We start from the raw sequence: 70,484 nt of genomic DNA, 5'->3' as shown, positions 1-70,484 counted from the left end.
ATAATTTTCTACGTATAAGGATTCCCTGAATCCTCAGACCTCCCTCCGCCCCTGCCCCCCGGTTTCCATTATAAATCTTTTTTATACTGCATCTTATAACATTTATCTATGTTTTGTATGTGTCGAAATTTTAACCTTCAAATTCTTCCATTACTAGTGTTAGGTCAATCCTGCTAACGAGTTTAAATGTTTACAGTGTTCTTCAAGATAGTCTATGTATTTTTTCCATTCCTTATTAAATGTCATCCTCTTAATTTCTGATTCCCCCAGTCATTTGTGCCATTTCAGCATATTCCATCATTTTAATTGTCCATTCCTCCCTGGTTGGAACAATGTCTTCCTTCCGTCTCTGGGCATAGAGAAGCATTCCATCTCTGGGAGTAGAGAAGCATTCTCGCAGCTGCCGTTGCATACATAAAAAGTCTTTTCTGCTCCTTTGGTATTTCTTCACCTATAATTCCTAGTAAGAAAGCTTCTGGTTAAAACAAAAATGTTTTTAACAGGCACCGAAAAGAGTACAGTGAAGGTGCCTCATGCCAATAAGACAGGAAGTTTCAGAGTGTAGATGCTGCCACACTAAAAGATTGATTTCTTACAAATGCAGAAGGGGTATTCTGCAGGGCCAGTTGCACAGATCAAAGGGGTCTAGTGGGCATATATGGAATAAGGCAACCTTGCAGGTAATCTGGTCCCAAGTTGCTAAGGTCTTGACATATGAATAGTAACACTTTTAATTTGCCTCCCTAGCAAATTGGCAACTAGTGCAGATATCTGAGCACTGGTAATTCTATTCCATTTGAATTACCTGTCTAGTATCTCCCCGTCTGACAGCCAAAAATTGTGCCCATATGAAAGTGGCAGATAAGATGGTGGAAGGACCAGGAGTGAGACTTGGCTCAAGTTGAAAGGGAGAAGAGACAGAAGAGTCACACACACAAGGACAGCAAAACATTCCATGCTATCATTACAAACATTCCATCTTTTGATCAAGGCGAGGCCAGTCTTGGCCACCTTCATAGTACCAGAGCACTGTTCCTTTGACTTCCTGCACAAACAGGAAGTTCAATAATATACGCTGACACATTGAGGAAGTTTTCCAACTCCCACAGCTCCAAAGAAATAGAACAAGTATGAAAGGAATTTAATGAATGAGATGAAAGCCAAACCCTCCTCCTTCCCAAGAAACTACACATAATTTGATATTTCGACTACAACTTCCTGAATCTTTTTATGCGATTCAGCATTCTTTTATGAAATATACAGTGGAACCATCATTTTCAAGATAACCCTCATCGCTAGCCTGGCAAATCTGGAATTAGATCTGATAACATTAATAGTCTTTACTTGGATTTTGTTATTTTAACCCATGCACAACCGCACTCATTCCGCATGCCTGTTTTATCGTTTTGTTTTTCATCTGTTGTTATAGTTGTTCTTGTTGATTAGCAGTATCCAGTGCACAGCGGAATGATGAGGAATACGTGCACATACTCTAAATTGCTTTATTTACATTTCAAAGCTGGTAGATTACAGAAAAACATTTTGCCTCTGCCGGAGCAGAAAATGCATCCTCTCTCCTCTGAAGCACGGAGAGAATCACACTGTGTGAACAGTGAAAAACAGGAAACCAGTGTACGTCACATCCAGTCTCCCTTTCCCGTGGGAAAACACAACAGCAATGCTGTCTGTGGAATGTAAACATTGTCTTGTGACAAGCCTTTCGCTGCACAGTGAAGAGAGCAGAAACCAACAGTTCTCCATTTTACATATATTATAAAGTGAAATAGAAAATCTTTACAAGCAAGAAAAGAAAAATCAGTTAACTAGTCGACACTACAGTTCTGGAAGGCACCATATACCAGAAGAGATTATGAGTAGCAACACTCTTTGGTTTTGCTTCAGAGATTTCAGAATGTTTGCAAAAGAATGGGACTTTGTTTATGCTGCGTCAGATCTATGGTTTTCTCAATCCAATGCATGGCAGAGGAGGAAATACAGACCGTAAACAGGCTTCTGAAGAAATCTGATTGTACCTGCCCAGCCATAAAGTAAACACATAGCATCAGCTACCCAACCAACCTTGCCATTCCTCCAGAGCCATTCCCACTCCCCTAGGGAGGCAACAGCAAACCTTAACAACTTATGGGTTGCCTTGTACATTTCACCTCTCTTTCTCCCAATGCATCACAGACAGCGCCATTGGGAAAGGTTCCAGAATGAGCAAAGTGTCAAAGAAGCAGCCAGCTCAAGCGATGGGACTCCAGGGTGCATCATGCATGCCCATGCCCATGCTGGCGCTGATGCAGCATTGCAGCATTTGTCTCAGTGGGTGGTGAGCAGCAGGCAAGAAAACCCATGAGCAAGTGGTAGAAAGGTATTGGAGGAGAGAGCTGCGTCTGCTCCATGGGCTACTGCTGTGTCACCCCCCAAGCTAGCCTGCTTGCCCCAGTTGAGTGAAGCATCCTGTCCTATTGCAGGGTTGAAGGAAGATCCAGCGACTAGCTGTACGTGGAATTAGAAAACAAAATAGAAAGGGAAGGGAAAGAGTATCAACCTACTCACATCCCTAGCAGGTCACAGAAGGCATCCTCAGTGGCGTAGCGTGGGGGGTGCAGGGGGAGCCGGCCGCACCGGGCGCAACATCTGGGGGTTAGGGTTAGGGTGCGCAAATCCACGGGTTAGGGGCGCAAATCCACGGGTTAGGGGGCGCAAATTACTTGCCTTGCCCCGGGTGCTGACAACCCACGCTACGCCACTGGGCATCCTGGAGGGAGATTATAGTCATGTGTGCATATGTGGAAGTTACAAAGTAAAAAAATGTCCCCAACCACACTATAAAATTAGCTTTCCAAAAGAGGATTTTAACAAGCCTTTTAGGCAGACATCTTGCCCAGTCTGTCTCTGTATCGGAATTGTTTTATCGCTTCTGTTTGCTGCCCTGGGCTCCTTTGGGAGGAAGAGCATGATATCAAGTTAATTAATAATAATAATAATAATAATAATAATAATAATAATGGTGATGATACAGTACAGTGGTACCTTCCGGAAGTCCGTTCTTAACCTGAAACTGTTCTTAACCTGAAGCACCACTTTAGCTAATGGGGCTTGCCGCCGCACTGCCAGAGCACGACTTCTGTTCTCATCCTGAAGCAAAGTTCTTAAGCCAAGGTAATATTTCTGGGTTAGCGGAGTCTGCAACCTGAAGCGTATGTAACCTGAAGTGTCTGTAACCCGAAGTACCACTGTATAGGGATGCTTCAAGAGAAAAGAAACTGAAATGGGCTTTCCCCCCTTCACACTCTCCAACACACACACACCTATCAATACCTAAATATTATAAATACATATATTTGTTTTATTTAATTATTGCATTTATAACCAACCTGTTTTCCCAAGGAGCTCAAGGTGGCTTAACATGGTACTCCCTCTCCTCAGTCAACCGCTCCCACCAAAAAAACACAACCCTGTGAGGTAGGTTAGGCTGAGCAGCCCAAGGTCTCCCAAAGAACTTCATGGCCAAGTGGGGATTTTGAACCCTGGTCTCCCAGGCACTCTGACCACTATAGCACACTGTCTTTCACTCTGTCTATGTCAATTTGGGGCTGACTGAGCCACTAGGTCTATATAGAACAGCAGGGGAGGTGCGGGAAGTGTCCTCTTTCGTAACTGGCTGGGGTATAAATAATAAATTATTATTATTATCTTTACACTTGTTACAGCTCCTCCTCTCCAGAGTCCTGAACATGAACATTGTATTCCCAGCTGTCTGGGGCCTTGGCCAAGAGGACTTAGTGTACTGGATGGTGGTATATACTGTAACATTTTGTTCCAGATCCACTTATTTATGTATCTTTTGCAGTAACTTCCCCATGTGAACTTGCTCTGTGTTGATCTTCCAAGCAAAGACTTTTGGGGCTGCCTCCATCTTCAGAAGTAAGGCCACCCATGGTAGCGTCTTTTCAGTCATGTTTTTATTCCATTACCCCTTCAATTAGGGAAGGAGATGCAAAAAATAATACAACAGCTGTGGCTTTTTTTGGTTAACTTATGTGAGCAACACTTGAACAAATACATCGGTGTGTTACTTAATTTTCCACCTTTCTTTCCATGAGAACTGCTCCAGTTTATGATTCAAGCTCAATACACACTTTATTCCTAAGGATTATGACTGTGATTATATATATACACACTTAAATGCTATGTGCCAAGCCGTGACATTTGCAAACTTTTGAAAAAATTGAGGCCATTGTATTTATGGACTATTAACGTAAGACTATGTGAAAAGCTTTTCCCTATGGTGGATTTCAGGGCAAAAGATTAGAAAAGGCTGTGTTGCCTTCTGAAAGTTTAATTGAAAAATATATCTTGAATGCCTAAATGTAGCTGAGAGAACAAAAAGGAAGCATAGGCCCTGAAGCTTATCATGATTTTCATGAAGGTCATAAATTGCAACATCTAGACACAACTGCAATGTGCTAACAACAAACCGTACTCATGGAAAACCCTATCTCCTTTAGGCAGCTGTTCAAACAACCCCATCTGTCTTGGAGTGACATTGTACTATTTGTGACAGCATTTTTTCTAAATCTACATAATACCATCACTTTCTATTTAAAAGCCACATTCTGTGGTGTCAAACATATTGTTATTAAAACTGAAGAGAGTGTAGATATCATGCCTAACCCCCTTTGCCCACTGGAAAATTCCTTCTCCAGAAACTAGTGACTTCCAGAAGCAGCCCATACCAATGATCTACCTTGGGCTTGAGGGAGAGACTACCAGAATTGCCACCTGATAACTCCATCTTAGAGTAAGAGGTGCCCAGAAATAGTTCTCTGCCTCAAGAGGCAACCCAGGCCCCTCATACTCAGGTGGAGCGCCTATTTACTAATTTTCATTAGTAAAGGGCTGTATCTGAGTATGGCCTTTCTCCTGAGGAGGACTTCTTCTGGGAGCCTCTGAGGAACTACAGCCAAGCCCTGAGTGGGGTTCTGGCAGTTCCTGCTTAAAAGCCCCACGCTGAGAGACCTGCAGGAATGATTTAACAGCATTATTGTTGCTTTTATTTGCAGACTTCATCCTGCACTTTCTCTTGTAGTATCTCCAATACCTTTCCACAGGGAAAAAAGTCACAATCTGCTTACATTCCATAATATATTGATGAAAGTTCCTTTTTCTTTCTGGCATTTCCAGAAAAGTCTTACCTGGATTGAGCTTCAGTTTGTTGGCTCTCATTACTGAGGTGAGACATCGGTCCAGTACATCCATTTTTCTAAATTCTTCAGAGCCAGATCCCTCATCTCATATCTTCTTGCATATAGCATTGCATTATATAGCCATGCATGCCAAATATATAATTTAGCTAAATGATGATATCTGGCCTAGTCTGCATTGGACTAAAATCCTTAGCAGCAAATTTAAGCCATGGGTGGAAAGGTTTGCTATGCAAAAGAATGAGCAGAGATTCTATCCAAAGCAATTTACATAAAGTGACGTTGCCCATTATAACGTGACAGAAGCTTCCAGAAATTTGGTTCATTTAATATTTGTATAAGAGAGTTGATGGATGGCTACAAAAACATAGCAACTGAATGAATGACAGTCTTCCAAAGCAATATAGGGACTCCAAACTCTTGTGTTTGGAGCCGGGCTCTTTGCCAACTGCCCTCCATAACAGCCTGTTTCAGCCTGAGCACAAGTGTCACTGGGAGCACAGGGGGAAAGGAGAAGACAGCAATCCAAAACTCTGCGGGGGAGCATTGGGACTTAATGGAGGGACAGGGTTGCAGATGCAACAATGGCCCTGCCACTCACACCAGCCAGGATGTGCTGTGCCAGCCTGGAGGTGGTGCAGCGATCAGGCCCAATGCCATCATGTCACAGTGATGAGACTAGCTTGGGATCCACTGGATCCTTGGCTGGCTCAGCTGCTCCCTGCACCTGGAACACCCTGCATGTTCTGTAAGCTACTCCCAAGAGGGATCCTGCTAGTGGCACCTCAGCCTGCCTGCACATTTGGTGGGCATAGAAGGAGACCAACAAAGGTTTATATAGTAAAAGCCATGGTTTTCCCAGTAGTGATGTATGGAAGTGAGAGCTGGACCAGAAAGAAGGCTGATCGCCGAAGAATTGATGCTTTTGAATTATGGTGCTGGAGGAGACTCTTGAGAGTCCCATGGACTGCAAGAAGATCCAACCTATCCATTCTTAAGGAAATCAACCCAGAGTGCTCACTGAAAGGACAGATCGTGAAGTTGAGGCTCCAATACTTTGGCCACCTCATGAGAAGAGAAGACTCCCTGGAAAAGACCCTGATGCTGGGAAAGATGGAGGGCACAAGGAGAAGGGGACGACAGAGGATGAGATGGTTGGACAGTGTTGTCGAGGCTACGAACATGAGTTTGACCAAACTGCAGGAGGCAGTGGAAGACAGGAGTGCCTGGCGTGCTCTGGCCCATGGGGTCATGAAGAGTCGGACACGACTAAACAACAACAACAGAAGGGAGACCTGGTGGTCTTGCTGCCACTAGATCTAACTAAGTTGTGCTTAATCCTGAAGGAGAGATTTGCTAACCTTATAGGGAAAATCCTAGGCTGCAATTCCTGTTGGTTGAAACCGCTAATAAGTGGGTCATCCTTCTGTAATCCCTACTAGGGCTATAAGTGTGTGAGCCATTCTAGGAGCTGGGATTCTGCTTCCCTCGGGATTGGCTGATGCTTCAGAAATAGTCTAGACATAGACATGCAGACACTCCTGAAACTGGTTTCAAGGGAAGAGCAGATTATGTCTATGTCTTCCTTTGCAATATAATGGAATTTGACCTTTTCAATTTTTTTGTCACACAAATAAAAAATGTTTTTGGAGAAGAAAGAAAGCAAGAAAGCAAGCAAGAAAGAAATAGTCTAGACATTGAAAGCAGCTACAGAACCTTCTCTGCTGATACCTGCTGGTTGGAATACTGTACAAATTTCCTCCTGCCATCCAGATGGCAGTAGCATTTGCAGCGTTTTGTTGTTGTTGTTTAGTCTTTTAGTCATGTCCGACTCTTCGTGACCCCATGGACCAGAGCACACCAGGTACTCCTGTCTTCCACTGCCTCCCGCAGTTTGGTCAGACTCCTGTTTGTAGCTTCGAGAACAATGTCCAACCATCTCGCCCTCTGTCGTCCCCTTCTCCTTGTGCCCTTAATCTTTCCCAACATCAGGGTCTTTTCCAGGGAGTCTTGTCTTCTCATGAGGTGGCCAAAGTATTGGAGCCTCAGGTTCACGATCTGTCCTTCCAGTGAGCACTCAGGGCTGATTTCCTTAAGAATGGATACGTTTGATCTGTGGGAAAATGGTTGCTTGTACATAAGAGCATGGGCGAAAGTTTATTATTGCAAGGTGATTTCATAGCAGAAGGCATCGCTTGGAGCATGAACAACGCGTGGACAGCTCATGCTGTCCCGATGATTGGTCCACGTAGCATAGCCTGATCGACTACGTGGCCTGGTGTGATGGCATGGCATTGTCCTTATCTGCCGGCTGAGGAAAAAGTTGCTTTCTTGGTATTTGTATCTTTTTGGCTTCACACAATAAATGTTTGGCTGCAGCAGCTCCTGAGGCAGTCATATTTCTTCAACCCATCCTTGCGTGAGACTGATTATTACTGATGACGAGCAGGTTCTCGTCATTGATCTTCTTGCAGTCCACGGGACTCTCAAGAGTCTCCTCCAGCACCATAATTCAAAAGCATCAATTCTTCGGCGATCAGCCTTCTTGATGGTCCAGCTCTCACATCCAGCTTTCACTACTGGGAAAACCATGGCTTTAACTATACGGACCTTTGTTGGCAAGGTGATGTCTCTGCTTTTTAAGACGCTATCTAGGTTTGCCATCGCCTTTCTCCCAAGGAGCAGGCGTCTTTTAATTTCGTGACTGCTGTCACCATCTGCAGTGATCATGGAGCCCAAGAAAGTAAAATCTCTCACTGCCTCCATTTCTTCCCCCTTCTATTTGCCAGGAGGTGATGGGCCCAGTGGCCATGATCTTCGTTTTTTGATGTTGAGCTTCAGACCATATTTTGCGCTCTCCTCTTTCACCCTCATTAAAAGGTTATTTAATTCCTCCTCACTTTCTGCCATCAAGGTTGTGTCATCTGCATATCTGAGGTTGTTGATATTTCTTCCGGCAATCTTAATTCCGGCTTGGGATTCATCCAGCCCAGCCTTTCGCATGATGAATTCTGCATATAAGTTAAATAAGCAGGGAGACAATATGCAGCCTTGCCATACTCCTTTCCCAATTTTGAACCAATCAGTTGTTCCATATCCAGTTCTAACTGTAGCTTCTTGTCCCACATAGAGATTTCTCAGGAGACAGATGAGGTGATCAGGCACTCCCATTTCTTTAAGAACTTGCCATAGTTTGCTGTGGTCGACACAGTCAAAGGCTTTTGCATAGTCAATGAAGCAGAAGTAGATGTCTTTCTGGAACTCTCTAGCTTTCTCCATAATCCAGCGCATGTTTGCAATTTGGTCTCTGGTTCCTCTGCCCCTTCGAAATCCAGCTTGCACTTCTGGGAGTTCTCGGTCCACATACTGCTTAAGCCTGCCTTGTAGAATTTTAAGCATAACCTTGCTAGCGTGTGAAATGAGTACACCCAAGTTAATTGCTGCCACCTACTGGAGAATTTATGTTGCAGCACTCTCAAGATTTTGCATTTTTGTAGAGTGCACAAGGCACCCCACCTCACTGACTGCATCCTTGAATTAGCTATGAGTTGCTTCAAAGGACATAGACTTACTCCAGCAAAGCTAGACAATGGGAGGAGAAGGGCAGCTGTGGATTTACAGAAATTTATGGTTTTCCAGTCTCTTGTTTGTTTATAAAATGTATATTTTAGCCTTTGTCAAGCTTGTGGGTACCCCTGGATATGTCACTGGAGGCCTAAGCTTTCTGTGACTAGGAAAGCTTATAACCACTCTGTGTGGGGTTGCCTTTGGGGCTGGTTCAGAAGCTCCAGCTGGTGTGGAACACAGAGGCCAGCCTGCTGTCAGAGTACATGTGACAGCATTGTTTAAACATCTGCACTGGCTGCCCATCTACTACTGGGCCAGGTGCAAGGTCCTTGCATTAGTTTACAAAGCCCTAAACAACTTCAGTCCAGCATACCTCAGGGACCACTTGAACCCTTATATGCCACCTCAGCCACTAAGATTAACTGCAGGAGTTTCACTGGTTGTTCCCCGAGTTAGAGCTCATCCACACTTAGTTTTTGCACCATCCTTTCTAGGCACAGGTCTGCACTTTCCCGATCTGTGTCTTACCCCAGGAAAACCCACTCTTTAACACTGAATCAGAACAAATGGAAATTCAGGTTTCCCACAGAATTGTTTTCAAAATTATTTTTTCAGAACTGTCTTTGCTGGGGCAAAAAAATAAAATTTAAAAATACTTGGACATGGAGCTTTAAACTGTGGACCTATGCCTAGAAACAAGAAACAAAGAGAAGTCTGGATGAGCTTTTAGTGCAGCTCAGCAACAGCAACAAGCAACCAAGTCTTTAGTGTTGTTGGCCTAGTTCAGGGGTCTGCAACCTTTAAGACAAAAAGAGCCACTTGGACCCGTTTCCGAAGAAAAAAAATCTGGGAGCCGCAAAACCATTGCGACATTTAAAACAAATATATCTCCGGAGCCGCAATCTGACAGCAGGCGGGAAGGTGACGTCAGGACGGTGTGTAACTAACGCACGTACCGCCCCCATGCGACGTCACAGCCAGTACAGCGCCCGCCACAGTGGGGAGTGTCGGGGCGCACAATGCGCCTCCTCCCCTCGCTAGTATCCACCCCGGAGCCGCGGCAAAGGTGTAAAAGAGCCACATGCGGCTCCGGAGCCACGGGTTGCTGACCCCTGGCCTAGTTCAATGAAATCCACTGCCAACAGAGATTCATCAGGCGCCTTTTGTTTCAGTCTTTAAATGGACACACACCCCTCACAAAAGGACAGATTGCTAATGCTGCTATTGTCTGTTAACTTGAATAAATACTGTGCTTAGGCATATTTCATGAGCATGGGAATTGTTACCCAGACATCCAAACTAGGGTCCTAGGTTTTCCTGGGCAGGGGCTTGAGCACCAATTGAATACAAAAGGTCCCTAGATCAGGGTGGATAAACTTTTTGTCCTGGTGGGCCTACCCTGCAAACCAACTTTGAAGTTGCCCACCTGTCAATCATCTGATGTCATAATGACATTAAGTATCTCTCTCTTTTGAGACCTTGACAAACTTCTTCTTCATGTGGACAGCAGCAGCAGAAGGTGGAAATCAGCATCTGTGTGATCACAAAAAACTGTATTTCAGAAATGCAACATCTGCACGGGAGCAAATGCCTTTCTTCTGTACCATTTTTTAGTGCAGGATGTTGTAAACAAAAATCTGCCCTTTTTCCCTTATGGGGTATCCAAGAGCCCATATAGAGTCCTTACATAGGTTCCCTATTGGTAAAAGAAAATAACAGATGCCAACCAGAGAATATTGAGAAGCAAAGCAGCTAGTAAGCCTGATCTTTATTGAACTGTTGCAACAGGGTCCTCACTCACTACACACAAGAGGGAGGAGGAACCCAGAACAATGGCCCGCAAGCCTTATATAGACTTTTGAAATTGCCACCCTGTAGATCAAGACCACCCCCAGGTACATCATACCTACATCACAGAAAAGGCGGTCTAAAACAGAAATTTGAATGTTGTTTTTCTCCTGTCGTTGTTTATCTCCTGTCTGGCAGGTTACTTGATTGGATACCCTGCTTACTAGATTGGATTGCCTGAGGAGCCTGGCCAGTCTTTTGTAATGATAAATACTTAGTTCCTTGGCCATGGCACAGGCTCACACCCTATTCAAACACAGACATACCCTTAAGACAGGATTTGTGAAGGAAAAGACAACGGGGAGGCTTTTCCATTTTCCTTTGACCTTGCAGAGAAAACATTTAGTCAGCTTGGGAATCAAAAATGGTTGCAGGTCGGTCTTCCTGTGCTGATCTATGTACGTGCTTGGTTGGTACACTTATGAACATTTAACATATATCTAAGACCTCAAAATTCCTATCACAAGGAAAGTGAAGGCAACACCACAAAGCACCACCTCTTCTCCAAGACTGAGTTGGCCATTTATAATCAGTTCTGCCACCTACTGCAGTCAGTCCACCCACCAGGTGGGGCGATGAAGCACCTGCTTCAGGCAGCTAGTGCAAGACGCCCCACTTGCCGAGGTGGCGCCAAGCTGATAAACACATATACCAGGACGAAGAGTTCCTTCGTCTGGGTTTACTCCACGAGTGCTTAGGACTGAACCTCTTGATGCATCGTGATCCAACGCTCTCACGTTAAGAGAAACAGGACCCAGGGCTGCGGGCGCGTTTTACTATGGTGATTTATTGAACTTCTATGCCGCGCTTCCTCCGACGATCACAGGGCGGCTTAGTTCAGTTTGCTCAGCGCCCGCGCGACCAACAACGCGCCCTACGTGCTGCCCTGCCTGCCGCGTTGCGCAAAGCAGGCGCTTCTCCGCTGGGACGCCCATTCCGGAGCTTGCTTGGGAGTTGTAGTCTGGCTGTCTCCCGGCGGCGACGCACACGACGGAGCGCCGAACTACGTTCCCCAGGAGCCTTTGCTCGGGATTGTTTGCTTGCTTCCCCCGCCCCTTTCCCGAGGCGAGGAGGCGTGTGTGCCTCTTCCTTGCAGTCTGGGCCGTGAGAAGCAGTCGGTGGCCGAGGTCCGCGCTTGCTCGCCATGTCGCTGCTGGTGCGCGGGGTTTGCGCCGCGGGCGCCCGGGGCATGTCGCTGCGCGCCGGGCCGCGCCGCTGCTGCAGGAGGAGCTTCTGGGCAGGCGGCTGCGGGGCGCCGCCGGGAGCTTCCCGCTGGGCTGAGAGGCTGGGCTGGGGCGCGGCGGCGGCGGCGGCGGCGGCGGCGGCGCTGGCCGGGCTGGGGCTGGCCCGGCGGGCCGAGATGGAGCGGCGGCGGGGGCAGCTGGCTGGTGGCGGCGGCAGCCGGGAGGCGGAGGGCGACGACGAGCTGGCGCTGCGCTGCGAGCGCTTCATGGCGCCGCCGGTGAGCGGGCTGGGCGAGCTGCGCGAGCGCCGCGGGGCCATGCGGAGCCGCATGGAGCTGCTCATCATGGAGACGCAGAGCCAGGTGTGCAGCGCCCTGGCCCAGGTCGACCGCGGCGCCCAGTTCACCGTGGACCGCTGGGAGAGGAAGGAAGGTGACCCAAGTTCCGGAGGGGGGTGCCGAGCACACGCACGGAAGTGCACGTCCTACACGTGCACTTCGGGCTCCCGGAGTTATTGTTGTCATTGGCTTTTTTTTCCCCCTCCTGGCAAGGGCTCTCAAGGTGGCTTGAACCAAAAAAGCCTAGGACGTAATAACAATGATAAAAAATCGATAGAATTTCTAGGATCTGTTAAAGCAAACGGATCGCTGAAATCGCAGAGTTGGAAGCATAGCTGTCAACTTTAAGATTTGAAAATAAGGGATCAGCAGCCTCACCTGTCCCGGGGACAGCCTACGGGATATCTAACAATGCGGGAAACAGCGGGAATTTCGTGCAAAAAAAGGGAAGGTTGACAGCTATGGTTGGAAGGGATCCCGAGGGTCACCCAGTTCAACCCCCTGCCATGCAGGGATCTCAGTGAGATCATCTAGGATAAAAGCATCACATCAAAACACCCTCTCCTTAAAGGCAGTCTGTTCTGACCACCTCTACACATAAAATAAGCCCTGCTGAATTCAGCGAGGGTTTCTTCCTTAAGTAAGTAGGGTTAGGTTTGCAGTCTCATTGATGCAGAATAGCCACCACTGTACTCAAGGGACTTGGTTCTGTTGTAAGTAAGGTCAACCCAGTGGCGTAGCGTGGGGGGTGCAGGGGGGCCGGCCACACCGGGCGCAACATCTGGGGGTTAGGGGGCGCAAATCCATGGGTTAGGGGGCGCAAATTACTTGCCTTGCCCTGGGTGCTGACAACCCATGCTATGCCACTGGGTCAACCACAAGGTTACTTCCCCATAAGCATGTACAGGATTGCAAGCACTGCTTGAGCAACACCTTTCAAAACAAAGGCAGTATAGCTAGTTTGGATTTGACTCCCTTCATCACCCAAAGAGCTGGTGACTAGGAATGTGATTGCAATAAACTTGTGCAAGGGTAAAGGATATTTAACCTGTGTTACCTGCACCTGAGTATAGTAAGTGAGCTGTAGCGGGAAGTTTGCAGAGTGAGGATTAATTGCTTTTTAACACCTTTCAGTGGATCTGTCGTAATTTTGGTGATTGAAGACAAACATACTCCTATCACTGTGTTTAATGGTGAATTTGAATCCATTTGTGTTTATAGCTATCAAACTAGGACGTAGTAGCTTATTTTGGAGCATAAGAGAGTATGGTCTTTCTGTATATACAGTGAAAATGCCTAACATAAGGAAGTTGCAGATTGGAAGGGGTGGGAAGCTTAGAATATCTTATATTTGGCACTTTTTTAGTCCATCTTTTGTGTATGGGATCTGGACAGTATGTTCATACAATTCTCTTTATGAGAGGGATGTCCTTTAGGGAAGACAGGTAGACATCTGGGAAGTGTGTGCCTTAGATTGATAACTGGAGTTTTAAAAAACGTAATCTTAGAATTTTTAATATGAGAGTACCTAACCTTTGAATAGTTTCTGTTTGTGCTCAGGACTTCAGGGGCTGTTAATAAATGCCTCTCAGTTTTCTCCTGTTAATCATATTTGCTTCTGGAGTGAATTGCCAGATCAGGAACAAAAGGTTATCTAACAGACGCAGAAGAGTTGTAAAAGTCAAAGTTGCACAGTTAATTGAACTAGACCATTTTTAGAGGCAAAATTCCCTTAAATGATTTGTGTTTAATAGGCAGTTGACTTTTGAAGATGAGCGTGACTGATTGCAAGGGAGGGTTTTGTACGACTGAGGCCAGTGTGGCATGCAGGGTGCGTGGAGTGAAGCAGATAAGAAAGGAGGGTCCCACTGAGGTCCTATCTGTTCTTTACAAATATCAGAGAACACTGCATCTTTAAAACCAGAAAAAAAAAACTATCACGTCTCCTTTTTGTCCTAATGCACATCGTTTTTGAGAGGAAGCTTTATAAAAATATCACTTAATTTTTTAATAAAAAAATAATTAATTAATAAAATTAATTAATAAAAAAAATTAAGAAAAACTTAATTGGTTGATTTTCTTTCTGCTTAATAAGATGGAAGGTAGTTCTGACTATAGTTCTGCTTGGTAACAGATTGTAGTTTTGTTCACACATCGCAATAAGCCAAGGTTGCTGGCTTACATTGGGAACCAGCAGCATACTGGAAGCCACTGCCCAATTACTCCTGTTTCACTCTTCCTTCGTGCAAGCCAGGAAGCTGCAGTTAAGCTTGATTTCCTGTGATGCCCAAATCCAGGTTTGTTACTCTTTAGCAAACCAGACTTAACCCATAGTTTGTTGTTGACTTTTAAATGCTGGTTTGTTAGGAGGCAGCAGACCAGGATTCTCCTTGTTTTGGGCAGTATAGAAAGCCACCCTTAATGATGACTTCCTGGGTTGTTTCTCCTTCTTGTGCATGGGGCAGGGTGAAAAAGGAATAATCTGACTGGGCACAAGCATGCTGCTTATTTCTGAAACCATAGTATGCTGGCCATCTTGCGTATTGTGACCTGCAAACATGGTCGGTGACTGTTCCTTACAAGCTTCAGGTCATTAATAGCCGTCTCTCCATGAAGTGGTAATTCATCCCAACTTGATTGAAGTTTAATTGAAATAATACTTCTGTGAATTTTTCATGCCTCAAGATAATTATTGAAAGTTTTATCATTGCACAGTTTATCCCACTGCTCCCATGATTGAGGGGCTTGGATGAAAGGAAGACTTTAACATCAATTTAACTCAACATTCTGACTGCCACCAGTTTTAGCAAAATCATCAACAAAGTGTAAAAGTGTCAAGTCCCACCAGGCCTCTCCTCTGTAGTTTGAGTGCTGCCTTTTCCTGCTCTGAAGAGCCAAGCTACCAAATTGCCTAGATTTGGATAACTATATGAACAGGTGTCTTTACAAATGGTGTACACTAATTTTGAACTGATTGGTAGTGAAATGAAATCCTGCTTCTTGTTTTAACAGGTGGGGGAGGCATCAGTTGCGTACTACAGAATGGAGAAGTCTTTGAGAAGGCCGGAGTTAATGTATCTGTTGTTTTTGGACACCTTTCTGAAGAAGCAGCTCAACAGATGAGAAGCAGAGGGAAAACCCTGAAGGGCAAAAGTGGTAAGGCATGTTGCTCTGGAAATCTGGATCTGCCCAAGGCCAGGCTCTGAATGGAAGCAAAGCAAGGCAGGCTTCAGGCTGCATACAGGGCAAGCTGAGGCAGGGCTCAGGCACGATGCAAGGCTCGGGCTCTGCTATAGGTGCATAAGAGCTCCAGTGTCACCTCAGCAAAAAACAAACTGAAACTAAAAAGTTGTGGGTCCGTGCACATTGCTTCTGGGATGCGCAATGCAGAATTGGAAGCACGGTTAGAAGAAATTGTTTTGTTTTCAGAGCTGGATAATGTTTTCATTGTTGGCACAGACTTCCTTTATTTTGCCTTACAGGAAAACTGCCTTTTTGTGCTATGGGAGTCAGCTCCGTTATTCACCCAAAGAACCCTCACGTCCCCACCATACACTTCAACTACAGATACTTTGAAATTGAGGAGGCCGATGGTAAGAACAGTAATGAACCAGGAGTGTCTGAATTATATGTGAGTGAAAAAATAATGGAGCCCACCTTTAGGAGGGAGAATTCTTATGCTGCAGTAAGAGATTGAGAATTGCCCTCCTTAACCTCTGCTTGCCTAAACAAGATGATCTGTGGCATGTATAACAGATCTCTACAGCCATGACCTATTAGAGAAGTCAGCAGGAGGGAGAAAAGAAGATTGAGAAGATGTAGGTAGCAAATTTATCTCCTTTATTCCCAGTGGGATGACTATCTCAAAGAACATGAATTTTACCAATTAACCTAGGCGGTGTGGAATCTTAACATCCTAAAAATATCTGAGTATTTTTCTTTACAATGGTCTCTTCAGCTTTCCACAACTATTTTATGAAACATTTCAGATGCTTTAATCCTTTTTTTGCAGGATGTTCTGATATGTATTCTGTGACCAAGGGACAGTAGTGTCAACCTGCCTTTTATATATGAACTTGGTTTTTATTACTTTTAAAAAGAATTTCTCTCATCCATAAGCCTGGGAGAGTGCAGAAGTTAAAATAAGTGCCTTGTATGTAATCAATTTTCTCAACTACCCTTCAAAATTTTCCTCAGATGTATTGACAAGTATAATGCAGGCAGTTGCCTTAAGATCATATATATATGAGTCAGTAAGTAAATGCATGTGATTATTCATATATTACAAGAGTAAATGTAAAAAAGTGATGAGTTAGAGACTTCCGCTTGCAGAACATTCCTGTCTGCTGCAGCCTCCTGTATACCCTCAAAATTAGCTCTAAGGGGTTGCAGGGCCCTCCAGAGCAGATTTTGTGGGCATGGCGGTGAGGGGAGGAAGGGGAACTCCCATTGCATAAGTAGAGTTCAGGTCGTGGAGCGTTGGAAACAGCTCAAATATATCTAATAACTTTCTTATGGGTAAAATAATTAGGTAGTTGTTGGGGGGTTTTTTTGCCCTTAGGTACAACACAGTGGTGGTTTGGTGGTGGAACAGACCTCACTCCAACTTACTTGGACAAAGATGATGCTGTTCATTTTCACAAAACTCTGAAGGAAGCCTGTGATCGGCATAATCCAGAGCTGTATCCCAAGTTTAAGAAATGGTATGTAGAAAGCCCTAATCAAATTTTCCTTGAGGAAGGAAGCTTGGAGCTTTTGCCCTATAGTTTTAAAGATGTCCTCTATCATCATCATCATCCTCAATTTATTTATACCCCTAATAATAAATTTATACCCTGCCTATCTGATTTGGTTTCCCCAGCTACTCTGGGCAGCTCCCAACAGAATATTAACACAATTAAACATCAGACATTAAAAACTTCCCTAAACAGGGCTGCTCAGGCAATGTCTGTACTGTTGATGTCATTAAGAAGTGAATGGGACCAGAGAGAGTTGACTCTCTTCTCTTCCCTCCCCTCACCTCACCCTACTCTTCTGCTAAAGGCGGAGATTATGCTGCTGTGCCCCCCACAAGGCTGTACATAGTGATGTATTTCAATATCTGCCGATATAACCAATTCTTTTGTGCCTAACATTCATGGTTGTAGGTGTGATGATTATTTTTATATCAAGCACCGAGGAGAAAGACGAGGGATTGGAGGCATATTTTTTGATGACCTGGACTCGCCTTCAAAAGAAGAAGTCTTTCAGTTTGTGCAGAGTTGTGCCAAAGCCATTGTGCCTTGCTATGTTCCCATTGTGAAGAAGCACTGCCATGACACCTTCTCACCAGAGGAAAAATTGTGGCAGCAGATCCGCAGAGGGAGGTGAGCTTTGGAAGGCTTCAAACCATGGGGAAGGGGTGCTGTTTTGCTCGTCAGTTGATCAGCAAGATGGCTAATCCAAAACATTTTTGCCCCTTTTTCATAAAATGTCAGCTTAATACATTTGAAGTAACCAAGAACCTTCTTCGTGTCTTTGTCCTAAGTCAGTGGTATTCTAATTTCATCATCATCTGAAGCTCTACCAGGCTTCTAATTGCCAGCCTGTTGAGTTGTGCCCAGAACTTAATTGGAAGACACTGAATTTATTTCCCTGTTGGCAAGATAAATATGTCCCCGCCAACTGAATTCTATCAGCATACTTGTATCCACAAACTAATGACAGTTTCTGAACAATCTTGTTGCAGCATTTGAAATTCGAAGTGCTGACTATGTCTGATTATCTTTCGATTCTAAAGACAGCCTTGGAGCATGGTTCTGGTTTTGTGAGATCAGGGCGTTGCTTGAAGGGAGAAAACACAGGGGCTGCTTCGTGTCTTCTGATAAACCATGTAGAGGCTGGGATTAAGGTAGTTGAGTTCTGTTTTTCCTTGCACTAAGATAAGGAGCGACAAGCTGACCATTATAACCCCTCTTTTCCCCATTCATTGTGACTGGTCTTTAAGATAGAGAGTTCTCTGCTGTGCACATTTTGAAATTGCAGTCAACGTGACTCTGGCTGTATCCTATAACAGAGCTTTCCAAACTGTGTGTCGTGACACATTAGTGTGTCGGCTGCAGTGTGTAGGTGTGTCGTGCAAATGCTCCCCACACTCCTGCCGGCGCTAGAAAGGGGTTAGTTTAACCTCCGGTTTGCTAGTAAAACTCAGTTATTGTGTTGCGAAATGATGCATGTCTAAAAAGTGTGTCACCAACACAGACGCTTCAGGTTACAGACTCCGCTAACCCAGAAATAGCACCTCGGGTTAAGAACTTTGCTTCAGGATGAGAACAGAAATTGTCTGGCGGCGGCAGCGGCAGGCCCCATTAGCTAAAGTGCTGCTTCGGGTTAAGAACTGTTTCAGGTTAAGATCAGACCTCCAGAACGTATTAAGTTCTTAACCCGAGGTACCACTGTATATTTGTTTGGCTTCCAACCTTTCTCTCCTTTAATTTGAGACACACCAAAAACTTGTCGTTTCCAACTTTTAAAATGTTACTAAGCATTCATTTTCTGTCCTGCTTCAAAGACAATGGCTTATACTCTAAGGTAGCAACTAGAGAAGGTGGCAGGAGACCTGTGACCAGTTGAGATTGTGGCCCTGGGAGGGCATTAGCATATGGGATGAGGATGCTGCTGTAGAGCTGGGAAGGCTTCTGTGGTTGGTTCATGTGTTGGAATGGCAAAATTATGCCTAGGACTCAAATGTAATTTTCAGTCTACTGTGACTGGACTTGAAGGTTCATTTGACAGTCCATTCAGACAGCTTATTTGGAAGCCCGTCTTCTTCTTTCTTGAAAAATAAAAGTTTTTCTGTGTTTCCTATTTTGTTCAGGGAGACAATACTGAGCATTGATTGTTGCACAAATGCTGAAGTAGGTCTCACACTGATGCTCTTTTGTTTCTGAGCCAAGCAATTGAGCAGTTATTTTACTAGCAATGTTGCTAACCTATGTGCATGGGTGGATTTATTCCAAGTTTCTCTGCAAGCATCGACTTTCAGAATTCAGCTTAACATCCTTGGACTCTGGGTTACTTTATTTTTTAGCTTCTAATGAAGTTTGACCTGAAAATATGTGGGAAGTGCTTAGTAAAATCACGAAGGCTAAGGCTTTTTTGCAGGATTTCCCTGGCCAGGTACTGGGGTAGAATTTCCTGCAGAACTTCTTTCCTTTACTTGTAATTAGCAAAGCCAGAATTAGTAACACAGTTTAAGGAAACAGACAAAAGTCTCTCTTTCTTCCCTGTGTTCTCCCACAGGTATGTGGAATTCAATCTTGTTTATGACAGAGGTACTAAGTTTGGACTTGCAACACCAGGATCTAGGATTGAAAGCATCCTTATGTCTTTGCCACTCACTGCCAGGTAAGAGCATAATCTCAACTTCTAAACAGAACTTTTCAGGTGTTGCTTGATAGGAAACTAACAAGTTTTGTTGCTTTTTAATTGCAAACAAGATTTCATTGCAGTGAGTTTAAAGAGAGTCCAGCTCCAAATGTGTGCTAGCTAGCTTTGTGCAGTAAGTAGCAGTAACTAGCTTTCTCAGAATCCATATTTCCATGCGCACTAAGCCACTAGGTGAAGAATGTCCTTGCCACTGTGAGAAGAACACTTCCCTCTGGAGAGACCCGAGAGAGGTGGGGATAGATAGATATTTGCTGCTGCTGGGTGCTTAGTGAATGGGCAGCTGTGAGGGAGTGCCATCAGCTGGGTCTTTTTCCATGTTGTGAACCTGAACTCGGTAGTTCCTCAGATTTTTAATTTTGGGGGACTCAGCTGACTGGCTGGGGATATTGCTAACAATAAGAAACAACTTGCCTTTCCATTGGAAAGTATCCAGCTACTGTTTTTGTTCTGCTCCTCTGAATTTGATGCTTAAATGAAGAACACGCCGAGTGTCTGGCCAGTACAAGAAGCTCTGCTTCCCCTAGACTACCTCAGGGTCTGATGACGGCTCACCTGGGTTTGTGGCTAACAGCCTCCTCCCCTGAGTCCCTCCATCTGCATATTTTCCTGTTGTGGAGAGAGATGCTGCTACCATAAGGGAGGGTGGTTTGGATACTTATCTAGTATGAGGAAGAGATGAAGGATATTCAAAAGTCCTGCTTTACATACAGGTAGACCTTCTTTCAGGGAGTTCTTACTGCTCTACTTACATGTCTTCCTGGGTATTCTACAGGGTTCCCCAACTCTTGGGAGCTGAATGGGGGGGGGGTGGAGTGCCACAGGCTGCAGAGAGAGGGGGAAATTGGTGGACACCCCCCTCCCCTCCTCTCTAGTGAATCAAAATCACATAGACACCCGTTGGGTCCCACTCTGAGATATCAAAAGTAGTATGAAACTGTACCGTCTAGAGAGCATGCATCCTGCTCTCCAGGTGAAAGTAATTGTATGTTTGTAATTTTAAAATTGTGTGCAGGTGGGAATACATGCATTCTCCTCCAGAGAATTCCAGGGAAGCGGAAATCCTAGAAGTTTTGCGCCATCCAAAAGACTGGGTGCCCTGACAAGCTGCGCCGGCTGCACTCAGCCAGCCACGAAGAAAGGACACAAACTCCTGCCTGCTTGCTCATCAAACTGCCATTGTGTGGCAGATAGTTTTTTTATCTACTTATTCTCTTTATCATGTGCCTTAGAAATAGTGTTTCAATTTTGTTATGTGTAAATATCCATTTTAAAAGCCACAAGCTGCTCCATTAGCAGTTTCTTGGCAGGAGGATCACTTGACCATTTGTACCAGTATGATACACTGCTGAAAATGCAACAGGCTTGGTGCAGAGGCAGCCCAACAAGGTGAAATGCACTCAAAATGTGGTCGGCACACACTGCCCTAAAACTCTGCACCAGCTCCTAAGGTTTAGGCCCAAAGCTGTTTTTCCAGGAACCTCCTTTGATTTACCCTCCTGATTGGCATGGTTCTTTTATAGGCTATCTTAGCCCATTTCAGCAGTTAAGAGTTGCTTTCTCTTTAAATCCACTTTGTGTCCTATGGGGTCATGTATTTTGAAGCTTGTCCTTTTGATCTGCAATAATTTCTCAAATGAGTAATATGATGGGGAATATTTTGCAATGAGAACAATGTAAAAGAAATTTGGACAGTGGTTTCCCGTCACTAGATCACCAGTTGAGGTTCCTGTAATATGCGTTCACAAACAGTACTGCATAAATTACCTTATATAAAGTACAGTGCATTACGTTTGGGAAAGGGCCGTAGCTCACTAGTGAAGCGGATCCTTTGCCTCCAGAAGTTCAATCCCTGGTTTCTCCTGTAGGGAAGAGGGAATCCTTTTGTCTGTGAAACTCTGGAGACTAGCCTCTGTCAGTCATTGTCATACAATACTGAGTAAGATTGACCAAGGGTCTGATATTGTATTGGGCAGCTTCCTATGTTCCTACATATTTGAACATGTGCAAGTTTTTTGAACATTTTCCCAGCAGATGCACAGAGTAAGTAACATTTCTCACTTGCTGGATGATTTTTTTTCAGCCTTTGCCCTCAAGAAGCCTTAACCTAGTCCAAGGGAGGAGTTTCTACAGGCCCAGAAGCATAGCTAAGAGCAGTTGAGCAGTGACAGCTTGGACCAATTTTAGAAGTCGTGCCCTCTTTGTATTTCCCACATTTGTAAATAAAATGAAAAAGCTGCATGGAATAGAATACATACCTTTCGATTTTCAGTTCTGTTTCGTATTAACATTTGCAAGTGATTCATTCCAAACCTAAAAGTGAGCCTAGTGACACTTGGAAAACGACCGTAGACATGTAGACCGCAGAAAGCTTATTTTTATACCACTTTTCAGCCCCAAAGGCCTCCAAAGCCTCAATTAATTCAAATTGATCCTGTCTGGGTTGGCAGAATGTACTGTAGGGATGTGTGGTGATAAAAGAATGTCAGCTGAGAATGTCTTAAAAAGAGCAAAACATACTTCTGTCACATCAGATTTATGAAGAAAGGATTCTCTGATCTCAGGTTTACTGCACCTGCACCTTGTCATGAAAGGCTTTTCTTAAACACCAAGGCTTAGATTTTACATGTGGAAATGGCTCTATACCTATGGTATGATGTTCTTCTACTTGCATTGTAGCGAAGGTCACAATACGTTTTTAATAACTGAGCCGGAGTGTGCTTCCTTAGAATTTTAAGTGGTTGGTTTGTTTTTGGCAAAACCTTCAGTGGTCTCCATAACTAGAAACCTAGCAGCAGGGCTGTAACATTCATGATCTGTTAGCCATGCTGGCTAGGGCTGATGAGAGTTAGTGCCCAGCGACATACAGAAGGCCACAAATAAACTCCCCTCTGGATTTAAAATTTTCAGTAGTATATTCTGCACTATACTATGCACACACTTGAGAGTAAACCCGCTAGATCTCATTGGAGCACTTCTGAGTAAACATACATGGAATATTTGCCGAGCTTTATAGGTTTCCAAAAATGGATCAGCTCTTTTGTGCAAAAGTTAGTTTTGTGTTTCTGTGTGTTGTCAATTGTTCCTCAGTTTTTCACCCAATGCAGAAAATGGAGGAATCTGCGGCAATGGAGAAGCTGGAAGAGTCAGAGAAATTCCAAAGGCTGCCATGTTTTGTAGATTTGACCGAATCCTTCATGATATTCTGCCTCCAACAACATTTGAAAGTTCCCAGTATCATGTGCTAAGCGTGTTGCTTGATAAGTCCTCCAATGCAGTAGCAATGCTATGATTGTTTACATTGCTACCTTTTGAATCTTGAATCAGAACAATTGCACTAGTGTTAGTTGGCTGTAACTATTTGAAAATATTGCTCAAGTTTTGCACAACAGCGTTTCCAATTTCTTCCAAGATTTCTCCCGACCCCAATCATTTAAAACCCCTGGTTTAAAAGGGAAATTTTTCCCCTTGAATTTTTCCATGTCTTCCATTCTCCTTCCTGCACAGCCTTCAAATCTACAAAACCTAATAACTTATTTAGTACTCATACAAAATGCTGTTGACTTTAATGTTCTGTTTGCCAGCAGAACTTTACATCCTTTACTGTGAAACTGAATAAAGCAGCTGAGGCTACAAACCTGTGTGCTGGTCATTTTTCAGGTTTTAGGGAGCTATGTTTTCTGGCAATCATCACAGGTGAAAAGTCATGTGTAGGTAGTTAGTAATTTAAGTGGTTTATTCTATACAAAATACAAAGGCAATGTGAACATGGGGTCATTCCCAGGATTGGATTCCTCATCGGTAGTCTTGCATGCACATTGCTGTGACGGTTCTTGGGCCCCGGATGTGGCTCGTGCCAGCCTGGTGGGTTCCTCCCTGGGCTTCTGAGCAGGTAATTCATTCCACCCCTCATCCTGACCCAACCAGCTCCTCTAGGACATCTCAGAACTCAAGACACTTGAGAACCACCCAGATAACCTCATTTGCTCATGCATCCTTCATGGGACACTTACTCTGTATAACTTCGTTGTTTATATAAATTTTGTGTGTGTGTGTGTATTTTGAAAGTTATCAGGCTGCCCACTATTGTACCTCATATTCAAAAGCAAAACTTAAATTTCACTCTTCTAACAGTTCTGTTTTTGTGGAATTTCGAACCAGACCAGTGTTTTGAAAAGGCACTGCTTAGGTTTTGATTCTTCTGGCACATGGATGACCCTAAGCAATATTCAAAATTATGCATTTAATATATTCTGCCTTTCTCCCAAGTTGGAATTTGACTACCTTCTCAAACAGCAGCAGTAACTTCAATAGGCATTTATTTTTGAAGGCGCAGACACACCAAAACAAATAGGGCTTTTATTTGCCATAAGATCTCTGCTCTGTGAGGGTGGGTGCAGATGTACCCACTCATCCAAAATACATCTTAAGTGGTGATTCTATATTAACTTTTAGGTTCTGTGAAAGTTGGAAAACACACTGCTGTACACAGCTATAGGTAATCTGAGAACAACTTTTAAGAAAGCAAGCTGAGTGTGTTTTGCAGCATGTTGTAGTATGCTCCCGAGGGGGAATTCTGCTTTTCTTCATATCTGTTGCTTTCAATGAATGATGTAAAAACAAAATGTGCTCAATGGCCTTAAATGTTATGCCCTACATTAAGTTGTTAATATTTAAGATTCTTTTTTCGCTTCCCTGATTTTGTTTTACTCAGTTTCCTGAGTGTCACCAAAAAGATTCTACTACAGAAAGCCCCCAGCAAAGATTCGTTCTATTTTAAGATACCTGTTAAATTTTCTATATAAACTAGACTAGGTCCATTGAAAAGTGTTTTTAAATAAGAAAAAGCAAAAGTTTCAATAAATATCATGCAACTAGGTGTTGTATTACGGTGGTTATGGATTAAGAAAGCTACCCTGTGACATCAGGGGCTTAATTCAACTGCAGGAAGGGTGGAGAGGAAACTAAAATATTCCCCACCATTAACATGCAACATATTTATTAAATCTTACTATCTAGTTTCTTTCTTTACGTTTTCTGAATAAGGAAGAGGCAGGAGAGATGTCAGAGCAATGGGTGGGCTTCTATCTAGGCTAAAATGGTAACATATGTGTGAGAAACCATCCGATACCTTTATACTTCTACAGAAGTAAAACTATATAGGCTGTCATCAGAAGAAAAATATTTCCAAATAGTATAAATGCATGCAGAACACAAAGGTTAACAGGACCAAGACCAAAAAAAAACACAGAAGGAATGCGGGTAGTTAATGAATCAGAAGGAGGCTTTTGCTTTGCTTAATGAACAGTATTAAACAATTTAATTACAACCTGCAGCGAAATGTTAAAGACTGCATCTCTCGCTGCTAATCGTTTTCAAGTACGCTTTTTCACGAGGAATTTTCCGGCTCAGCGGTGGCGCGCCGTGATCGTATAGTGGTTAGTACTCTGCGTTGTGGCCGCAGCAACCTCGGTTCGAATCCGAGTCACGGCAAAAGTTTTCACCTTGTTTTCTGGGCCTTAAAAAAGCAGAATAGAAAGCTAATACAGTAACCACCTTTTGTTTCCAGTTGTTGATTCTTTTTTTCCCTTTTAGAAATGTTTCCCGTCTTTCTAGAGGAAAGGGATGCAAAGGAGTCCTCTTACCTCCAGGCTCTCTAACGCAATTTATTAGGGGCGCACAAAGCAAACCATTAAAAGAGAAACCATTTTGGAGCATTGGAGACATGATGCAGAAGGAAGAGACTTTATTTATACATACTGTGCAGAAGCCAACTGCAGGGCAGAGACCGTCCTGGAGATTTGTAAAGCCTATGGGGAAATTTACATGAATAAATATAAAAATAAAGCAACTGTATCTATAAAACTAATGTTTGCCCCAAGAGGAGAAAAGTAGCAAAGAAAAGTTAGCTGGCCCGTACGGGGATCGAACCCGCGACCTTGGCGTTATTAGCACCACGCTCTAACCAACTGAGCTAACCGGCCATAGCTGAAAGAAGCGCTTAGATTTTGCCCCTTCCAGAAATTCAATACTAGTGTGAAGTTTCGGTTTTTTCAAGATTAGACTACTTTACTGTGTATGCAGCACTTTGAATTTCCCCTGATGCCCGCACTCTGAAAACACGCATATTTTTCCTCATTGCGAAGGGAAATTGGGGCGGTTGCCTGCCCGATCTCATGCACAGGCAGCGGCGGAGAAAAGCAAAAACCCAGCGGAATGATCGCTGCTTGTTTTTCTGCAAAGAATGAATGGTGAGCTCCCTCCGCCTCTCAGCAACTCACTGTCGCTTCTGCAAGCGAGGGGACCTTCAGCTGGAAGGATCCGAGGTGACAAGCGAAATGCACACGAAGAGGGAAGCGAGTTTCACAATTTTATCGTACCCTCTTAGGTATATTATTCCTTCTGCAAGACCTGAGGCAAACAAAATTAGGAGCCACCCGCTTATTCGGAAGGATCCCGGGTTGGGTTCTGGGGTGCATTTTCCTTGAAATCTCCTAAATCTCATATCGTGGAAGAAGAAAATTGGGTTGCAATTCATCGAGTCTTACCTGGATCGACTCCTATATATGTTCCCCACAAAGGGGAGGGTGGGTCTAGTATATATCATAGCTGTCAACTTTTCCCTTTTCTTGCGAGGAATCCTATTAGGAATAAGGGAATTTCCCTTAAAAAAAGGAAAAAGTTGACAGCTATGAATTCATGCTAAATAAAGCAAGATGTTGTTATTTATTTTGCTTGTTCTGTATTTGCAAAAAAAAACCCCACATTTATTAAGCACATTTTTTTTTACTAAGGTCTGCTAAGTGACAAGATAAGGCAGTCTCTGCCCACACACTCAGATATCTAATAGTCATCCTGGCATTTAGACATTCCTGCATTGTGAAATGCAGTAGTTGAATTATTCTTTAGGGGAAGCCTCAATAAAGGTATGATGTAACAATAGGCGCCGTGGCTTAGCTGGTTAAAGCGCCTGTCTAGTAAACAGGAGATCCTGGGTTCGAATCCCAGCGGTGCCTTAAGCGTTCCTTTCATTCTTCTAGTTTAAGCTTTTCCCCCACCTAAAGAGGTACAGGGGCTGCATCATCTTATGATTATTCTGTCTATGGTTTTTGCTCTGTGGCATCTCAGCTTGAGCAAAGCGTTCCTGTCCCGAGGAAAGGAAGCGCTCAAAGAGAAAGCACAAAGCTCAAGCCGAAAGCCGCACGCTATCAATCAATCAATCAATCAATCAAACAAGCGGGCTGCCCCGTCCAGCCTAAGTCGGCTCGTCCTGTCAGGGGTCGTTCCCAGCCCAAGGCCAGAAGGTGCAGAAAGTGATGGTGCAGCCCATCAACCTCATCTTCAGATACCTACAGAATAGGTCCAGAATTCAGGTGTGGCTGTATGAACAGGTGAACATGAGGATAGAAGGCTGTATTATTGGATTTGATGAATATATGAACTTGGTTCTAGATGCTGCTGAGCAGATTCACTCCAAGACAAAACAGCTGGGTCGAATCATGTTAAAAGGAGACAATATTACTCTTCTACAGAGTGTTTCTAACTAGAAATAGCTACTGAGTCTGTTTTGCTTATTATTTTAATGTTTACACCTATAGAAGAAAACATACAGTGGTTTAATGGTATCACTCCCAAATTCTACCACTGGTGTCTGAAGAGTGAAGAATGAAGCCAGTTACTTAATTTGTGCTTGCATAATTTTCAATAACTTTTATACATTGGTGTTGAATGGTAGTTCTTTATAAATAAAACTTTTTATTAGTAAAGAAACAAGCAAGCAAGCTATTCCTCTCAACTGCCTCACTCAATGCTCGCTTACTCACACCTAAGTGGCAGGGCTCAACACCAAGGGGGCGCTGCAAAGATTGTGCATCTGAGCATGTGCAGAGTGCCTGCATTTCTCCGGGGCCGGCAAACATGCCTCCACCTCGTCCTCATATCACACATGAGAGGGCATGGAAGCCTTGGTTTTCGTGCAATGGGGGATAATCTGAAAGGGCTCGTGTTCCTTTAAGAAGAATCCCAGGCTCGTTTCGACTGCAGACCGTCTCTCCAGATGGCGTCGCCTCTGCTAGCAGCTTCTGCAGCAATTAGGCATTGCTCCCGCAATGTCTTACTGAAATGGGGTGGGGGCACCTCTTTGGTCCCCGCTCTGTGCTTCTGACCCTCTGCCCGCCGCCTTGGCAATATATCGTTCAGAAAAGTTTAATAAAAATATTTCTTTCCTCCAGCCTCTGAACACTACATTAAAGAATGGCAATACAGTAATAATAATAATACAGGAGGGCAACATTGTTTTGAATATGTAATATTTCTTTAGTCGCAAAACACATCGCAGATTTAAAAAGAAACTACGTGGGGAACTGCATAGGAAAATGCTGGCTGCTATTAGCGCTGAAACAAAGAAAATGTGTTTGTCAGAAGTGGGATTCGAACCCACGCCTCCAGGGGAGACTGCGACCTGAACGCAGCGCCTTAGACCGCTCGGCCATCCTGACACCTACGAAATCAGTCTCTCAAACAGGTCCTAGTAATCCAAGATTATGGTGACAATATTTTTCAATCCATTAATTTTAAATATGTATGGCATATAAAACAAAGGACTTATTAACACTCAGTTCACCCTTTGACAAGCTATTCAAGTGTCCTAGGTTTTCTTCTTACACATCTCCTTAGAATACACTCATCAGTCTAGTATTTTTGTTGAATCAGGTAGAAAATCTCTATGCAGAAGTTCCAAGACCATTGCAGCCTAGAAAACTTGCTCTATATATACAAGGTTACTGAATAGTCTTTTTGCAGTATAAAGCAAGTCCTATTTTCATTTACTGCAAGCTTGCAATTTATGTAGTGCAAGCTTAAATGTCTGATCACCATATGAAACAAAAATGGCCCCAAGACAGCACTCTTTGAGGATCAGATTAATAATTCTTTCATAGCTACTTCCTTTTCCAGAGGAAGCATGATTTAGTGAAATATATTTACAGACACACAACCTGAAGGAAGCTTTGGTGTGTAAATTATTATGAAACAGATTGAGATAACAAAATGCAGCAGCAAATTTAGGAATTCATTCTGATCTGAGGCTCCAGTATCCCTTTTGGAACCATTTAACATGAAGGCTGCTGGCCAGAGATTTAAAGACTGTCTCAAGGCAAATCTTTTAAAAAAGTAGTATAAACACCAACAATTGGGAAACACTGGCCTGTGAGGGCTCCAGTTGGAGAACAGCCTTTACCAAAGGTGTCATGAGCTTTGAAGACACTTGAACTCAGGACGCAAGGGAGAAACGTGCTAGGAGGAAGGCACGCTTGGCAAATCCACACCGTGATCAACTCCTGCCCGGAAACCAATGTCCCCACTGTGGAAGGACATGTGGATCCGTCACTTACAGACTCATTGTTAAAACCGTGTTTATAGAAGACAATCTTATTCGGCTACGAGTGATCGCCAAAGAAAAAAGAAGCTCTGCCTCCAGTCAGAGGCAGTGTCCTCCTGAATACGTTGGCAGAAACCACAGGAGTGGGGTGGTATAAGAGTGCTTTTGTGCTTGAATCCTGCTCACTGCTTTCCCACAGATATCTGACTAGCCACTAGAAGGATCTGGCTATCTTTGGGGATTTCCTGTTAGTGCTCCCAGTTGTACCATCCAACTCCTAACATGCTTGCCCATCCTTCTGCAGTATATGGCATGATCTGAACCAATACAAACTGCAGTATTTGCTTGTTCTTTTTTTTGAATGGTTTCTTTAAATGTAAAGGTTCATCATTGTTCCACTCAATGTGTATGTCTTTAAGGGGCCAGAGCAAAATAATGAGACCCAGCTTTACAGCTGTGAAACATAGCAGGTGCTGCTGAGTTGTATTGATTAAGCTGTGTCAGCAATTGGGCGTAGTATATAAGGAGCAGCACCTAGCTCTCCCATTACCCTGGGGGATGGGGTTGGTGGTTGGGTCTGGTTTGTTGTTGATGTATTTAGTGTATAACGAGTTTTTGTTTTTGTAATTAAAACCTTGTTTAAGTTATTTTTGAGTCCCTTTTCAATGCATGGTCTCCCCAGCAAGCTATCCGTAGCGCTACCATACTGCAAATAGCCAACAGTTTTAGATCTTGTTGGCAAGTTGTGACCTTCAATATTTCAACTGCTGTTTGAACCACTTTGTCTCTAAAGTTCTCGCAGATGAGCAGGGATGGCTTTGCACACCAGGTTTCTAAGTGGCCTCAGTTGGTGTTCACTGGGACAGCAGTTCAAAGGAAAGGATCCTGGCCATGCTGGCCATATGATATGGAGAGAAGTATTTATCTTGCAATGCAGCATACTAGGTGGGTGGAAAAACACAAGACAATAGTCTGGCTAGCTAGCAATGATTCAGTATCAGACATAGGCGGATCATTCTTCCCAAATTTCAAAGAATCACAAGTAGGGTACATCCTCCTATAGAAAGGTTTAATTATGAAGAATGGGGTAAGGCAACACTTAACCACTTTTATTCATTAATATAGTGAATTTTCAAAAGGTGCGCACACACGTAGCAACCACATATTTAAAACAGAAACAGTGTTTAAATGCCAAAAAGGAGCTTGAGATCTGCCAGGGTGAGCTTTGTCGAAGACTCTACTCTTCCTGACAACACTTTCTGGGCCAGCTCTTTTTTCTTGCTTTGTAGCTCCGAGATCTTTTCTTCTACTGTCCCTTCACAGACAAACCTAAAATCAAGCACACAGCATTATGAGTACAGGTTTTGTGCATCCTCATTGGTCAAGCTTTCAAAATAAATAAAGCACAGTGCAAAGAACTGAATCAGACCAGAGGGTTGGATCCTTACATCCTCCACCTTGTTGGCCAACTTTGACAGGGCGATGGGACAGTTCACTTAACAATCACCACGTGTCAAGATGATGTCAGGCAATGATTTCAAAGGGACTCCCTGCAGCACCCATCAGCTGATCGGTGCTGAAAGCAAACTCTTCAAAGGAGCAGGCTGTTGATGCCAATCAGCTGACAAATTACTTTGTGAGCAGATTTTCTCAGCACCAATAATCTGTGGAGCACTGAACGTGAGCCCCTTTGAAGAAGCACCATCAACTGATTGGCATCGAGAGGAGCTCCTTTGATGACAGTGAAGCTTCAACAAGGAATGTCTTTTTTTTTTAATAAAATTTTTTATTAGTTTCCAAATTTTTAACAAACACAAAAACAACATAAAGACAAACATAAAAAGTCATACTTTCTTTACCTCATTTCCATAAGCCTCTTTTCCCGGACTTCCCCATACCTTCCCCTTTTTGCATCCTTTATTTTAAACAATTGTTCAGCAACCCTTCTTAGCCAATTAAATATAAATTCATTCTCCTTTTCAATTTCACCCTTAACTTAACACAATTTATCGCTGCAATTCTACGTCTTCCTCTCCCTCTGCATTTTAGCACTCCTCAATTTTATAGTAACTCTTAAGATATATTTTAAACTTCTTCCAATCTTCTTCCACAGTCTCTTTCTCTTGGTCGCGGATTCTGCCGGTCATTTCTGCCAGTCCCATAAAGTCGATCACTTTCGCCTGCCATTCCTCCAGCGTGGGTAACTCTTGTGTCTTCCAATACTTTGCTAGGAGAATCCTTGCTGCCGTAGTAGCATACAAAAAGAAATTTTTATCCTTCTTCGGCACCAGCTGACCGACCATACCCAAGAGAAATGCCTCTGGTTTCTTGTTAAAGGTGCACTTAAGCACTTTCTTAATTTCATTATAAATCATTTCCCAGAAGGCCTTAATCTTTGGGCAGGTCCACCAAAGGTGGAAAAAGGTACCTTCAGTCTCTTTACATTTCCAACATTTATTATTGGGCAAATGATAAATCTTTGCAAGCTTGACTGGGGTCATGTACCACCTGTAAATCATTTTCATAATGTTTTCTCGTAAGGCATTACATGCCGTGAATTTAATACCTGTGGTCCATAACTGCTCCCAGTCAGCAAACATAATGTCATGACCTATGTCCTGTGCCCATTTGACCATAGCTGACTTCACCGTCTCATCTATTGTATTCCACTTCAACAGCAAGTTATACATTCTTGATAAATTCTTAGTATTGGGTTCTAACAGTTCTGTTTCTAGTTTCGATTTCTCCACCTGGAAACCAATTTTCCTGTCTTGTTTGTAAGCCTCCATTATTTGAAAATAATGGAGCCAATCTCGTACCTTGGACTTTATTTTCTCATAACTTTGTAATTTAAATTCACCACCTTCTTGTTCTAAAATTTCAGAATATTTCGGCCAATTAGTTATCATATTAAGTTTCTTTACCTCCTTGGCCTCCATAGGTGAAAGCCACCTGGGAGTTTTATTTTCCAATAAATCTTTGTACCGTATCCAAACATTATATAGCGCTTTCCTGACAATGTGATTTTTAAAACCCTTGTACACTTTAACCTTGTCGTACCAGATATATGCATGCCAACCAAAGTTATTATCAAATCCTTCCAAATCTAGAATATCTGCGTTTTCAAGAAGTAGCCAATCTTTTAACCAGCAGAAAGCTGCCGATTCATAGTACAGTCTCAAGTCCGGCAGGGCAAACCCCCCTCTTTCTTTAGAATCGGTAAGTATCTTAAACTTAATTCTGGGCTTTTTGCCCTGCCAGACAAATTTAGATATATCTTTCTGCCACCTCTTGAAACAGTCCAGTTTATCCACAATTTGTAGTGTCTGAAACAAAAATAACATTCTAGGCAATACATTCATTTTGATTACTGCAATTCGACCTAACAAGGAAAGCTTCAGGTTTGACCATATTTCTAAATCTTTCTTTATCTCAGTCCAGCACTTATCATAGTTATCCTTAAATAAGTTAATATTCTTAGATGTCATATTAATCCCCAGGTATTTTACACTCTTTGCCACCACTAACCCAGTTTCCTCTTGGAATCTCTCTCTTTCAACATTTGTTAAATTTTTTTCCAGTACCTTGGTTTTTTGTTTATTCAACTTAAATCCTGCGACCTGGCCAAATACTTGAATTAATTCTAAAGCTCTTTTGGTACTAGTGTCTGGCTCTTGCAAGGTCAATACTAAGTCATCTGCAAAGGCCTTCAGTTTGTAATGTCTGGCTCCGACCTGAATCCCTTTTACCAGCTGGTCCCCCCTAATCATGTTTAACAAGACCTCCAGGACCGATATAAAAAGTAATGGGGATATTGGGCACCCCTGACGTGTCCCTTTTTCTATGGGTAATTCATCCATGACCACATTATTTACAATTAACTTTGCCTTTTGCTCAGAATAAATTGCACTTATACCATTTTCAAACCTTTTGCCTACCCCCATCCCATGGAGATTCTTTTTCATAAATTTCCAAGATATATTGTCAAAGGCTTTCTCCGCGTCCACAAAAATTAAAACTGCTTTTGTATTAATGTTCACTGTCAACATTTCTATAATGTCAATTATATTCCTTACATTGGTAGATATATGCCTACCCGGGAGAAAGCCTGCCTGATCTTTATGGATCTCCTCCACCAACACCTTCTTTAATCTTTTTGCCAAAATGTCTGCAAAAATTTTATAATCCACATTAAGTAATGATATAGGACAGTAGTTCTTGATCTGTTTTTTATCCACCTCAGTCTTTGGTATAAGTGTGATGAAGGCTTCTTTCCACGTCTCAGGTGCCCTTTTCCCCTCTAGTATCTCGTTGCAAACCTCCTTAAGCGGCTGTATTATCCAGTCTTTCAAAGCTTTGTAGTATCTGGAGGTTAATCCATCTGGCCCTGGAGATTTCCCCAATTGCATATTTTGAATGGCACCCTCAATTTCTTGTTCAGTTATTTTCTCGTTTAAAAGCAACATACTTTGTTGCGAATTTTTTTGTAATCCATGTTTCTTGAGAAATTCTTCCATTTCTCTTTCGTTTTCCGGCCCTTGTGCGTAAAGTCTTCTGAAATAACTCTGAAAGCAATTGCTGATCTCATTTGGTTTAGAAATGTTCTTTCCATCTACCTCCAAACTTGTGACTGTGTTCAATTTCTGTCTCTTCTTCAATTGCCATGATAGGAGTTTCCCACATTTATCTGCCGATTCGAATGTCTTTTGTCTCATTCGTTTAATTTTCCATTCAATCTCCTGATTCATCAATTCCATATATTGCTTCTGATACAGTTTAATTTCTCTCAAAATCTCATGTGACTTTGGGTTAGATCTCAATTTCTTTTCACTGTCTTTAATCTTTTCCAAAATTTTATCTTTCTTCTCCTGCTGTTGCCTCCTTTTCAAGGAATTCTGCTGTATCAGGAAACCCCTCATCACGGCCTTGCTTGCATCCCAGATCACTCGTTTCTCCACTTCTGTCCTCAGATTTATCTCAAAGTAGTCCTTCAAAGTCTTTTGGGCCTTTTGGTACACCTCTGGGTCTCTGAATAAGGTGTCATTCATTCTCCATCTGAAGGAACCAGCTGTTGTTATTTTCATTTCCATCTTTACCGCATTATGGTCGGAGCATGTCTTTGGGCAGATTTCCACTTTCTTTATCTTTGGAGCCATTCCACTAGTAATCCATATTTGATCTATTCTTGTCCAGGTCATCTGTGATTCTGAGAAGAATGTTCCCTCCCTCTCGAGAGGATTTCTTGTTCTCCAAATGTCAATCAGGTCCAAGTTGTCAGTCATTTCGAAGAAAGTTTTAGGTAATCTCCCGTCTTTGGAGATCACCTGTCTTTGTGCTTTATCCATATTTGTAGAGACGACACCATTCATATCGCCTAAAAGAATCACCTTATAATCCAAATAGTCCATTAATGTCTCATGCAATTTCTTGTAAAATTCTGCCTTCCCTTCATTCGGTGCATAAATTCCAAATATCAGGATTTTTTCTCCTTGAATCTGTATCTCAATTGCCAAAATTCTACCCTGTTCATCTTTAAAAATCTGTTTTGGAGCCAATTTCTCTTTTGCATAGATCACCACTCCTCTTTTCTTAACTTTATCTGATGAAATAAATTCTTGTCCCAATCTTTTATTTATAAGTAATCTTCTCTGTGCCCTTGTCACGTGGGTTTCTTGTAGACAAATCAGATCCAATTGTTCTCTTTTCAAAATATGAAAAACCTCACGCCTTTTTCTGGGAAGGTTCAGTCCATTACAATTCCAAGTTAAGAATCTCAGAGACATTGTTAATTAGTTGCCTCCAACTGCGCCCTGCAGCTGTTCTTCGTCCGTTGGTGATTTAAGTCCAAATGTCAAGTTCCCCAAATCTGTATCCAAGGTTGAGTTTAAAACCCCTTTCACCAAGTCCTCTCCGTACTTGTGCAAAAATTGTTCTTTATCATGTACTGTTCTTATCTTGACTTTCTTTCCTCTAAAATTAAAAGACAAACCCTGTGGAAATTCCCACCTGAAAGGTATGTTGTTCTTCTTCAGCAGGTCCACCAAAGTCTTGAATTGAGTTCTCACCTCCAGAATATATTTTGGGATATCCCTGTAAATTTGCACAGAGACGTTTTGAATCTGAAGTGTTTTCTGGTAATGCAAACTTAGTATCTTGTCTCTTTCCTCTTTGGATCTCAATGTTATCAGGCAGTCCCTTGGAATCTTCCTACCTTGCCTTCTGCCCAGTCTGAAGGCAGTTGTTATCTCAAATTCTGTTCCCTCTAGGTTTTCCTGCCAAAAATCTGAAATTTCTTTTGTGAGAAAGTCCACTAGGTTGTCCCCTTCACTTTCTGGAACCAGCCTAAGTCTTAAATTCTTCTCCTTACGCTGCATGTCCCATAAAGAGAGGGTCACCTCATGCTGGTCAAGCCTCCTGCAAACCGGTACTAAATTTTCCTGTGTAGATTCCGCAGTGGATTTTGCTTCTTCTGCAATCTTCCTTATTGTGGCGTTTTCCTCGACCAATTTGTGAATAATCTGTGTGTTAGATGTCACACTCTTGGTGTTCAGGTCTAATTTTGCCGTTAAATCTGCCAGTTGTTTAGTATTTTCTGTACTCTGTTTATTCAATCTTTCTAAAGATTCATTTATTTTCAGTAATGCCTGCGTCACTGACTCCATGAATGCACTTATTCCTTTTTCCTGTCCGCCTGGGCCTGTTGGCAATAGTCCTGATAGAGAGCCCCTTTTCTTTTGTGCTGCCTTAGACTTAGATCTTGTTGCTATCTCCTCTGCAGGGCCACTCATGTCCCAAGGTCGTTCTCACAGGAACAGGTTGAATGGAAAAATCCAGTGACTTTGTTTTTAACAGTCAATGTTGCAACTGTTACCTTCAACCCTCTAGAGGGAGCCAAAATGTCCAATAGAACAAAGAAACAGTAATTCCAAAAACCCTCAGAGGGAAAGAGTTGCTAAAAACTTCTCTCAGTCTTTTTAGTTGCAACCATGTTATTTCTGCAAAGTCTCAGTAAATTGTATCAATAAAGTCCCCACTTTGCAACACCTCTGACAGTTGCCTGTCAAAGTGCTTCACCCAGGCAGTCCGTTCCCAGAGTCAGAGTCTGCAGTAAATTGTCCCTTAAAAACTTTTCCCGCAGGTTTCCTTTCTTCTTCTTCCCCCCCGTTCCTGCTTACTAGGGGGGGGGGACTTAAGCTCAATGCTAGGGTTAGTCCTTTTAAAAATTAATCCTTAAATATATCGATTACAGCTTGCTGGATCCGTTGCTTTAGCAGTCATGCAATCTGGGGAAGGCAGACTTCCTTTATTTACCATCCCCACTTTTGGCCGAATTTTTAGGAAAATTAATTTAAAGTCCCGAAAAGTTTGCCAATCCTACTCACGGGAGTCTCTTTCAGTCCAAATTTCAGGAAGGGATCGGCGCTCTCCGTTAATGGCGATGCGGCTTCACTCCACGGGCTGGGTAGCGACTCTCAGCTCTGCGCACCCCCGATGCTCCTCCGGAGCCTTTAAAAAGGCTCTTTTGCAGTAAAGGGGGGCGCAAACGATGCCCACCGAGTCTCCTTGTTCACAGGCTTCCGCGCCTGTGATTTTAGGGGTCCCCGCTTCGCCGTAGCGGTCAGACTCGAACTCGTGGAGCAGCTCCCTCTCCAGAGATCGGAGAGCGAGCCGCCATTAGCGTTGGCGCCAACCGGACAAGGAATGTCAGGTGTTGGCCAAATGGGTGTGGCTTGGGGAAATGGGCTTCAAGGCCCTAATCAAGCTTGCAAGCTAGAGGCTCCCCACCGCTACTTTAGAAGAACTGAGTGTGATCACTTAAAAACCTCATGAAAAGAGATCAGGAGGGCAGATCAGAATTACCCCCCCAACTTCCATATAGCACCTGAAGAAATCTCATGACCCCTAGAAATTATGCAAACAGAGATGGTGCAAAAAGCAAAGCAGGACCTGTGGATCGTGACATCATTTTGCTGTCCCACGCGGTAAATGCGGTCACAGGCTTGGTCCTCCAGTGCTGGATTCCTGAAATTTAAGAAACTGTTCAGTCATTTCCCTCTTTATAACTATAGGTTAATCTAGCTGAAAAATCTTGTAGCTCATACAATTACATCTAGTACACAGGATTGCCAAAAAGCAAGTCAGATATTATCCCCTAACACTTTAAATCTATCTCAGCCTTGGAAGAAGTAGTGACAACATCTCCCTCAATTTCCTCCCAGCTTCTTGTCATCCTCCTCCCCCTGTTCTGGTGGCACACCTGGAATCTGTTCCTTGAACTGAAGGTGCTTGTGGATAAAATGAGTCCCTGCTTCCTCATCTTCTCAAAAACCAACTAAGAACTAATCTGGAAGGCGATTCGCTAACACAAGGTGATTTACTGGCAACAGGTGTAACAGTGAATATTTTTTATTTATTTAACAAAATTTATATGCCGCTTCATTTTAGCAAAACCTCTTAATAGTTCACAAGAAAACAAAACCCTCTTGTGCAGTTTATAGAAATATGGACTATATTTTCCAGTTGCAACGATTTGTAAGAACCAAATACATAATTTGGAGTCCAATCATTTTGGAGTCCCAAATGATCCTATCCTTTTGGTCAACTCAGATCTGATTCTTGCAGCTGCAAAAACACACACAGAAAAAACACCACGAGAAGGTTTCTGTTAAGTGGCAAAAGCTGCCGCATCTTTACCAATGCATGTCAAGGAGAAAGAGATGGTTTCCTCCAACTAGATTGAGGCCAACACCTCCAGCCAAGAGAGAGATCATCATCACCTGTAACAAGAGAAAGAGGTGTTGCGCAACACATTTATACACTGTTTCTCTTCGGCACAGCCTGCGTACACTTTATACTTTGCCCGTTACATTGCTTCTTGGTTTGTTTCCAGAATCAATTAGAGTGCTGGATTTAGCCTATAAAACCCTAGACAGCTTGGACCCAGGTTATCTGAAATATCACCTCCTCCCTACCTAGACCTTTGCTGTTTTGGTATACTTTCAAAATAAACCTTACACTCTTTTCTCTTGCAGCACAATCCTAACCATGCCTACTTATAAGTAAGTCCTGCTGAATTCACTGGGGCTTGTTCCCAGGTAAGTGGGGCTAGGGTTGTAGTCAAGAGTGTGCTTTTACAAGTTTTATTTTGTCTCTACTAGGGAAAGGTTTATGGTGTTGCTGTTACTGACTTTTTGTTTTCATTGTATTTTAAGATTATTTATATATATAATCATATATATAATCTCATCTATCTATTTATCTATCTATCACCTATCTCATATATATATAAAATTTGTAAGCTACCCAGAAAATGTTATGGGCAGGTGACTATATAATTATCAACATGAGCTAGAAACCTAGATTGTTGTTTTATAAAGCAGAAATTCTTAAATGCAGAATTGTGTGCCCCGCAATACTTGTTTTTACAGTATATGGTATGTTAAACCTAGAATGTTTACTCAGAAGTAAATCCCATTGAGTGCAATAGGGCTTACTCCTAGGCAAGTGGGTATAGGACTGTCAGATCTTTGGCTAAAATGGCTGCCTAGCAATTAACCCTGCCTAGCAATTAAGGATCAGACCTTGCACCGATAGTCACAGTGACAACAAGCTACAAAACTCAGCAGCTTCTCTGATCTTTTCCCATACCTCAGGTCCTTCAGGATTATTGTTGAATTCCTCAACCACATCCATCCTCTGCTTAGGATTCACAGAGCCATCCACTGTGGCATATTTCATGCTCAGTTTCTCAAGGTGTACTGCCACAATCTTCAGCATACTAGTCCACTGAGAAACAATGACACTAGGAGGAGGGAGGGGGAAAAGAAAGAAATCAATCAATCAATCAATCAATCAATCAATCAAGGCCCTGGTGCAAAACTCACAAACCACTACAAACCACTAGAAATGGCTTTAGACAAGTTATAGCTTCTCAGCCTTCACCTCACCCCTACTTTCTGTTATATGCAGGTTTATGGAGAAATGTTAAACTTTTTGTTGTGATCTTATGCCACCTTGGGAAAGCTTTATGTTTTGAAAAGGAGGCCTTAAAACTGTAAAAATAAAATTAAACACCAGCCCATCTTTTCCGGCTGGTGTAAAGTGTACTGAGATACGTGTATATGAAATACTTAAAAACATTTGAGGTGGTACTATATAAAATGATAAGTATTAATATTCTAAAATGGCTGGAATGCGATACATAAGCATACAAACGCCAAGCAAGTATCATTGTGAATGTTAAAATTACTGGAAACTATTCTTCTTGAACTGGATCTCGTACCTTTTGATCTCTTTCCACCATTCATTTAATCAATCAATCTACCAAGTCATTAGTGATGGCTTTCTCTCTGTGGTTAAGTATTGAAAACAGAAAGGCAAGCTACAAGTTTTAGTCCATGAATGAAGACATGAAGCCCTCCAGATGTTGTTGGACAAGAACTCCCATTACCCCTGACAATTAACTGGGCTGGTTGAGGCTGGTGTGAATCGGAGCCCCACGACATGTCAAAAGCAGAGTCTTCCCCATTCCTGCTTTACCAGTTCACATGGGGATCTACATTTCTCTTTCGCCCTCTTTGAATACTCCCAGATTTCAATGCATTTGGAATCTTGAGATTGGCACTGCAAGTGTTCAGAAACTGCACCATGAAATGGAAGCCCCTTCTTAACTGTTCTATTTGCGTGCAGTGGACCCTCCGGATACGAACTTAATTTGTTCCGGGGGTCCGTTCGCACACCGAAAATTACATAAATAGAGGTGCGCTTCTGCGCATGTGGTGAAACCCGGAAATATACACTTCCAGGTTTGCCGTGGCTGTAACCCAAAGATTCTGTATCCAGAGGGATACGTAAGTAGAGGTACGACTGTACTGTTCTTCCTCTAAGGCATTTACACTGTTAAACATCGTATGAACTAAGATTTATGGAATAAACCTATGAAACCAGCAGGCCTAACTTCACCATGTTCTTTACTTCCAGTTGGTTTACTCTGAGTAAAACTCAGCTGAATAAAACCCTGTGTTTCTGAGTGATCACCTATCTAGAGACAACTCTACCTGCCGTTGCTTCTGGAGAGGCAGTTACAGGTCCTTCTCACCATTCCCTACACACCTACATTAAATAGCATCCAAACCCACCTTCTGACGTTCCTTGAAATATATATGGTATGCCCGTACTTACGCTTTCTGGGAACGCCCTTTGATGGCCTTCAGCTCTTTCAAGAGATGCGACAGCTAGAAGGAGGGGGAGGAAAATGCACTTATAGCCCTAAGCAGGTTTACTCAGAAGTCCCACTGAGTTGAATGGGGTTGACTTTCAAGTAACTCTGCTTGAGACTGCAGCCTCATTTATTTAAATCATTTTTATTCCACTCCAGCTGAAAAGGCTCTCAGGGTTGTTTGTGTAAGAGATCAATAACAAGAGAGTCGTGGCTTTGGGCTTGCAATCTAAAATAGTGGTGGGCAAATACAAGGCTTGCTCTTCACTAGAACCCTAAGAGCTGCCCTCCAGAGCCCGGTGCAAAGGGCACAAAGCCAGAGTTAAAGAATTAGAAGTCTATGAGCTCATTCTAAGCCTAGGATTTTGTTTTCAGTACTAGAAATGCCCTGAGCCCACATTCCTTTCACGCAAAAGTCCACACTTGGGTAGCTTTCTTCATTCCAGCAGTCTAATTTAGATAGAAAATACATTTTGTTGTTATCATTGTTCAACAATGGGAGTCAGAAACCCTTGCTGATCTACTGCAAATAATCCTGAGATCTGCCAAAGGATCCTGATCAAACTACTAGTAAGCCCTGATAAGACACAACACAAAAGGAAAAGTGGATGGGGAGGGAAGAGGAAAAAATAACCAACTCAGATACCACTTCTTAAAGCTACTGAACTGATCTCAGTTGAGGAGGGGCCAAATGGAGATGATTCCCATTTCTCTCTACACAACACGATAGGTTGACTCCAGATGTACTAATGCTAACGTTAGCCGTACAAATTTTAGGAACCCATATCTAAGATGGGATTTCCCATCTTGCTATATGAAATCACTACAAAGTTGAAACAGGTGGTTAGCCCACTTTGTATTGCATAGGTACACAAATAAATCCCACAACAGAAGACTTGGTTCTTTGTCACTGTGTGTTTGACTACACACTTTTAAGAAGGAAATACATTTTGTACTGAGTTATAGCTTTTGTTTGTTAAAATGGTTACTTAGGCTGCGATCCTACCCCTTACCTGGGGGTAAGCTCCACTGAATTCAACAGGACTTTCTTTTGAGTAGACATGGTTAGGATTGCATTGTTAAATCAGGGATGGGAAATGTGTGCCCTGCCAGAAGTTATTCATGTCGGACTACTGACCATGCTGGTTGGGGAGAGTCATTGTCCCAGAGGGTCAAAGGTTCCTATTCCTGAGCTAAAGGAATTAACTGAACTGGGGTTCTTAAAAAAATAAAAGTGGAGGGAAGGAAAACCCTGATCCTTAGAGCTTACTAGAAAAGATGGTCATAGCTCTGTTACCTTAAAGAGCGCCACAACTAATAGACATCAGATGCCCTTTTAAACGTGTTGTGGAATGGGGGATTATTGGGTTGTTTCTGTTTTTGTTTTTATTAAGTATTTTGTGTGTGTTTTTTGTATTATGTACCACCCTGAGATCTACGGGTATAGGGCAGTATACAAATTCAGTAAATAATAATAAAATAATAGATGGGCTCACCAAAATTGTCAGAAGCTGAGTTTTTTGGTGGTGCTTCACGCCCTAGAAATTCATTCTCGCTATACTCAGAAGAGAAAATTCAGCACAGTAGCCTCAGTGTTACAGAAAACCCTCCCAGGGGAGACGCAGATGTCAACACTGTACAGATTGGGACATGCAGTGAAGACATATTTATTTCAGCAAGCACTTTAGGAATGTTAATGTTGTTCTTTGTGTTCTGTTTTATCTACAGATGTTTGATTTCTGCATTTCTTTTTGCTGCAAATCCGTCACGAGATCTAGGATTCTAGGTGATTCATACGCATGCTAAATAAGTAATAACAACAATACCTTGGTGCTCTGTTTGGTTGCTTCGAAGAGATCCACACTAAAAGCTGTACCAAAGAGGTACACCATAGGGTCACTGGTATCATTGGGTTCAGACAAGGTCAAAGCACTGAGCTGCTCCTCCAAGGAGAGGGAGATGCCTTCACTATTCAGGTTAGTTGGGTCCAGAGCCTTCAATGTAAAGAATACATATGGGGCATGGCAACTTTCTTATTGCAATTATATTTATATCCCACCTTTCCTCCAAGGATCTTAAGGTGGCCTACACGGTTCCTCCCCCTCTCCATTTTATCCTCACAACAGCCAGGTGAGGTAGGCTAGGCTGAGAGATTGTGACTGGCCACCCAGGGAGCTTCAGGACCCAAACCCCCAACTCTCTAACCACTGCACACCACAGTTCTGAACCGGGCGCCTCCAAGCCTGTTCACATAGTTACCACTTTCAGCAAGGACAGGTGGCAGCAGCACTGGCGGAGCCTCAGCAGAAGGGACAAGATGTGAATGGTGGTGGAGACGGGAGGAGCATCCTGGCTATGCTTTTCCAGGGTGCCTTGTGGGTGGCATCTAAACTGCTGCGCTCCTGTCAGAAGATGAAATGGCACAGGTGTCAGAGCAACCAATTCCTGGAGCTACCATTCAGAGTTTCTTTAAGAAGAATCGGAAAAACCAACCAGTGAATATTTTTTGTATATAACTGACAGATGGAAATGGGAAGTCCTTTTTATCTAGTTTTCTTTCTTTTTTTCTCTTCTGTTCCTCTCCCTCCCTCCCTCCTTCCTTCCTTCCTCTTTTGTTTTCCATGGTGTCCTCTGCTCTTGGGTCTTTACTGGGATTATTCACACAAGGAGTTTAAGAAGGACCCTGACTGAGAGGCAGGGAAGGGAAGGTTTCCCAAGGTGAGAGGATGGGAGCAGAAAGGACATCTTTGTGCAAGTCGAGGGTTAAGAGCTACCTTCGAGACAGGACTCTGCATTTTCTTTTCTTTTTTATTGAGATTAGTTTGTTTTCAATAGTATTGTATTATGAAAAAACCTAAATATTACTATTCTTTTGGGGCGGAGAAAACCAACCAGGAAATGTAGGCATGCAGATCTTTTGCAAATTTTTCAAGACGAAGTATAGCAGGTGGCACTAAAACAGGGATAGGGAACCATTTTTAGACTGAGGGCCACACCCCAATCTGGGCAATCTTCCAGGGACCACAGGCTGGTAGTGGATGGGGCAACAAATGAAAATTTTCCTCAGAGTGGGCTCGATTTTTACACACACACACACACACACACACACACACACACACACACACACACCACTCTCGATCCTCCTTCCAGGAAAACAAGAGGCATTATCAGAGTTCAAGGATACCTTTTAGCCAGACAAAAACACTTGGGGAGGGTGCAAAGAAGAGCTGGCGAGGGTCACAGCTGGATGAGGGGGGATTTGTAGCTGTGGAGGAAGCGCAGCTTGGAAAAAGCCTTGAGGGCCAGATCGAGGGGGCTGGAGGGCCTCATCCGGCCCCTGGAGTTCCCCTCACCTGCACTGTATTCTGGAGATTGCTGAAATATATACTGTAGAATAGCTACAGAACAGGGCAAAATTAGCTGTGGGGGTGAGGCCACCCTCCTCACATCCCTCTCAACACTTTTTCTGCAGTTGCTAGGGGGAGGGGCAAAGAGTTTAAATTCCAACCTTTGTCAAATGGGTTCTCCCCAGGCTGCTGTCCTGTACACTGCATCTCCTGCCGTTTGATGTAGGACTGCAGGGTTGACCTGGTCGAAGAAACCACCGTTAAATTTAGGCAGCTTTGCAACCCGTTTCCACGGTATAAGCACGATAAATGTAGATGGATGGGGACAACATTGAACACAAAAGGAGAGAAAACTTGGGGGGAAAGAGGCAGCATATTTGACTCCTGCCCCCCAAAGAACAGTTCTGTTCTCTTTTCAAAAATGACTCTCTGCTGAGACAGAACACATTCTGTTCCTAGTATCATCTTGCTAACAACATGATAATGGCAGCGGCATCAACATGCCAGAAAAGAAAGTCCTCATTTAAACTATCAGGAGACTAACAAGAATCTAGGTCAATGAGGAACAAAATGCTTAGCATGTGAAAGCACTAAAGGGGGTGGAAGAGTACTATTCTCCCTTATTTGGCAGGAGGTGAGGACACTGAAATACTTTGCAGAGATATTATTATTACTAGAACTGCTTCTAAATTAATTAAGATACTACACTAGTGATATTACTTTCATTAATAAATTCATTTATTGTGCTCTGCCTTTTTATAAACCACTTTGAAGTTTCTTCTAACATCAAAGTGGTATATAAAATGAATAACTAGTATGCCACCCTACTACTAAATGAATTAATACACCGCACTACCACCACTAATGAACTAATCAATGTACCACTTCATGTCCAAATTGGCGTCTAAGTGGTATGTGACCAAGATGGTGATTCCTATTGCATAGAGCACTGAATTATCAGGACATCTAGGGAAGGGATGTGAGCAGAGAAGGTTTGCATCAGGAGGGCTACAGAAAGTGAGGTCATTGTGTACACTGTCCTTTACAGGCTGAAATGAACTCATTCTTAATGCCTTCACAGGTCTCTATCATACCTTGATCTTCTGAAAAGCACATCATACACCGATTGCTCATCTTCAGAGAGTTTTATTCTGTGTAGTCGAGTGCAACGTTGAGGCAGTAATACCTAGAGAGAGAAAAGAAACAGACAGAAAAGTGTGTCAGTATAATTTGCACTAATATGGCTTTTCAAAGAGACATTTCTCCTATGAAAGGTCCAGATGGCACATTTTGCTTTCTGCGCACCAGCAGGTCTAAGGATTCTATGCAGATTGAGCTCTGACTCCTTTTACGCTTCTGTATTTTAATGAAATGAACTTCTGTGATAATACCTAAACTAATCATAAAATGAGCTTCCAGGCAGCCAAAACACAGCCTCAGTAAGTCCAAAGAGGCAACTTTTGACAGATGCTTAAAATCCCACTGTTTTAGAGTCCCTTTGTTAAGAATAAATTAAGCAATGTACAGAACAGGGGTGGGTGGGTGGGTGGGTGGGTGGGTGGAAAACCAGTAGCTCATCAAGCTATTTGCAGTGGCCTGCCAGCCCCTGACCCAATTTACTGATGGCATCAGGACTGAATGAAGTGCCTGTCGTCTAGCAGCTTCCGATAAGAGCAAATCAGAGCCAGAAAGGGGAAGGAGCTCTCTAGTCCAATGTTTCCAGAGTGATGATGGTGATGAGCTCAGGAAACAACGGAGCAGATCAGGGCACTCTTTCCTGTTTCTGGAGTGCTCTGATCCCTTTTCAGCATCAAGAGCCAGAACACTTCGTTTGCTGGTAAATGAAACCTGCAGATGGAAGGAAAATGGCACATTTGGCTGCATGTGCAGAACTGCCCTAACTGGCCATCAGTGAAGAGAAGTCAAATCCAAGAGACAGACAAAAGGAGATGGGCCATCAATTACCAAAGGCTTGCCAGATGAGTCCAGCTGGTCCTTAGTCCTTCGCAATAAGAGGCTCCTGGTTAAGAGCGTCAACCTCTCTCCTCCTTTTCTTGTATTGTTATCCACCTGATTCTTCCACACCTTGAATTCATCGAAAGGAGAGCAGCGAAGGAATCTAGGAGGGCAAACGGCAGCAAGAGGAAGGCAGGAGTGGCAGTTGAAGTACAACAACTAGGCTCCATGGAATTGGGGTGGCAGGAAATATTTTCCATCTAAAGGTGTTGGGACAAAAGTTAGCCCCCCCTTTTAAGGTGTGCACTTTTCCTAAGGTGTTTTTAAATGTGCAGGTATTTTCTGAAGGTGTGAGTCTTAGGAAAGCAGGAATTTGCTTTCTTTGCAACATGTGTGACAGACAGTGAGAGAAAAATTTGTAAGCTGAAGGCCGATTAAAGAAGAGACTAGCAAATCAGAGTTAATCTACAAGGCATAATCATGGGTGTGTTCAACTCACCTTAGCAGGGCGTACATATCCAATAGGTTGTTCTGAATGGGTGTCCCAGTGATGGCCCACCTGGCAGTAGCTCGCAATTTACAGGCTGCTATTGAGGCCTGGACTTTGGGGTTTTTGATGTTATGGGCCTCATCCAGTATAATTCGAGCCCAGTGTATCCAGAGCAGGGGAGAGAAGGGAACGGACTTATCCTAGAGCAGAAAGTAGACCTGGTTTTAAAATGCAAGACTTAGAAGGAAAGGGGGCAGAGGTTAGCTGAAAAATAGTTTAATTTGGTCAGGGTCCGAGTCTATGACATTAGATTACAACTACTCCTTCTGTAATAAGGATTTAATATTTCAAACAAATAAAATTTGAAAAAACGTATTTCAACTTGAGACTTAATTATTTTTATTTTTGGCCAAATTCTCCTCTCCTCTGCAATTACACAACTCAGATGCAATGCATGATATCCTTGTTGCTAACTTGGCACAAACCAATCTGATGGCAAGGCTACCCACCATACGCATTTTAAGACTAAAATGCAGCTTTTATCTCAGCATCTCCTAAAAGCAAGTCTGGCACACTTTCAGTCACCTGCACAATGTGGTCGTCAGCAGCAACTTCTGCCTCTTCCTTCTGTGTAGGGATTTCCTTGGCAAGAATACTGTAAGTAGTGACAACAATGTCGTATTCAGAAAGCCTGTGAAAAAGAGGAAAGGAAGAGCTACTGGTGAGCAATACAACCACTTTAGGATTTTAATCTTGATGCGGAATAAGTGTGGCTGCTTCCGAAAGGTCACACTCAAGCTCACAAGCACCAATCGTACGTATGCTTGTTCAGAAGTAAAGTCCATTGTGTCCAATGGGCTTACTCTCCAATAAGAGTGCTTGGAGCCACAGCCTGTGAATAACTCAGCACAGAGTGTTCTTAGGAACAGAAAAGAGGGAACCAATGGCAAACTTGTCACCTGGCAACTCCAGAGCGGGTCTTTTCTGTGGTGGCTCCGTCTATGGAATGCTCTCCCCAGAGAGGCTTGCCTGGCACCATTATTACAAGACATTCCTCTTTACCCAGGCTTTTGGCCATTAAGTGTTCTATGGCCTGTTAATACTGGGGGACGGGCTCTTATTATTAGTTTATTATTATGCTGTCTCTTATTATGCTTTTATTATAGTGCTCTGTGAAATGTGTTCTTAATGTACACTGCCTAGGGATCTTTTGATAAAGGGAGGTATATAAATTGAATATTGTAATAATAAACTTGACTTCTGTCAACTGTGTGTATATTTTCTTGGCATAGATGGGGAAAGGAAGAGACAAAGTAGAACATGTGATGCCACAGAACTTGTATGTCGACACCAGAAGAGGCAACACACTCTGTAGAATCACCTCAGCCCAATAACTGATTAAGTACTTCTCTTTCGCTTTGTAAGGACATGCAGCAATGGCCTCCAGCAACAAGATACACAAAGCAGGACACAGCTGCAGTATGCCCATTGCCCACATCTTGTGCACATTTAGCTTGCACAGTTTCAAGTACAGTGGTACCTCGGGTTATATACGCTTCAGGTTACAGACTCCGCTAACCCAGAAATAGTACCTCGGGTTAAGAACTTTGCTTCAGGATGAGAACAGAAATCATGCAGCGGCAGTGCAGCAGCAGCAGGAGGCCCCATTAGCTAAAATGGTGCTTCAGGTTAAGAACAGACCTCCAGAACGAATTAAGTTCTTAACCCAAGGAACCCTGTATACACAGGCAAGGTGGGGGTGCTCTTGTGAGATCTCACAGGTCAGATTGTCCCGCGAGGTCTCGCGAGTGAATCCCTAGCAGTTCCAGAGCTAGCAAGGCTGAGAGCTTAAAAGCAGTCTTTGCGCCAGGGTTGCTTTTTCCCTAAGTCTCAGAAAGATGGGAGGGTGGTTCTTGCTGAACTTCTACTGGTAGGGAGTTCCAAAGGGCAGTAGCTGCCGCACTAAAGGCTCAGTGTCTACTGAAGGCCAGCTGAAGCATGGGAAACCATCCAAGGTGTCCCAAGAGAGGATCTCAGAGGTGGAGCATAAGGAATCGTATGGTCCTTAAGGCACTTTGGGAGCAAGTTGGGCTCAAACAATAAAAAAGGTGTTCTTTAGCTTAACTCAAGTGACTATGTTGCATCAGCTCTCTATGCCTGTGCTTCTGCAATTCAAGATACCTAAGCATTGGACCAGGCTAAAGCTCTTTAACTTCCAATGAGCTGGAAGATGCGCACTTACACAGTTGTGTTCTTTATTCGGTTGGATCCATGGTACAGGCAGACTCTCAGCCTGCCGCTTCTGACGTGTCTTTCTACCTCTTTTTTCCAGTGATGGATCAAAGATGCGGGGCAGACAATCAGTGTGCCGTGGGAAGCGATTACAGAGGTATCTTGAAATGCAAACATTAACAGGTAAAGATCTTTCACTGTAACGTCTCAGTGATGCAGAAAAGATCATAATACTGCAGGCAGCCTTTGCCACATTTGCTTTCCAACCAGTAAGAGAATCTCATTTTATTAAATGGTGAAAAACAAGTGCAGGCAGTGCTGCTAAAATTGGCAGTATCTTGTTATTTCTGTACCTTGTCTTGATATTGAAAGCTCGAGTTTCTTCTCTTTCCCTTTGTCTTTCTGTAAACACTTCTGAACCAGAACAAGAGCAATCATTGTCAGAGTCTTCCCTAAGCCCATATCATCCGCTGGGAAGAAAAAGCAGCATAGAACAAAACAGAAATCAGGGAGTGATAGGCATGTTTGGTCCTGGATTATCTTAACTTGCTGACTCAACTGTCTGGCAGGTAAAACTATTTGCTAAGTGTCCTGCTGTGGTGTCCCATCCTTCAGGGAACAGAAGGAATTGGATCTGAAAATGTAGAAAATGTTCCTTCATCCAAGCGTGGGCAACTTGTGGTCATCCAAATGTTGTTGGACACCACCTCTCATCAGGTCTAAGGCAGCATGACTAATTGCCAGGTTTATCCAAGAGAAGCTCTAGTTGAAAGTTAAGACTGCAATCCTATACACCCAACCTTGAAGTAACCTGCATTGTAAGGATCTGTCCATTCTCACTAACAACTTTCCATCATCCAAGACAGACAGGATGTTTGTAAATCCTTCAAGTGATTGGGTGATAAACCCAAGGCCCTTTCACAGAGCACAGATTAATATTTTGGGGTGGAAGGGCCACACAACCTTCCTATTCACCCCCTTGTTCAACACAAAACCTAAAAGCAAAGCTACCGTATTTTTCGTCCTATAGGGCGCACCGGCCCATAGGACGCACCTGGTTTTTTGGGGTGGGGAATGAATTAAAAAAAATTATTCCCCACCCCCAGCCGCGGCTGCTGCCCCAAGCCTTGCACACGCCTGCCCGAAGCACGGGGCACCCTCCGGAGGGCTCCGCGTGCTTCAGGCAGCAGGCTGCCGCCCCAAGCCTCGCGCGCCCGGCAGGAGCTCCTGCCGGGCGTGCAAGGCTTGCAGACACTCGCCGGGGCTGCAGGCTGCTGCCAGCAAGCCTTGTGAGCCCGCAGGAACTCCCGCCGGGCTTGCAAGGCTTGCGGATAGCTTCCTGAAGCCTGGAGAGCGAGAGGGGTCGGTGCGCACCGATGCCTCTCGCTCTCCAGGCTTCAGTGAAAGCCTGCATTCGCCCCATAGGACGCACACACTTTTCCCCTTCATTTTTGGAGGGGAAAATGTGTGTCCTATGGGGTGAAAAATACGGTACTTTCATTACAATCTATCTGAAAGCAAACACCAGAATCATATAATGTCTAATAGTTCCTTACCCAAAATTCCTCCACACGGTTTCTGACTCTCCCTCCAGAGAAGCCAAGCAAGCGCCTGCTTCTGATGCAGGAGCAAGGAGACCTGAGAAAGCCAGCCATAAGGTGCAGAATTAATGGCTTTTTCATGTATTTACAGTACAGATCAATTGCACAGAGTTTACAGCTAGGATGGGGAACCTGAAGCCTTCTAGATGTTGCAGGACTCGAACTTCCATCATCCCAAACCACTGGTCATGCTGATCCCTAATCTCCAAGGTAACCAGAATGGCATACATGTCAGGTAATAAATTGCTTTTTGAAGAAAGGTACACTCAGACCTCTTGTCTCAATAAAGTATAAAGTTTAGCTTAAAACAAGACACGTTGTTTATTTATAGAAATAATTTTATCCCATGCATCCTCGAGCACCTTACACGGGATTCTTCATAGTCAGCCAGCTACCATCCAGATCCACAACCACTTTGTTTTAGCAATAATACAGCACTGGGCACTCCCAGGCCATTAAAACTGGGGTTATGCAATCAGCCTACAACTCTATGATTCCACAAACTAAGATGGTTGGGTGAGACTAGTCTGCCATTTATTAATCTTCGCCACATTCTTCTTAAGCAGATGAGCAACACGGCACCTGTACAATTTGGTAAGATTCATCGCTCCCTATTGCTAGGCGGCAGCAAACATTTGTAGCTATTCGTTTCAAATGGAAGACGAGCCTCGAAGGGTTTTACTGAAAGCAGAAGATCACAGATGAAACTATTTCAACCCCTTTCCACGATCTTTTTCTCGCCTGCACAAAAATCGCTCAACATTTGTAGGTGCACTGCTAAGGCACTTCTTAACTTGCCGACATATTGGGGACAAAAGATTATAGGAAAAGCAAGCTGCGGAACACTTTTAATTTGTCCCAGATCACCTGTAACCCAGGTGGGTCCTCAGCCACCGCCTCCTCCTTTGGGCAGGACTTAAGGGAACTGTGAAGCTGGTTGATTGCATCACTGGTGGCATCATACACGGCTCGGAGGCGGTCTTCAGTCATTCGGCCTCCATAAAGGGCCTGCGTATGGGAATCCTCTAAAATACAGTAGCAGGAAAATTAGAACAATGAGCAATCACAGTGCTGATTCTGAAGGAGGTGTGATGTAGCGGTTAAGGCAGAACATAGTTAAGTGGTTAAGTGTCATCAAGCAAGATAGGTTAAGCATTTGCATGGGGAAGTGTCTTCACTTAACAGCACAGCTAAATATGCATTTATTTATTGATTTAATTTATTATTATTATTTGAATTTATATACCGCCCTATACCCAGGGGTCTCAGGGCAGTTCACATAATAAAATCAAGATAAAACCACAAAATACATTATCAAAATAAAAATACATTTTAAAACGGCGCAGGGTGTAAATCGGATCAACCAAAGGCCTGGTTAAAAAGAAACGATTTTGCCTTGCGCCTAAAGGTGTATAGTGAAGGCGCCAGGCGAACTTCCTTGGAGAGAGCATTCCACAGATGGGGAGTCACTGCTGAGAAGGCCCGTTTATGGAATGCAGTCTTTTTTCCTTCCCACTCGCAAACGAATGTGCCAGGGGCGGGGGGAGCCCAATCTTCATACGATACTTGTAACAAAACCATATTGGATTTCATCATGGCTGCCCCCTCTCCCACTTACCTCTATAAGTGCTACTGGAACACTGACTAGATCCCAAAGGAGGGTGGAGCTCTAAGGAGCTGGCTACCTGAGGCTCCCGGAATGGCTTTGGTCCTCGCCCTGTAACAGTATTTGGCTGTTCTACCGTGGTCTTGGAGAACGGATTGTGAAGTTTCTCTTCATGCTTACCGCTGTTGACATCCACTGCTGTGTAAAAACCGATTGAAATATGCAGAAAATTGTAAGCGGTACAGTCTTTCCTGGACAATACCAATTCAGGCTGCAAACTCTCCTCCGTATTTTGTTTTGATAAACCAGGGGTGGAGAACCGGCCTTCCACTGACGGGAGAGGTAAACTCTTGGCGCTGACCTGCTCTGGGACACAGCTTATCTGACTTCCCTGACCGTCAGGGCTGACTCCAGGTTTTGGAGGACACTTCTGGACCTTCTCTGTGAGTCTATCTCCTTGCCACCATTAATCATCAGCTGCTCCTTTGTCCTTGCCACTTCTTGCTTGCCAGGCAGAGAGCCAATGAGCAAGCAGGCAGTGGCATCTACTGCCCCTCCTCTTCCTCACCACCATTGTCTGGGCCAGAGAGAGACAAGAGAGGGAAATGAGCAGGTTGCAATGGTGAAAAGGAGGAGCAAGTCGGGATGGGGGGCTATTATCAGTGAGCCCTTTGCTGGGGCTCTTGGCAGAGGCATGATGATACCAGTACTGCTGCTTCTGGAAGATCAAGAATGCAACTATGTACTCAATGATAAAGGAAAATGTTTCTTCCTTAGGCATATGGAACATCATGTTCATAATTCTGAATGAATAAGCTTACCTTCCTTTACACTTTCTTCTGCCTCCAGGTTCAGAGAACTCAGTGCTGCTTCTAGGTCTTGCACCTGCTTTAGTAATCGCTCGCCTTTATCGGGTAGAGCCTGAACATTCACGATTTTCAACGTGTTCTAGAGAGAAGAGAGGAGAAAACAAGGGAGAGAAATGTGTTATTGGCTACCTGAATGCTCAACTTCCCCACCTTTACCAGACATTTTCACCACAACAGCTTTGAAATATTTAAGAGTTACATAGAAATCAACCAGCAAGCAGGAATTTGGATGACTCTCATATAAAAAATGCTGCATGTACTCCATTGCATGCACAAGTCTACATATCCCCACTGACTTCCCTTTGCTATGAACAGATCAGTCATTGAGAGAACAGTGCTTGGTCCAACCAAGCAGACTACTTATGCTCTTATCAGTGGAACACCGGATTAGGGAATTGTTTCCTGTGAACTTCCAAGAAGGAAGAGTGCCACATGTCAACGAGAATGAAGGAAGCACACATAACTGGAACCAGCAAATAACTGAGTATTGGGGAAGTTGAAGAGAAGTTACTGCTCTGTTCCACTTTGCTGCTGCCCCTATTCATCCTCCCTTTCTCTTTGACCCACCTTGTGCAATATTGCTGCCATCAATCAGCCCCAGATATTTGGCTGCCTAAAGCAGAAGAGCAAATGATGCCCCAAATACACTTAAATCAAGGTGTTTCGTACACAGGGTGGCTTAGTTATTGTGGCAGCTCAGGCAGAGAAGCCCGTAAGCTCCTCTCCCACACTGGCAGTAAAAGCATGATAAATCAAATAGCTGACTATTTGCTGCCCGTTAACATCACTCAAGCTTCACTGTGTCTAATGGTAGGGCTGGCTTCAGGTGTCATTTTATTTTATAGTCTTCAGAATAGATTAAAGGGTTAAAATTGTCCAAAAAGTAAATTTACCATAGTAACATTTTCACACAGGGATCTGTGATGTGGGGTAGAAAAATTTCAAGTGGTTTAGGTTTCCCTTTTCCATTTAATAAGTGAATTAGTAACAATGAATGGATGCCAATTGCAGATACAGTATTAGGCAATATTTTTTATCTTTGATAAATATGAGCAAAATAAACGATAAAGTACATCACTGTAGCATCAGAAAATTTTCCAATGCAATTGACAATTTCTGCATGCAAATTAACCTAATTAGGAATTCAAAAATTTCCAGAACACCCACATCACTGATTTGGATATACGTCTTTAAATGCTTTATTGTTAACTGCTTCTTTCAAATATTTCCCAGGGGGAGGGATGACGGCTATGTGTTGGCTAAACTGCATATTCATTACAAGCTTGTGGGCTTCAGACAAAATGTGTGCAACACACTTCGTGTGACACTGGCCTAAGGCAAAGTCTGAGCGCCTTCATCTATGGTGGCAATACCTTAATGGTTTATAATTTTTGTAGAACTAGCCCAGTTTTACCAAGGCTCAAGGAGTTGCTATTTTGATATGGGAAGCCTCTGGCGATCAGGTACAGAAAGAATAAGCAAGCAAGTGTATGATCGAAAGAGAGACCTTTTTCTGCTTCAGCTGAGCTGAAAGTTGGCTATGAAGAGCTTTGGAATCCAGACTTCCTGCGATTTGCAAAGAGGCCTTTTTGTGTGATGTGGAAGACAAATTCTTTTGACTGTGATCCTTCTGCTGTTGGGAATCCAATTCCTGCCCAACAGGCAATTTGGAAGATACAAATCTGTCACGTTCATCACTGCTGGCATTTTTACCAGAACTGCTTTTATCTTCTGGAGCAGTTTTAAACTGTAATAGTTTCTCTGGGTTTTCTTTAGGGTGCACCACTGGCAAGCCTGTTAATTCCTGAACAGTCACAACTTGCCTGGGCATCAGTGTTGTCTCTTCAGTTCCCCAGTTGTTACTTGTCTTCATTTTTACTGCTTTGTCCCTGCAGGTTTCTGATCCTCTCCTTACAATTTGCGCCTCATTAATAGGCTTTACGCCTAATGTTTGGCCACTGACCCTGGGCCATGACTGCTTTGGACCTTCCTCTTTTTGCAATCCATATTCAGATCTCAGAGCTGAATCCTGCCTTGTGTGCCCAGAAGTTGTCTCAAACTTTTTGCTTGAACTACATTTGTGTGTATCCAAAAATACTGGCTTTTTAATTTCAGTTGTGGACTCGCTTGCTTTTGTTTCTGATTCTATTCCTTCCTTGGGTGATCCTTCACATTTTTCTCCCAACTTTTTGTTCTTGATCTTCTCTGGTGCTGGATGTTCTTTCTTAACAGATTCAGATGGCAACTTCAGCTGATCCTTTTTATCCAGAACCTGTATTTTATCCTCATTTCTTGATAAGTTTTTGTCCTCACTGTACTTTGTTTGTTTGAAAGATTCGTGATTCTTACTTGGTACTTTGAATGGATTTCTTTGATCTCTATTATTATGGAGCAGACTTGCTTCCGAGACTTGCTGAGATTGTGGCTTATTTGGCAATATGGTGGCTTTAGAATCCTATAAAACACACAGGTGGAATGTTAAGTTTACCATATAAATCAGACATCTTGAAAGCTAGAATTAAGTGCTCTCTATGCTTCTGCAGAATAGTTGCACAGAAACTCATACATCGGATAAAAATATGACATTCAGGGGATCTTTATTTTCATGTCTTTTTAAAAGTTATAATAATATTTTTTTTTGAAGATTCAGAAACTACACAGCTATTGAGTTTAAAATGCTGTCCTGTAGTTCCCCATTCTTCATAACAAATGGCATGACTACTAATATTCATTACATCCAAACCCAATACACTTCCTCCAATCTCTGTTCTTTCTACCTGCCATGGAATACTTCCACACCATCTCTTCCCTTCCAGTTTAGCTTTACTGCAGCGATAGAACAGCCTGGTAAAGGAAACAAAACATGGAGAATGAAGCTAGTTTGCAATACTAACACCCCATATCCCTGCCATTAGAAATGTCAAGGGTTCTTCAGAAAATATACTTGTATGTGTCTGTCTCCTGTTGCTGCATCAAAAACTGGAGGTCCACCACATGTTTCTCATGCACCAAGCAGTGAGAAGGGCAAAGCCTGTGGAAAGGAACAAGGGATATTGATATAAGCAGGAAAATTTAAGGAATCATAAAACAGCTTCAGCACAGGAGAATTTTCTGTTAGATTTTGCCCAGGATGACCACCCAATCTAACACTCTAGCCACATGCCAGAGCCACATTCCCACCACCTCAACAGGCATATACACAATTAGCACCATAGCACGTAAATTTGCATCACATAATGGGGCCACACTCAGTATTAATGCAATAAATAAGCCAAGCCATCTACTACAAAGGCAAGCAATCCCTTCCAAGGCTACTCACTCGCCAATCAATACATTATCACCTGATCCCAAACTTGAAACATATTCTAATCCCCCAGATATGTTACTACAGCACAAATCTATTTTCCAATGACACCAAACAGCTCTCCTTTAAAAAGTAAACTATCTTCCATGGTTTGTCTGGTGTGGTTTTTGTTTTTTTTAAATCCTGTGCAATTAAAAGTGGCAGAAACAGAAAGGTATTTAACCCACTTTGTGAGCAGCACAAATTCACATGGCTGCTGGCCTTGGACACCACACACATAAAAGCTTCTGCCTTTGTTTGGGCCATCCCGGATACCAGTCTTCAAAAGGCAGGGGTACCCTGGACAGGAACAAAGTGAAAGATAAATATGAAGAAAATAGAAGCATGACAGAGGCTCTGTGTCATCAGTCAAAATTTCATCTCACTTCAAGAACCTGCATGTCTTTATTACATTTTCATCTCACCCCTTGCCTGCCCTCCCCAAGAAGCTTACAAGGTTCTTTTTCTCTCTCACCCAAATTTTATCCTCAAAACAGGCCTGTGAGGTAAGGTTAGGTTGAGACATATTGACTTGCTAAAGACTACCCTTCCTAGTGCTGTAGTTAGCCACTTCTGTACCCTGTACAGACATTCACACCTGTGATTCCCTCACTCATGCTGCATTTGGGTTCTACTGCTTAAGAAAAAATTTAAATCCATATTTCAACCAGTAAGAATTCCATTTGTCAGTACTTCAAAAAATCTCATCAGGATTAGCTACTAAGCCTCTAGTCATTCCAAGAGGTCTGCAGCCTTGTGAGGAAAGGGACAGAGTGTGCAACACTAGCCTATATATGTGTACTCAAAAGACCCACTGAGCTCAAGTGTGTATAGTCAACCCATGCCATTATTACAGTGGTACCTCGGGTTAAGTACTTAATTTGTTCAGGAGGTCTGTACTTAACCTGAAACTGTTCTTAACCTGAAGCATCACTTTAGCTAATGGGGCCTCCTGCCGCACCGCTAGAGCACAATTTCTGTTCTCATCCTGAAGCAAAGTTCTTAACTTGAAGCACTATTTCTGGGTTAGCTGAGTCTGTAACCTGAAGCGTATGTAACCTGAAGCGTATGTAACCCGAGGTACCACTGTATATGAATCCAGTTCTTCCCCGGTCCTGCGTTTTGGCATAGGCCCATCAGTAAAAGTAGGGCAACTGCCAATTTTGGGTGGTATGCAAGGGAAGTAAATTGTTAGTTAATGTATTATTGCTGCTGATGTATTTTTACTGCCACGGAGGGAGAGAGAAGCTTATGGCCTTTTTTTGCTTAAAGCCATAACTACTGAACTGGCTACGTACCTTGGCAGTAGCAGACGACAGTCTACCCTGCAGAAGTTGCAGGATTCCAACTCCCACCAGCCAGTATGGCTAATGGTTAGAGATGGGAACTGTAGTCTCGCAGCAGCTGAAGGGCCAGAGATTGCTGTTCGGCTTCAGGCGGCAGAAGCTGTCAATCTGGCCCTTGTTTGCAGCCAGGCACAGAAACCTGACATGCACCTGAGCCAGGCTCTTTGCCAAAGTAAAGGTAAAGGTACCCCTGACCATTAGGTCCAGTCGTGGCCGACTCTGGAGTTGCGGTGCTCATCTTGCTTTATTGGCCGAGGGAGCCGAAGTACAGCTTCCAGGTCATGTGGCCAGCATGACTAAGCCACTTCTGGTGAACCAGAGCAGCACACGGAAACGCCGTTTACCTTCCTGCCGGAGTGGTACCTATTTATCTACTTGCACTTTGACGTGCTTTCGAACTGCTAGCTTGGCAGGAGCAGGGATTGAGCAACAGGAGCTCACCCTGTTGCGGGGATCTGAACCGCCGACCTTCTGATCGGCAAGCCCTAGGCTCTGTGGTTTAACCCACAGTGCCATCCGTCCCTACTTTGACAAAGTAGTTCTGGTTATTTGGTGATGTTGCTATTTCCCTTCCTTAGCTCTCTGAAAGCAAAGGAGGCAGCCTGGTGCCTGGCAAGTAAAGACATGCCCGATCGCCCCAGCAAACTTATTTCTGAACTATTTTTCACAACTTTCTAGTATTGAGAAATTACAATCAAAACAAAAAAAGGAGACGAAAACACTCAAGATAATAATAATAATAATAATAAGAAGAAGAAGAAGAAGAAGAAGAAGAGGAGGAGGAAGAAGAAGAAGAGGACGAAGAAGAAGAAGCAGCAGCAGCATCGACTGGTAACAAGGAATCCAATAGCAAATAACAAAGAGATGTGCAAAAGTGAAAGCATGCTCGAGCAGCGAGCTCGGCCCGTCTTGAAAGTTGCACAAAATCTCAAAAAGAGCCAGACATCTGCACCCCACGAGCAGGGACCCGAGGCCTGCGCCTCCCGGCTCCTCACCGTGCCCGCTGCACAGCACTTTCTCCATAGCCGAGCCGCTAAGCAGACGCCTCGCCTTCCTGCAGCCTCAACCCGGCAAAATTCCGTACAAGGTGGGCGGGGGCGGAGAGAAAAGACCTGAGGTAACGCCCTCCCGCCCCCGTCAATCCCCGAAACTGCCAATCGCGTCGTCCTCCTTCGACGGCGGAGCCAATCATGACGAAAAGTAGGCGGGCCGGAGGGAAATACGGACGGGTGTTGAGCCTCCTCAGAGCTCAGACGGAGCGCGAACAGCGTTTCCTCTGCCCGTACGGCTGCCCAATCACGGCAAGCGGAGGGGAAAGAGCGGGGCGCTGGTTGGTGAGGGAAGCAGCCAATGGATTCATATTCCCGAATTCCCCGGGTGTGGCCAGCTGGGCGACTGGTTTCATGCTCTCTGCAGACAGACAGCGCCGTGTGATGAACTGCACTTGGACGAGCTCGCGCTCGCTTTCCCTAGAGTCATTTGCACCGCCAGAAATCCCGCCCCTCCCAGTCCCTTTGGAAAACCACTGGTCTAAATTCTGGCTTCTATAAGACGCTTTGAGAGCCATTTCCCGACTAAAGGGGCCAGCTAGAGGTGTGCCAAGTATACATACTTCAACACCGCTCAACACATTCTTGAAATATTAACCAGTGTAGAAATGCTTTGAAATAAACAGTTGGGTGACAGGTTTCGCTCACTTGGGAAAGCAAAGGCCCATTGGTGCTTGACCGTGGTCTTTGAATTGATGATAAGCAATAGCTGGACACCTACAAAAAAAAAGGGAGCCAAATGAAGATTACAGTACCTATCTGATAGCCACTAGTCCACCTCAGCTTCTTCAATCAACAGATATTCTTATCTTTAAAGCGCCACAGGGTGTTTTTGTTATGTACTGAAGTTCTTACCCTGGGCCAGCAGGGGGATACTGTAAATAGTTTTCATTCAGGTCCACATATGCAAATAAGGGATTGAAAGTGACGTTCAGTGATTGGATAGTTACAGAAAATTGCTACTGTTGAATTGTAGTGGAGCTCTATATAAGCAGGCTGGCTGAACACTTCAGTTCTGGCCTGTGAATAAACAAGAGCTGTTTGAAGAATCGCTGTCGTCTGATATGTTCACCCACAACTTAACAGTTTTGCTGCAAGAGATTAACACTAGCATACACCTACTTCTCTGGAAATTGTTTTAGGCAGAAAACAGGTTGTGTAGTTAAAAACAGGTATGTATTGAGGTTACTGTCACAAACTTAAGTAAAGTTGTGGCACCTTAAGACTTGTTATACTTCTAGATAACAGTGCAATACTTTGTATGTCAGCTCAAAAGTGAGACCCTGTGAATGCAATGGCTCTTACTCCCAGGTATAGCATTGCAACCTTAACTATATCTATAGACACTGTTTAATATTCTGTTTTGATTAAAGCGCTGTGTGGTGTAATGGTTTTGGTGCCAGACTAGGATTAAGGAAGCCTAGGTTCAAATCATTGCTCAGCCGTGTTCAGTTGGTGACCTTTGGCCAGTCAGTTTCTCAGTCTAACATGCATCCCATGGTTGTGAGGATAAAATGAGAAGGATCCATGTACTCGACCCTTGAGCTACTGTGAGGAAAGATGGGATATGCATGTAATTAATAATAGTAATAATAATAATCCAGAGAAAATATGTGTTGATAGGCTAAAAATTAAATTACCAGTTAATTGTGTTGTATAAAGCATAAAGGTTCTATAACATACAGACATTACATAATCCTACTTATAACTTCTATTATAATATTTTGAAACAAAAGCTTTGTAGAAAATTGTTAAATTTACTGTGGTTTTTTTGTGCCACCTAATCAGACCTTGTTGAAAGAGTTGATCCTTGCAAATGTCTAATAAATCCCTTATTTTCCTGACAGTTTTCCTTGGGATAGAAAATCACTATCTTCATACATGTTTTTTTATTTTTCAAAGCATTCATATAGATAACCATATATCTTTTTTAACAATTGGGGGAGGGAATACAAAATGAGAATGCATCAACAACAAAAATCTGTATGAGAATATTATTTCATTAACTTACTTTTCTGCTCAGTAAGAGTACCATAAGGAAATAGAGAGAGACCTGATGTACCAAAGCAAAGGCCCATCTAATCCGGAATCCTGTTCTCACAGTGACCAACCAGATAGATGCCTACAGGAAGCTCACAAGTAGGACATAGGTGCAGCAGCACTCTCCCTGTCATGAACTCCAGCAACAGGCACCAAGAGGCATTCTACCTCTGATGTGAGAAATAACATAGGCATCATGGATTAGTAAACATTTATAGTCTTATCCTCCATAAATTTATCTAATCACCATTTCAAAGTTCTTTGCAATGAAACAGCAAAAGCTGACCATAGCTATCTGACTCCTCCATCTATTCCTCCACTACAGAAACAAGGCTGGTTTAATAGGCCCAATTACTACCAATAGGTTTTTTTCTTTGAAATACAGGCAAGAGAAACCGTATCAGTCTCTTGAAAATACTTTTGGCTTTTTGATTTGGGGCACAAGATTCCATTGCCACTATGTGACTTGAGAATTACCTGGAGCCTGAGGGAGCTGGTAGCAGTGTCCTGAAGGCACATCAGATGTGACAATGACATGAAGACATTGCAAGATGCCAGGGCTGGCCCAAGATATGCTGCTGCCTGAGGTGAAAGGCAGGATGGTTCCCTGCTCCAGCTCCACCCCAGTCCAAATACAGAGGCTGACTAGACCACCCAATCTCCAGGCAGCTTAGAGGGCACAGGTTGGTTTGTATGAAGTATAGTCCCTACAACATTTTCGCTCTTCCTTATCCGAGCATCTGCCACCTTGCGCTGCTTAAAATTACGGCCAGCCCTGCAAGATGCCAGTTCTTCAGCAGGTAAAGTTAGGATAATCTCCCCCTGCCCCCCAAAAAATTCACATTGTGTTTATGCTACTATTGCAGTACAGTGGTACCTCAGGTTAAGTACTTAATTCGTTCCAGAGGTCCATACCCAACCTGAAACTGTTCTTAACCTGAAGCACCACTTTAGCTAATGGGGCCTTCTGCTGCTGCCGCGCTGCCAGAGCACAATTTCTGTTCTCATCCTGAAGCAAAGTTCTTAACCTGAAGCACTATTTCTGGGTTAGCGGAGTCTGTAACCTGAAGCGTATGTAACCTGAGGTACCACTGTATATCTACTTAGAAGCAAAGACTCTTAAGTTCAATGAGACTCTCAGGTAAGTGTGTTTAGGATTGTAGCCTTAGATGTTAGCCACAGTAGCCTCCACCTGGGATTCATCTAGAGTGGATTCCTTAATATTTGAAATATATAATTATTTTCCATTTGCAGTTAAGGAAGGGGAAAAACAAGTATAAAAATGCTGCTGTTCTGTAGAAAGGTTATTAGCAGCAGGAGTGCTTGAAGACATTTACAGTGGTGCCCCGCAAGACGAACGCCTCGCAAGTCGGAAAACCCGCTAGACGAAAGGGTTTTCCGTTTTGGAGGCGCTTCACAAAATGAATTTTCCTATGGGCTTGCTTCGCAAGACGAAAATGTCTTGCGAGTTCCTGCGGGGTTTTTTCCCTTCCCCCCCTTTTCCTAAGCCCTAAGCAGCTTATCAGCTGATCCGCTAAAAGCCGCTAAACCGCTAATAGCGCTAATCCGCTAAGCTGTCAATGGGCTTGCTTCGCAAGACGAAAAAACCGCTATACGAAGAGCCTCACGGAACGGATTAATTTCGTCTTGCGAGACACCACTGTACCAAAGTTGTTAAGAGCTGCTCAGTATTGCAGAACAGGTGTTATACCCAGAATATTTAAACATTTCAAAGCTCTTGGCACAGTTGTAACTGTTGTAAACATCATTTGGGTAGATGGCTTGAGAAAAGGTCTGTGCAAAATCTTGGACTCCTACCATCAAAATAATTGGTTACTCTAAAGATTCATTTGTTTAACCAAAGATTGGCAAGTGCTTTTTGTCACGCAGTGGAGTAATACAAATGGAAACATATCCTTATGAAATTTAAAAGCGCATCCAGAGGTTTTTCAAGCCTCACCTTATGGCATCCTCCACACCCCCTGTAAAGGAAAGGGAGTATTTCAGGGCACCATTTTGCTGTGGTGCCAGGAGGAACACTTAGAAGGGAAAATTCAGCAACTCTTCCATGCACATAAAAGCATTGTTAGCATATTCACTAGGCTATTAGCAGGGATGGGGAACCAGTGGCCCTCCAGATATTGTTGGACTCCAGCACTTATCACCCCCAGCCTGCATGGCTGTGATCCCAACCATATTTACTTGGAAGCCGTTCCCACAGATTTAAGAAGAACTGAAGTGGAAATTAAAAGTGGTCTTCAGGAGACCATGCTAAAGCACCACCACTAAAAAGAGTCTCATTTCTCCCTTCTAACCTTAAAGAATTAGTAGCTATGGACATACTGTATGTCTGGAGGTTTATTCATGGCACTTGAAATATGTTTTGACCACTGTATGATAATTATTTAAGTAATCCTATGTGGCACAAGTAGGTAAATAGCACCTACTATTTCTGTATGTTATAAGATGGGATAAAAGGAGAATTTAAAGGCAAGGTGCCTCGCAGCACGCAATGTTGAATTCAAAGCTGCCCCTGTGAACCCAGAATTCTGAGCTAACCATTTGCTAATTTTTGTCAAAGCCTGATTAGTGATAGCTATGCAAAACTCCCAATTGTTTCAGCAGACTGAAGGTTTCAGCCTTTCTGTGAAACCCAAAAAAGAAGTATTGGGGGGGCGGGGGAGAGAAGAAAAGAGGGACAGAGGCTTTCAAGCAGGTGTCTGAAAAGGTTTCAGTTTGACTGAGTATGAGCTGCATTGTGTTGTGGATGACTTGATGAATTCCAGTTTTCAAACACTCACTTTATGCTGGTTTCACATCAGGAAAACCTGATTCACAGCTTACCTGGAAACACTGCCAATGGGATGTAAAAACTGGTTCAACTGTTGTGCATTAGTTAAAACCACATACACGGCACTTCTCAAAAGTCATTAAGGTAAGACTAGACATACATTTCTGCATGTGTCCAACCATAAAACACCTCCTGCTTTACAGTGCCGTCCTAACTTATGTCTACTCAGAAGTACTGAATTCAGTGGGGCTCATTCCCAGACAAATGGGGTTAGGATTGCAGCCTATTCATCTCCTTTCCGATCTGGTAAGGAACCAATCCTTGATGCCTGAAAGTTTTCCTTTTCGGTTTCCTTGTCTTCCCCACATCATGCCATCTCTCAGCCATTGCCAAACACTAGACATGACAAACTCCACTTGATCTATTAAGGCAACTGTTGTGTTTCTTTGTACTGTTCTCCAGGAGCATGTGAAGGAAACTGTCGCATTTATGAAAGCATAGGGTGGGTGGAGGAAAGGAGCGGTCTCAAATGGATAGTGTCAGTGGGTGGAATTAAAGAAAAAACAAGTAGGAAGAGGATCCTGTAAGGAATCCCGTATCACTTCAAGAAACAGAGCTTATCATTCATGTTGTGAGTAGCCTCCCTGGTCTACTTCTAATTTCCTTTTTGTTTTGACCTGTTTCCTAACTGAGCAGTCAGTCAGGCAGGCACAAGGTGGCCTTAATCCTACCCTGAAGGGCAAAACACATATATTTGACATATGCACACAAATTCTAATACTGTTAAGACAAGACTTCAGGTTTTTTCTTTTTAGATGTCCTTGGACTAAAACCCTGAAGGCCATTTTGCTTTCTTTCAAAAGGCCCTGTATCGTCCCTAGTGGTTCCGTCTGTTCCTCGTTGGAAGAAATTTCAAGTGTTCCCTTCCTCAATGCTTTGTAGCTGCAGTCTTTGGCCAACGTGGGTCCTGCCCCCACGCCGGGCACCACCGTTGCTGCCTGTCACAGTTCGCACTGGAAACAGAGAGCCAGGTAAAGCGTCTCCACCAAACAAGGTGATCCTCACGTCTGCCTCAATAGCTTTGGCCAGGCTGGATGCATAACTGTCCAGAGACTTATGAACGTCAGCTTTTACCTGGAGAACAGAATTCTTTGCCGCTTCTGAACAGAGGAAACAGACAGTTTAGAAGAATGTATGGAAGCCTTGCCCACAAGGAACTATTTGTAGACTTCATACACAAAGTAGCTCTTCAGTGGATCTATTAATACAGATAATTTCAGGATTCTACCATGGAATAACATAATAATTCTAAAGCTAACCAAATGGAGAGTCAAAGCAAAGCAAATGCCTGATATTTTAATCAGGACATCTATCCGTAAACTTAAAACTACAGTGCATTGGCAGCAGATATTGAGGCTGCTCGCAAGAGTCATCTAAATGGAGAAAAAAATGGTTCTGAATTAAACACTGACTTCAGTAATAATAACAGGACAAATACTTGTATCATTGTATCATTGTTTTTTGCACCCAGCTCCATGAGCTAACAAAACACCTGCCCATGCCTGGTCTTACTATTATTTTATTCAATACCTGCAGCACTAGTTCTGTAAGTTGCCCTTGAACAATTTGCTTAACTCAGGTCCTACTTTATTTTATTGTCTTCTGTGTCTTATCCACTTACAATCTATAGCTCCCCTATATGGGTCCCCTGTTTTTAAAGTAGTTTTCATCCTTCTTTTCTGTATGTTTCACCCCTTGGCTTTTTGCATGTTATTCCTTAGCTTCCATTAGTGAAGAACAGCTGCCATGCTAAAGTATGGCTTAGCAAGACGCAAACAGTTTAGTGAAACCTGATCAAGCTTAGTCACCTCCTGAAGTCACACATTCCCTGCCAGCCTCCCCTGCTCCTTCACTACCTGGAGGAGTTTGGAAGCTTCCACCTTGGATTAACCTCATTTTGTCATGTCATCTAGATCTGGAACAATGGCTAATATTAAATATGGTTAGTTTTAAACCAACTGGTTTCAGTAATCTGAGTTCTGTTGGCTTGTTTGAAACTAGCCATAGTTAGTGTTAACCAGTTTATTGGTCCAGATGACACACCACACCAAAGCTGAACCAAAACCTTCCAAATTGAATATAGTCAAGTACTGTACACAGTGCTTTTCTTCTAGAAAAAAGGTGCCAGTAATGTGTGCCAGAAAAAAAGCACTGACTGTACACCTTATGTATTGACTGAAAGGTAAAAGTAGTAAATAAATCATGTTTCATCCAACATCTCTTTTCTTCCACTTTATGTCTCATAGCTGTAAGCTATTTTGACAGAGATCTGCCTGGTTTTTAACATTTGAATAGTACACAGTAATATTTTAAGTGTTTTCTGTCTGCTTTGGACTGAAATACCCAGCCTCAGCACACCTTTAGTTTGTTCCACTTCATCTTCAAAAGTCACAGAACTCCTCCGTCGATGGGGATAAAGGCAATGTGGGTGATGAACTCCATCAGAACTATAGTCTTCAAGCAGCATGACATCTGTTCCTAAAACAAGACCATGGCTTGTACAGTTAATTTATGGAAGAATTACTATGATGAATACGTGCAAAAAAAATGGGAGGAGGCATTCTGTTGGGCACAGAGGTCCCAGGCCATGGAGGACTATATAGATCAAGACTAGCACCTTAAATTGCTAAACACTGTTACCAGCAAGTGCCACTTTTAATCCAGTTTCTTATAATAATAGTTTCTCACAACTTGGAAAATGCAAGTGAAATTTTAAAAAAGGAAGAGTTACCTGAATCCTGAGAGCAGCTGAAACCTGTATCGCCGGTGCTGCTGCTGTGTCCTAAAGTCCTCTCACCTGCCATGAGAGCTGTGAGATGTGGAGAGAGTCCCAAATCTGCAAAAAAGACCTTCAGCATTAGCAAACTACATCCTGGAGAAGTGCTGGGAGATTTAACAAAAGCATGTTCCAAAGCTCCCACGACTTATTATCCAGCTGTTTGATTTAGCCAACAGCTAAACTGCAGCATCTGTACTGAGAGTTAATGAAAAGGCTGCTACAAGTATGTTTGCATAATCTAGAGTTAAACACCAAATGACAGGAATACCATCTCCAAAGGAGAAATCAAAGACGGGGAATTTATTCCTCTCCCTTTCAGTGGTAGTGGAATCTGAATGTTTCCCTGTCGACATGAGCAACTGATGTTTAAGTAACCTTAGCTAACACATTTGAGAGACTACTAATATTTCTTCAACATCACCTGGCAAGCATAAAAATAATAAAAAGGCAACAAGCCTTTGGGTGAGAAAGTGGTATTTAGAGAAATCATACCATAAGCCATACTACCATGCTTTATTACCTGTGATCCTATTAGAAATACTAAATAATCTGGATGTCCTTTGCCGTTGAACAAATGATTCTCTGTAGTACCGGTCTCCAAAGCACATTCCCAGCAACTCCTTGCGTACCGTTTTATTCCAGAGTCCATAAATCAAAGGGTGGCAAATAGCACTTGTAAAAGACAACCAAGTTGCCAGTGTCTCCAAAGCAGGAGAAATGCTGTCTTTCCCCCAAAGTGCCTCAGATGTAATAACCACCATATAAGGCCCCCATGTGATTACGAAAGCACCAATCACAACCAAGATAGTTATCAAAGCTTTGCACTGATTGGCAGAATAAACGACTCCTTGGAAAGCGTTCCTTCGGCTGCCTGACGAGGACGTTGAAGTGCTGGAGTTTTTCCTCCCATTCCTTTGGGTGTCTTCCTCTGCGATGACCACGCTCCCACAGTGAATCTTCCGCGCTTTAATCCTGGCCACGCGGAATATGAATCCGTAGCAAATCATCATGACTAAGAAGGGCAGCAGCGCGCACCAGATCTGCCAAAAGGCAGTGTAGCCTGCTTCTTTATGCCACGCGGCCACACACATCCATTTGAACTGGTCAAACTCTAACGAAGACCAGCCAAAGAGCGGAGGAAGACACCCGATGAGGGAATGCAGCCAGACGTACAGAAGGGCAACAACAGCTCTGTTACCTGTAATCTTCATTGGGTAAACCATCGGGTACAGGACAGCGTAGTACCTGAGGAAAAATAAAAGGAGGATTCAGCAACCTAACAAAGCATGCAGTAAGAAGGGGAAATGAGTCTTTTCTTTAAAAAACTTGCTCTTGGTTATTTGAAACTCGCCCCAGTAATCAACCAAATGGGCAACTTCTACAGATACAGCTATTGCATGGTTTGGAGCTCAAAGGACAGACAAAGTGATGATGCTAAAATATAAATTGTACAAATCTGTCATTATGGTGCAGTTTTTAATTAGGTATGCTGGAGCACCAGCTGACATTTATGATGTTACATGAATGTGCACACTAAATTTAGTGCACACTAAATTGATTTTTGAATTATGAATTTATTGTTATTCACGTTTTATACTGTATTTTATGCTGTTTTTTGTTGCATCAATTAAGTGTTTTAAATTTGTTGTTAGCCGCCCTGAGCCCGGTTTTCTGAACCAGGAAGGGCAGGGTATAAATAAAAAAAAATATTATTATTATTATTTATTATTAGGTACAGGGGAGGGTGCTGTCCAACTCAGATGCTGCTTGCAGGCTTCCCATTGTAATCTGGCTGGCCGCTGAGAGAGCAAGACGCTAGATTAGACGAGCCATTGGTCAACCCAACTGGATTCTTATGTTCTTATCCTGTTTCCTAGAGTGGCCAGCCAGATGTCTTCTGGGAGGCCCCATAGAGGAATGGTTCTGTCTGATCACTCTTTGATGCTTGTAAGGTAAAGGTAAAGGTAAAGGCACCCCTGACCATTAGGTCCAGTCGTGACCGACTCTGGGGTTGCGGCGCTCATCTCGCTTTATTGGCTGAAGAAGCCAGCGTACAGCTTCCGGGTCATGTGGCCAGCATGACTAAGCCGCTGCTGGCGAACCAGAGCAGCGCACAGAAACGCCGTTTACCTTCCTGCCAGAGCGGTATCTATTTATCTACTTGCACTTTGACGTGCTTTCAAACTGCTAGGTTGGCAGGAGCAGGGACCAAGGAACGGGAGCTCACCTCATCGCAGGGATTCGAACCACTGACCTTCTGATCGGCAAGTCCTAGGCTCTGTGGTTTAACCCACAGCGCCACCCGCGCTTGTAGACTCCCCCAAAAGTATTTTCTGTCAGGACAATCTTGTCCTGTATTACTTTAAGCCGGGTCTCCCTCTCTGCACAGGTGTATTCTGGCTTGTCTTTACTGCTCACCCACATCCCATCTGTAATGAAAGCAGCTGGATAGCTCAGTTGGTTACAGCCTGGTGCTGATAAGACCAAGGTTGCAGGTTTGATCCCCATAAGGGACAGCTGCATATTCCTGCATTGCAGGGGTTGGGCTTAGATGATCCTCAGGGTCCCTTCCAGCTCTGTGATGCAATGATTCTATGACAACATACCGGTCGATTGCAATGAGTCCAAGAGTGAGCATACTGGCCGAGCTGATCAGCATGTAGAGCAGGGCAGAGAAATTGCACCAAACGACTCCGAAGATCCATTCCCGCCGGATGGAGCTGGTCACGACGAAAGGAAGAACCAGCACGGAGAGGAGGAAATTGGACAGGGTCAGGCTGAAAACAAACTTGTTGCTCAGCGTGAGGAGGTACGACTTCTTGTAAAGAGTGAGGACGATCACCAGGTTTCCTAAACAAATGAAAATGGTGATGACAATAATAGCAATGGACTCTGTAACTCGGCCAGCTCCGTCTTCCAGCACCGTAAGGTTCCCTGAGGCGTTCTCGTTGCTGAGAGGCGAGTTGATGCTCATTGTCGGAGCGTCCTGTGTTGGAGCAGCCAGGACATGCTGGACACCTGAAAAAGAAGAGATACTATATATATTCTCTGCCAATGCAGGTGGAGACTTACTGGCAGATTTTTCACACTCAGCGTCTGTCCTATTCTCTTGAGGAATGCTGCATATATACCATATTGGCCCAAAGTCACACTTCCCCCCCCCCAAATTCCGACTGTGAAAAGTTAAAGTGTGGCTGATATTTGTGACCTTACGATATCGCTGCTGAAACAGCTGCCCACGAGGGCCGTCAGGGGTGCGGGACAAGGGTGCCCATCCCAACCGTGGCTCCCAAGCTTTGCCCGAACCACCAGAAAGAAGGAAGGGCGGGAAGGCCACCAGCAAAGCGGCGTGGCTCCCCCACCAGGAAGCAGCCCAGGAGCACAAGGGAATGGTGCGCAGCCCACCTTCCGTTCCCAAGCCTCCCCTGAGCTGTGGTAAGGAAGGGGGAAGGCCGCCAGCAAAGCAGTCACTGTATTAGGCAGCTGACGACCGCATGGGCTTCGGTGGTGAGAGCGTGCTTGTTTGGGACGGGTGCTTTTTGACCCCCCCCCTTTTGATTCCCAACCACCCTCCTTGTGTGTGTTCCTCTTGTGTGACTGCACTTCATTGGGAGGATGCCTTTCGGAACCCCCCTCCCCCTCCAATTTTAAGGGTGCGGCTTATATTCGGGTATTGTTTTTTTCCTCCCCTCCCCCCCAATCAATTTTCAAGGTGTGGTTTATATTTGAGTTGTGACTTATATTCGGGCCAATACAGTAGGTAGTGGGGGATGTCTCAATTGGAAGGCACAACTCAGTGTAAACAAACAGCCACCTTGCCCTGAGGTGAAGGAGAAGAAGCAGAAACAGCTTGATGAGCTGCCACCACCCAGTTCCAAGGGGTGTAACTGCCCTCCTGCAATTGAAAAAAGCTTCTTCAAGATTAGCCTCTTCTGTTTTATTGTAAAGTTTTATTGATCATTATTGTTTTAATAATCTACTGAAAAGTGGCACCCATCACCATTTGGATCCAGAGTAAATTCGTTGAGCACACTTCACATTGAAATTTATGGGACTTCAATTCTAACCCTACTTACCTGAGAGTAAGCTCCACTGAATGCAACGGTACTTACTTCCGAGCAGACATGGTTAGGCTTGCACTGTTAGCCTCTAATGTTTTTTCAGTATTTCCCTGACATTTCAAGAATTTCAACCAGCTATAGTAGCAGTAGCAAAATTGAGGCGGCAATGAGTTAAGAGTTCATTGTATGGGTAACAGATCTGTCTCACAGTGACTATTGTGTATCTAATTGCTTGGTACACAGATAATTCTCTATTTCCCTTTACACCAATTAAATCTGTCCTTTGAGTAATAACAATAATCAACAACAGGGTTAAGTACATAACATTTATTGCATTCCACACAAGCAGATAGCTAGTGATAGGAATATCTCCCTGTTCTAGCTTTTAAATGGAAGCAGGGATTTCTGCCCACAATCTACAGTACCTTTCTCTGTTGAATGAGCAATAGTGTGCTCAAGACTCCCGAAAGATTTTACACATGTAGGGTAGTAGCAATTCTTACTCATCAGGAGACTCAAAGCATTTTCATACATTTAGAAAGGACCAGCCTACTCCCTCCATTGGTTACCACTGGTACCCTGAGCAAGCTGCCCAAAGGTCTGTCAATCAGAGGTATGATTCTAGTCAAATGCAAGCACTTTCTAAGATCCGGTGACATCAACTGGGGGAAATTAATCACTTGCTTAATTCTCACATTGAAATCAATGGGATTTTAAGTGCTCAACATTAGTTTTGCATGTA

At 43.4% G+C, this 70,484-nt stretch overlaps 3 protein-coding genes, 1 long non-coding RNA gene and 1 pseudogene across 7 annotated transcripts in view; 3 read left to right on the top strand and 2 right to left on the bottom strand.

Annotated features, from left to right (window-relative positions):
* The first annotated feature begins 11,739 nt into the window (after positions 1–11,739).
* On the top strand, positions 11,740–23,212 carry CPOX (coproporphyrinogen oxidase). The gene is made up of 7 exons (XM_079974181.1): positions 11,740–12,244; positions 15,163–15,306; positions 15,633–15,743; positions 16,712–16,853; positions 17,298–17,516; positions 19,432–19,536; positions 20,591–23,212. Exons 1-7 carry the CDS (start codon positions 11,773–11,775, stop codon positions 20,676–20,678), a joined length of 1,281 nt encoding a protein of 426 aa, XP_079830307.1. The 5' UTR covers positions 11,740–11,772; the 3' UTR covers positions 20,679–23,212.
* Positions 23,213–25,819: 2,607 nt separating this feature from the next.
* LOC307213946 (small nuclear ribonucleoprotein E pseudogene) lies at positions 25,820–27,174 on the top strand (annotated as a pseudogene). Its single transcript has 2 exons — positions 25,820–25,826; positions 26,836–27,174. The product of its transcript is annotated as a small nuclear ribonucleoprotein E pseudogene (transcript).
* Positions 27,175–30,042: 2,868 nt separating this feature from the next.
* TTF2 (transcription termination factor 2) lies at positions 30,043–58,066 on the bottom strand. 2 transcript variants are annotated; one of them, XM_079973401.1, is made up of 23 exons: positions 57,958–58,066; positions 55,805–55,916; positions 55,218–55,304; positions 55,051–55,117; positions 53,781–54,728; positions 52,226–52,352; positions 51,417–51,602; positions 50,666–50,823; positions 49,754–49,835; positions 48,551–48,667; positions 48,208–48,358; positions 46,551–46,656; positions 45,975–46,165; positions 45,485–45,638; positions 44,614–44,705; positions 43,681–43,760; positions 42,432–42,574; positions 41,999–42,166; positions 40,136–40,188; positions 38,603–38,756; positions 37,649–37,731; positions 36,902–36,976; positions 30,043–30,283 (listed from the first exon to the last, which is right to left on the bottom strand). In XM_079973401.1, the coding sequence occupies exons 1-23, from the start codon at positions 57,983–57,985 to the stop codon at positions 30,139–30,141; spliced, it is 3,507 nt and encodes a 1,168-aa protein (XP_079829527.1). In that variant the 5' UTR covers positions 57,986–58,066; the 3' UTR covers positions 30,043–30,138. The 2 variants fall into 2 exon arrangements, with proteins under 2 accessions (XP_079829527.1, XP_079829528.1); XM_079973402.1 differs by having other exon boundaries at positions 51,417–51,599.
* On the top strand, positions 46,962–52,384 carry LOC307215190. Its single transcript, XR_013838364.1, has 3 exons — positions 46,962–47,444; positions 48,298–48,380; positions 52,254–52,384. It is a non-coding gene; the product is annotated as an uncharacterized lncRNA (long non-coding RNA).
* Positions 58,067–63,444: 5,378 nt separating the features above from the next.
* The window catches only part of GPR161 (G protein-coupled receptor 161), an 8,676-nt gene continuing 1,636 nt past the window's right edge, over positions 63,445–70,484 (bottom strand). Inside the window, exons 2-6 of one of the 2 annotated variants that reach the window (XM_079973850.1) lie at positions 68,288–68,699; positions 66,202–66,926; positions 65,634–65,738; positions 65,261–65,380; positions 63,445–64,002 (exon numbers count right to left, since the gene is read on the bottom strand). In XM_079973850.1, coding sequence (XP_079829976.1) covers positions 63,755–64,002; positions 65,261–65,380; positions 65,634–65,738; positions 66,202–66,926; positions 68,288–68,655 — 1,566 coding nt within the window. In that variant the 5' untranslated portion in view covers positions 68,656–68,699 and the 3' untranslated portion in view covers positions 63,445–63,754. The remainder of the gene's footprint in view (positions 64,003–65,260; positions 65,381–65,633; positions 65,739–66,201; positions 66,927–68,287; positions 68,700–70,484) is intronic. The other variant, XM_079973851.1, reaches the window with a different exon arrangement.

The sequence above is a fragment of the Podarcis cretensis genome (genome assembly GCF_951804945.1).
Source record: "Podarcis cretensis genome assembly, chromosome: 4".
In the NCBI taxonomy this organism is placed as follows: domain Eukaryota; kingdom Metazoa; phylum Chordata; class Lepidosauria; order Squamata; family Lacertidae; genus Podarcis; species Podarcis cretensis.
Note: the sequence above shows the minus strand (reverse complement) of the source record. Positions and strands in the feature narration are given on the sequence as shown.

Coding starts and splice junctions, on each gene's coding strand:
- CPOX (XM_079974181.1), top strand. CDS start 11,773: ATGTCGCTGCTGGTGCGCGGGGTTTGCGCCGCGGGCGCCCGGGGCATG. Junction 15,744..16,711: donor TGAAATTGAGGAGGCCGATG/GTAAGAACAGTA, acceptor TTTTGCCCTTAG/GTACAACACAGTGGTGGTTT. Junction 16,854..17,297: donor TATCCCAAGTTTAAGAAATG/GTATGTAGAAAG, acceptor TCATGGTTGTAG/GTGTGATGATTATTTTTATA.
- TTF2 (XM_079973401.1), bottom strand. CDS start 57,985: ATGGAGAAAGTGCTGTGCAGCGGGCACG. Junction 48,668..49,753: donor ACCGTGTGGAGGAATTTTGG/GTAAGGAACTAT, acceptor TTTTCTTCCCAG/CGGATGATATGGGCTTAGGG. Junction 43,761..44,613: donor GTGCTTTTCAGAAGATCAAG/GTATGATAGAGA, acceptor TTCTTCGACCAG/GTCAACCCTGCAGTCCTACA.